Genomic DNA, 70,636 nt, shown 5'->3' with positions numbered 1-70,636 from the left:
CGGTTTAGGAAGCAGCCTTTTTACGTGGAATGCCAGGGGCTTTTTCCGGGGACCAGCCCAAGCAGTCAGTTGACGGCCTTAGACAGACCGTCTCTCAGGCCACGAGGGGCGAAGTTTCTTAAAGTTATTTTCGTCTATGTTGCATAAAATTGTCAGTGACCACGGCCACGTAACGAGCCTAAGGTGTTCTCTTTCCACTGGAAAGTGTCAGGTCAGATTTAAACCCCACACTTCAGCATCGTGTATAATCAGCTGTTACAGAGGTCAGTGGAAAATTCGGAGAGTTTTTTTTTTTTATAAAAAAGAGTTCTAGTGAGAAGTTGGGTTTAAAACCAAACAATTCCCTGCATTGTTTACAACCCATTGTGTCACTGGGCTGGAGCATGAAAAGCTGGGAGTGAAATGACCGAGAGAGAACCAACAAAAGTAAAACCAACTAGCTTCTTCGTTGCCTTTGTTACTGGTGAGAGGCAGGAAGGAAACCAGCACAGAGCCAGAACTGCATCAGATCTTTGTAACCTTCGCTTTAACACCACAAACTGGCTCTCTGGAGAGATGAGTTTAACCCATCAGCGTTAGGTGGAACACACACACACACACACACCCCTCCAGCCATGTAGAGGTTGATGATCAACAAGGGGGACAAGTTGTCTGCGTTGGCAATCCGCTCCCAGGAACTGCCCGCTCAGAGCCGTGGCCCCCCTAGCCCAGTGCCCCATCCCCAGCAGGGGCCGGCAGTGGCTGTCTCAGAAGACGCGAGAACGCCCGCAGGGAGCAGGTACAGGGAAGCCTGCCCGTCCTGTGGCTGCTTCTCCCTAATGCCCACCCTGCGGGGGTCAGTTCAGACCCTAAAGCAGGACGATTTAAATGCCCCCATCTCAGCGCCCCCAGCAGCGCCGCAGGCCCTGGGTTCTGGATGCTCTCGGAGGGCTCAGTCTGTTAGGGGAAGCTGGCCCTGGGGGTGCCACAGGGCCGGTTTGGCATCACAGCACAAGAGGGACACGCCCGAGGGCTGGCAGGTCCCTGGGGACTAGGGGGAACCCATGGCCTTTCCCTGCATCCCACACACCATGGGTCGGGAGGTGACGCATTAGGACAACACAAGGTGCCGGCTGCACCTCAGGGAGGGGCCAAGTCCCTGCTGGGGGTGGGTGGTGGGTCACGCAGCGGTTAGTCCATAGCCTGTGGGCCCAGGGGGGTAGGAGGTTCAGTCCCATTTGTACCGAGGGGGTCCGGTGGGGTGGGGGCTGGGAGGGTTTGGGCTCGGTCCCAATCCCAGAGGGAGCGCTCAGGGGCAGGGTGGGGGGGCTCAAGGGCAGGGAAGTCCCAGGGGGACCTCGGGGTGTCAGTCCCTACCTAGCAGGCTTAGTGGGGGGGAAACTTGGGGGCAGAGAGGGCTGGGCCCAGGGGGGTTTGGGCTCGGTTCTGATCCCAGAGGAGGTCTTCAGGGGGAGCTCGGTCCCGGTTTGGTCCCCACTTAACAGGTCGGGGGGGGGGGGGGGGCCGGGACAGGGAGGGTCCAGACCCTGGGGGGGCTCGGTCCCGGTCCGGTCGCAGAGGGGGACTCGGTCCCGGTCCGGTCGGGGGAGGGGGGCTCGGTCCCGGTCCGGTCCGTACCTTGCGTGCCCGGGGCAAGGTGCCCCCGGAGGCCGCCAGCGCCCGGTGCATCTCGGCCGCCCGGCAGCCGCCCAGCGCCGGGAAGGGGCCGCCCCCCGCGGGCCCCGGGTCCAGGGCAGCTGCCCCCGCCGCATCCTCCTCCTTGGGCTGGAGCCGCCGCAGCCGCCGCAGGGTCATGGCCGGGCGTGGGGTGCGGGCCGCCGGCGCACGAGGCTATATCGGCCCGGGGGAGGCGGAGCCGCCGGCGGACACGCCCACGGGGCGGGGGACACGCCTCTTTCCACACAGGCCCCGCCCCGACAGGGAGAGGCCACGCCCCCTCGCTCAAACCCACCATCCCGATGCAGGGAGAGGCCACGCCTGCTTCCACGGACGCCCCGCCTCTAAAGATGGGAGGCCACGCCCCCGTCCAGGGAAACTCCCCCCCATGGCCCATAAACCCCACCCCTTTCAGAAAACCCCTCCCCATAGCATATAAGCTCCACCCCCTTCAGGAAACTCCTCCCTTAGACACATAAACCCCACCCCCGTAATGTTTGCAAGGGCAAAGGATAGATGCTGGGGAGCAGTCATGTTTGTTCCCTGAGCCTGGGGCATCCACCTCAGACAGGGGACAACAGGCAGCACCCACTGGAGGCTTTTCTCGTATTTCGGGGAAGAATCCAACTCCGGTGGCCAGCGTGTGATCCCACGGCTGCCCTCTCGACACCCGGCACGTGGCAGCTCAGGCGCTCTTGGACAAGCGTGCTACCGGTCTTTAGCCATGCACGGACGAATCTCAGCGCCGCCAGGGAGCCGGAAATTATGTCGTTACAGAGTGGAAGCCTGAGTGGTAAAGAGTCTAACACGCTAACTTCAGGAGCCCACCGCAGCTCCTGCCTCCTTGTCCGCTTCATTGTAGATCCTCGGCAGCCCATTCGACCAGAACTGGGGCAGCCAAGCACTGACTTTGCCTCGGTTCCTCCCCACACTGTGACAGCATCACAGACAACAACCCAGCCCGAGAACTGGAGGGCAGGCTGCAGCACCTAGCCTGCAGGATCCCAAGGCCAGCCTCTGGTTACGGGACCTGGATGTCACACTCTGACGCCTGCATACAAGAAAGAGAGAGAGGTTATTATTAAATGTATGATTATTATTAAAAGGGGGCCCAAGACCAGCGAATTGGGGTGTCCAACTTGATACACCTTGAAGGGAGCTGATTTTCAGAGGGGTCCGTTTCAGGTGACTCGAGTCAGGCACCCAAAACTGAGGCATTCTGAAGCACTAGACACCCGGGAAAATCTTGGCTGGTGTATTTCTAGGCATACCCCATAATATGGAGTTATATCGAAAGAGGCCCTGTCGGGTTAAAACAGTCATACGTTCACAGGTGCAGCTGTTAGTGATAACACCTCTGATTAGCAATGCTAAATCATTTGAAACTCCTATATTTACTGTATTTTTCACCAATGATGTGCCCCCCCCCTTTGAATTTCTTTCAGCTTGGAAAATGGATTACGGCTTGTCAGTGTCATGATTTGGTCGTCGTGTATTCACCAAGGGCCAGATCCTGCTCTGTACGCTCATTGCAAGATCAGGGTTTCACATCCTTCCTGCACCGTTTGGTAGCAAACGCTACAAGGGGATGTTTAAATCCAGGAGGAACTGCTTTCCATTAAACTTCTATCAAACAAAGAGATTAACTCATTTCTATTCATACCAGGGTCCGTAAAGAGAGGTTATGTTTTGGGCCCCTTAGTCAATTAACGTTTTTCCTTTTATTATTTATAAGACATAAAGGTCCCAGCCAAGGGACGGGTTCTCATTCGTTTTACAGCTGGTGAAATGAGGCCCAGAGAGATGAAGTGAATGGGCTGAGGGCGCCCAGGAAGCCAGGGGCAGAGCTGGGAGTGGAGCCAGGCGCCCTGCGTCACAGCGCACGGCCTTACCCACAAGATCCATTTTCCTTTAACACGAAAACCGAGCTCAGCCGGTGACCATTTTACGCAGGTCAGACGTAGGCCTAGCCACCGTGACCCTTGCACAAACAGTGCAGCACTGAGGGGGCTTCTTCATAGGAAGCACCAAAAAGGAGAAGTGAAATACAGAAGTGCAGAGCCATGTTCTCCCCTGGGACACGAACACGCGAAGGTGGGTGTGAGCTACATGCGCCCACTGAACTGGACACTTGCTGGTACACACGTATGACCTCGTTAAGGATTATAGCGTGTGAAGGGGACGCACACAACTTGCATCGTTCATGTTAAATATATAATCATTGCATCACCCCCTTTTGGACAGGTGGGGGAACTGAGGCACAGAGCACTTGGCAGCCTGGTGTTCAGAGATGCGGAGCCTCGGCAGCACCTCTGAAGGTCCAGGGTCTGAATGACTTGCACAGGGCACACGGCAAAGCAATGCCAGCCAAGAAGAGAAGCTGGTGAGCTAACCACAGGAGCTGCCACCTCCCTAGCTTTAGTCGCTGTCCTGGACTCCTGTGGTGGAGCCCAACCCAGATTTTTCTAAGGGACCCCAGGGCTACGATAGCTGACCACCCCGCTGCTCTTCCTGCTTCCCCAGCACTGGTCTCAGTAGTCGCTCTGTTTCCTCTCCCACCTGAGCACGGGCTGTGCAGTGCGGAGAGTGGGTAGAACCAGCCGCGTTATCAAAGCCAGTCTGGGATCAGACGTGGGAACAGCCTTCGCATTTCTGTGGTGCCTTTCATTCCCGGGGCTCAGCAGACGTTCACGACGAGGCCTCACCACATCCCTGCGGGAGCAGGCAAGGGCTCCCTCCTGCCTGACTTACGCTGTCCTTTTCAGCCAGGCATTGCAAGGATCTTCCCCAACACCGGTATCCCCCCTCGACAGAGAGAAGGGGACTTGCTGAAGGTTGCACTGCAAGTCAGGGCAGCTGAACCAAGAACTGCCTCCCAGTCTTTAGCACTCTGCACTGGGCCACGCTGCCTGGCATCTCCCCTAGCCCACTTCCTACAGCGCTGTCTGTTGCTCGGAGGTTCCCCAGCTGAGTACTGACCCAGGCCTAGCCTGCCTGGGTGCCTATCCTGTCACTGTGAGTCACTTCCCCTCACCATGCCTCCATTTCCCCATCTGTAGAATTATACCGATGCCATACAGAACCTTCGGAGACCTCACCAATCGACCTTGGGAAAGTGCTTTGAGATCCTTGGCGAAATAGGCGGCAGAAGGGAAAATACGTATTTACTGACGGCCCACTGGTGAGCTCCCTCCAGGACAGAACCACCTCCATCGGAACACAGGCTCCAAACACACCAGGACCTGAATCTGCAGCTCTGGCTTCCTTTGGCTGGAGTCAACTTATCTGCAGGCGTGTGTCGCCCTCTGTCGTCCATCTGGCTCAATTGCAAACGCGTCGTGTCTGTGTATTTACTCACACCCCCACTGAGTTTGTGAGCCCCCCAAAACGTATCCAAGAAGAGTCCTGGTCCGTGATGTGAAGGAGGAACTGGGAAGAAGCTACAGACGCTAAATTACCAAACTTTCTGGTTTCCTCCTGCCCCTCTAGATAAGCCTAAAACACGGAGGTTTTACATGTGTCACATGACTGATTATGGCTTTGTATAGCACCTCGCACCTTGCCGGCCCTACTGAACCCGGGAATAATGGGGAGCAGAGTGGCTAGCGCAGCCACTTGGGGTCTGGACACCTGGATTCTGGTTCTGGATCTCTATGGTGGTTGTTTCTAGTACTGCCCCCGGTGCGCTAGGAGCTGTACAAACAGAACTCATGGTCACTGCCCCAGCAGCCTTACAAAGGCCTTGATCCTGAAGCTGACCCTAGGGAGAATTCTGAGGACTTCAGTGGGGCTCTGCATGAGTACAAGAGCCCGACCCTATGAGACAGCTATGGGATCGCAAGATGTATGTCTGACATCCTCTGTGCAAATCATGTAAACACTCTGCAGGCGTGGGGAATAACACCAGAGTACGAACAAATCTTGGAGACATCAGAGCTGCTCCACTGAGCACAAGTAGGTGTAACCTGGGAGTAGGAAGGCTGGCAGGGAGGGGATTCCCCTGGAGGATTTAGCCAAATCTAGGCAAACTGGCTAGCGATCCCCATGCTTACAAGCTCACCCCAAGATGAAATTCAATAAATACAAATGCAAAGTACTTCACTGTGGAAGGAAAAATCAAACGCACAACTACAGCGTGGGGAAAAACGGGCTAGGTGGTAGTGCTGCTAGACAGGATCTGGGGTAATAGTGGATCACAAATTGAATATGTGTCAACGTGACACAGTTGTGAAAAAGGCTAATGTCATTCTGGGGTGTATTAACAGGCGTGTCGTATGTAAGCCACTCGGCTGGAGGACTGTGTCCAGTTCTGGATGCCTCACTTTAGGAAAGATGTGGACAAATTGTAGAGCATCGGAGGAGAGCAATGAAAAAGATAAAAGGTTTGGAAAACCCGACCTCTGAGGAAAGCTTGGAAAAAAGACACTAAAGGGGGATATGATCGAAGTCTATAAAATCACAAATGGTGTGGAGAAAGTGAATAAGGAAGTGTTATTTACCCCTTCACATAACACATGAACCAGGGGCTACCCAATAAGATTAATAGGCAGCTAGTTTAAGACAAACATAAGGAAGTTCAGCTTCATACAACACACAGTCAACCTGTGGAACTCATTGCCAGGGGATATTGTGAAGGATATGTTCATAGAGGCTAGGTCCATCACTAGCTATTGGCCAAGATGGTCAGGGACACAACCCCATGTTCTGGGTGTTCCTAAACCAGAAGTTGGGACTGGACAATAGGAGATGGATCACTCACCAATTGCCCTGTTCTGTTCAGTCCCTCTGAAGTATTTGGCATTGGCCACTGTCAGAAGACAAGACACGGGGCTAGATGGACCATTGATCTGACCCAGTATGGCCAGGTTAACAAAACTGGGCCTGTTTAGTCTTCAGAGTAAAAGACTGAGGGGAGACCAGATAACAGTCTTCAAATATGTTAAGGGCTGTTACAAAGACGATGGGACCAATTGTTCTCCACGTCCGTTGGGGGTAGGACGCGAAGTAATGGGCTTAATCTGCAGCAAGGGAGATTTAGGTTCGATATTAGGGAAAACTTTAACTCTAAGAGTAGTTCAGCTCTGGAATAGGCCTCCAAGGGAGGTTGTGGAATCCCCGTCATTGGAGGTTTTTAAGGACAGGCAGGACAAACACCTGTCAGGGCTGGTCTCGGTTTACTTGGTCCTGCCACAGTGCAGGGGGCTGGACTTGGTGACTTCTCAAGGTTCTGACGTTTCCACGACTCTCTGATTCTATGTCTACATAGCTATTGCTGTCCCAGTTTTGACAGTAGCATAGACAGGACCTAAAACCAACTGCTTTTCTGCAACAGGGCCTGGCCTGAAACACCATCAAGAAAATATTTCCACTGCGTGTGTGGTTTGGATCCAGCAGCTGGCTTTAATTTTTAGCAAGGAATGAACTGATGCACTGTTAGCTGCAGAACATTTCTCAGTGAGAACGAACGCAAAAGCCAAGTGTCTGGGGGCAGATGGCTGGCAGCTGAGGGAGATTTCACAACAGCTTGACTCCAACATTGCAGGAACTTCTTCGGAATGATGCAAGTTATGTAGAGTTCCCTCCTTTTGCTGGGTTTGTTCTTGGAATTGCCCTTTTAGAAGGGGTTGGCAGGGATCCGCTCCTCACCCTCCCAGTACTGAACAGAAACAGCTGTTCCCAGAGGGGGTCAAACCTCTCACAAGCTCATGGGAGCAATATAAAAAAGCATCATCCTTGGAGACAGGGAGAGACCCACCAGGTTAGAGTCAACACGGAGCAGCACTCAAGCCCTAGATCCAGACACATATGGACTTTGGGGCAGTTTGGAGCCAGATCCGAGCACAGGGCATGAACCCCGCCCTCGGGAGAAGTGGTCACCACACATAAATACCAGGTCGGGTTGCCAACACCTAGAGCTTCCAGAGCATCTTCGACCAAGGGATTTCAAAGCACTTAACAGGGCCTAACGAAGGCCTCGTTTACACAAAGTTGTATCATTGTAACTAGGCTGGAACAACCCCCTTAGTGTGGATGCAGCTATGTTAATATACAGGCACCCTACACACTGGGATAGCTTATTCCCCTTCCCATGTGGGAAGAGCCGTACCGGTGCAAAGCACCTTTATAGTGGTATAAATGTGCCCATGCGAGGGGGATTGTGCTGCTTTAACTAAACGGGCACTATCTGTGTGCACCAACAATGCCCTATCCTTAGCCAACGGAAGGCAGAGACTAGGAGAAGTGTCTGTCCAAGGGGGTTGCACAGATTAATTACATCAGTGAGTAGACAAAGCCTCATGTGGCCCTTTGGAGAGGAGTTGGTTTTTTAAGACATTTATCTGCTACCCAAAGGCATCTTTGTAGTGTTTCCGGCTGTTACCCCTCAGCCACGCTGCAGCATCCTTTGTACCTCACTAGAGGGGGGCTGCAGTTAAGAGTGACAAAACCAACCAGAGGTGATCTCTGCTGAGGTCGATAATACACCACACAGAAGCTTGTAAGAGGCTTATAAAAAGCTCAGGAGTTGATCTTATTGTTAGAAAATGAGGCTTAACAGGATGCGATATCAGCACAGGACACGGCCAAGATCTCATCTTGATTAAAAAAAATCAAGGTAATAAAAAGATCCTGCATCATTTTGGTTTTAGGAATGGTTAAAATCTTTGTAGATTAAGTTGCTCAAGGCAACCGAGACACTGGGTCTGCTAGTGGAGCACTAAGGAAGGGATCTTTGAGAGGAGGGAGGGCGGTATGGATTAAAAGCAAAGAATCTGGGTCAGGACCCCTTGTTTCTATGTACTTGCTTCCTTACGTGACTTGCTGTAGGGCCTTGGATAAGTCACTTCAGTCTGAGCCTCAGTTTCAGCCCCTGAACAATGGGAACAGGACATAACCCTACACCTGAGAGGTGTTTATGTGGTAATTCAATGTGCAGATCTACCAACAGGTGGCAGCAGAACCCTTAGCCCAGGGGCAGGCAAACGTTTTGGCCTGAGGGCCGCATCGGGTTTCGTAAATTGTATGGAGGGCCGGTTAGGGGAGGGGGCTGGCCCCCACCTCCTATCTGCCCCCTGCCCCATCCACACACCCCCACTCCCTGTCCCCTGACCGCTCCCAGACCCCCACCAGCCCATCTAACCCCTCCTCTCATTCCTGGGACCCCTCCCCCCCATTCAACCCCTCCTCCTTCCTGACTGCCCCTCAGGACCCCTGCACCCATTCAACCCCCTGTTCCCCACTGCCCTGCCCCCTATCCACACCCCCGCCTCCTGACCACCACCCCGAACTCCCCTGCCCTCTATCCAAGCCCCCCGCCCCTTACCACGCTGCCTGGAGCACCGGTGGCTGGCAGCGCTACAGCCAGGCCACACCGCCACCACGCAGCACAGAGACCGGGTCAGGCCGGGCTCTGCAGCCGTGCTGCCCCAGGAGCTCACAGCCCTGCCGCCCCGAGCATTGCACCGGCAGCAGAGTGAGCAGAGGCTGTGGGGGGGAGGAGACAGCAGGGGCGGGGCCGGTGGTAGCCTCTGGGCCAGGAGCTCGGGCAGGACGGTCCCGTGGGCCGGATGTGGCCTGCAGGCCGTAGTTTGCCCACCTCTAAATTGCCTATTGAGGCTAAGGCAATCAACAGCAGAAGCTTGCAGGTTAGATGCTTCAGCCACTGGTGCACTAAATTTGTTAGTCTCTGAGGTGCCCCAAGTACGCCTCGTTCTTTTTGGTGCAGAAAAGCTATTGTAAGTTTTCGGTACAGAGGCACCCGGAGGTCAGAGCGTTTACACAGAGAGAAACGGCAACAGCTTCTGAGAATAGGAACAAGTGGGAATTTGCCCTTCTGATTTGGCGTAAGTGTAGTAAAAGTGGATTTGTTTCTCCAGTTAGGAGGAGCATTCATAGAGCCTGGCCCAACACAGGGTTTGCTTTCACTGAGCCAGGATTTTGCCCACATGTTTACAAGACACACACACACAAGTTTGTAACCATCCCGATTGTCTTGCACACATCCTCCGGCTGCCAGGAGAGTAGTTTGAGTTCAAGCTAGTTGCCCTAGAGAAGGCCTGGGCTGTACTAGCCACATGCTTGTAGATCTGCAGCCTGGCAGCGGTCTGGGGAGAGTCACACCTGAGTACACCTGGCTGTCTAGCTCTGCTGCGGCACCACCCAGGGTGAGGTAACGTACACCTCCCCCCTTTGCCCACATCACAGCCTGGGATTGCATTTTGACAGAGCAGGGGGCAGGGTGTGCTAGAGAAAGGCTATTACGGTTTAAAATCCAGGGCAAGGCCCAGATGGCAGCTTCCCCAGAGCTAAGTCCATTAGTCTGATCTCATGGGGTACTCAAGGCACCATAATGTTAGGAGAGGATTGGCCCCATTATCCTTTCACGACATGCTCTATTCAGAAGGGGTGCTAATTGGGAATTAGCTCAGGCACTTTGAACAGCAAATACAACTGAGGCCTAAAACGTACTCCACTTTGAAACAGTCAGTCTGGAGGGAGGGGGCCCACAAACCTTCCTTGGAGTAGGTTTTTAGTAATAAGCCATCCACAGGTGCAGTTACATCTGTTACCACCTACCAAAAGGACCACTTTTAATAGATGGCCACAGAAACCTAGTGGATGGGGGTGAAGGGCTGGGACCTAAAACTTCCATTTCCAGCTCAGCCTAGCTTAGGCGAGCCCAGTGGATGGCAAAGAGGTATTTTTTAAAGTGTGGTAGCCAACAAAGGTCACTAAAGCTGTGTTTAACTCCTGTGAAGCTAACCCGGTAACCAGTGTTAAAATTCTAGTGCAGTTTTAAGCCATTGTTAGCTGGCCATGGAGCTCTCCAGCTCGGCCTTCGCTGGAAAACACACAGTGAAGCCACTGTTACGCAGTTCCCTCGCTGTAAAACCGTAGGAGCCAAGGCACTGCATTTGTAAGAGTCTAGGTTAGTGGTTCCCAAATATTTTAGTAAGGTGACTCATCCACCGCAGTGTCTTTTGCAACCCACCCAGGTCCAAATTTGTGGGTGGGGGGCCCAAAACTATAGGCCAGCATCCTTCCCCTCCACCACGCCATACCTTCCATTCCAGCACTTCCACCCTGATCCCAGCCTGGTGCCAATGTAGAACTGATGAAATTGTTTTTAATTGTTCACTTTATTAATGTAACTTCATAAGTAAAGTTTTATGAATGAAACAATATTCATTCATAAACCCGGTTACCCCAATAACTGGCTAATTAACAATTAAGATGCTTGTTAAGAGCCATAGCTGTTCAGTCAGCTGCCTTTGTAAGTTTCACTATCAATCCAATTCCTGCTTAAATCACGGAGACTTGCACTGCTTCAGTATTGTAACTTCTGTTCACCATTATTACACTTGCCTACAGTGTAATTCTGTTCACTGTTTGCCATATTGTAATTCACACCCCATTTTAAAACGCTTACTCCATTTTGTAAGGGCTTGCTGCAACCTTCATTTTTGCAAACCCTGCTGTAATGTTATTAGTTTAGATGTGTGAATGAGGGATGTATGGATGATGGAATCAACCTCCAGCCCCAGCCTGTCCTGATTAAATGGAGTTCAAACACCAATGGCTGAAGATGTAGACAAGAGCCCTAACAAAGTAAAAAGAATCCACCCCCCCCCCCCCAAAAAAAAAAGTACAATAGAAGGAAGATCAAAGCCCGGTCCAAAGCTGAAAGTCATGTCTGCAATTGACGGGTGATCAATCACCAAACCTGAAGGCAGCGTGACACAGCAAGACTTATAGACGCTGAATTCAAACCAAAGCCTACAAAAAGGATGGGTGAGATGGAAAACTTTGGAGGAGGGTAACATTCTGCTGCCAACATGGAAGGGCATCGGTGCATGCCCAACAGAGACCCAGCTCGTCCTTGTGCCCGGCTTTCCTGGCCAGTTACCGCCACAAGCTACGAACCCAAGCTGCAAACTCAAGCCACAGACTCAAGTAGGACTGGTAACTATGCAGCAGCTGCAGAACATCTGATGGATGGATGAAGTGTGTGTGTATATAGGTATTAGGTATAATGTGTGTGTATAAGGATTAAGATATTAGTTATTGGTCATAAATCAAATTACCATAATAAATGTGGCATCTTTATCTTGTCCCCTTTAATAAGATCCTGCTAGTTTTTATTGGTATAACACCAAGGGGAAGCACCCCCCGGATGGGAAGGAGGACAGGGGGCTGGATAGCAAGCCTGCCCTGCACTCACCCCACAGCTCCCATCCTGCAGGGCTGGCCCTGACCCCGACCCCCCTCCGCTCCAGGAATTGGGACCCACTGCACAGGATCACAGCCCTACCCCTCTGTGACAGAGGTGGCCAGTCCAAACTGGAGTGGCACTGTCACACAGTGCCTAGTCCCACTGCTACAATGTGAGTGGGGTGGGTACCTCCCCGCCACAGCAGGCCCATGACCAGTCTACAACCTGGTTGTGACCCAGTGTTTGGGAAACACTAAGCAAGGTAAAGGCAAGGTGTATTGCCCACAGGGGTAAGAGAGCTGCTATAGACTCTAGCTGGTGGATGACATGTGTGTGTCATTGGCTTCAGGCTAGCAGACCTGGGTTCAATCCCCACTGCTGACAAGTCATGCAGACAGATCATGTGATGCACAGGAAAAAAATTAGACCAGACTCACCTATCCGAGTTGACAGTAGGAAGAGCCCAGGGTCATTCCAGGTGAGTTCCCAGGGATCAAGGCAGGGCCATTGTCTACAGTACAGGTTCCAGGATCCTGTTTAAGTGTCCCACAGCATTAGGACTTTCCCATTTGACCGTGGAGGCTGCTTCAGTCTGACACCGCCCCTCACCTCCTAGTCTAGTTTATTTTTCCAAGTACCAGCCCATTACCGCTGGTTACTCCTCCTCCACTCCCTTCCTGCTCCTTGTTTGTAGACAGCTATACCCATTGGCCAGGGCTAACTCTTTGTAGGTTACCCACAGCAAGCTGGGTTTGAGAGAGAGTCCAACAGTTTGTGTGAATAAAACAAACTTTAATAATGTACAGCAGAAATTGGACAGCTTGTTCTTATATTAAACACAAGATTTCCTATATTACAATGTATTTACATTTGCATACTGAAGAGGTAAAGTGTCTAAGTGACTATTTTACAGTCCTTTTCTAATAAAATGTACATAGAAAGGGGCAGAGAAGTACCCAGAAAGATCTGTTCTGAAGCCAGAGTACCATCCATTCATCTTGTGTCCAAGACTAGAGGCACAAGCTTTGACCTGAAACCCTTCCTCAGTTTGATCCCATTGATCAACCTGAAACACCTCCCCTGGTGGAACCAGATGCCTAAACCCAATTGTTTTGTTACTGTATGCTGTGAAAACAGCTGGTGTGTTTCACTTCAGACAAGACTGCATTTCAGTGCCGGGCAAAGTGATTCCTAGATTTGCTACAAGTCAGCTAAGTAAGGTTTGCACACCACTCTTGCACAGTTGTATGAAAAGTGCTGTATAAATGCTACATTGTTATTCCCATTTCAGAGGGTCCAGCGAGGGTTTGACTGCTCTTATCTGTACCTATGAACTGAGTGTGTTTCACAATCCTTATCACAAGGTGATACCAACCCCTTCCACCCCACCTCTTCTAGACATTCGGGTCCAGTACAACTCTGGCATGTGCTGTTTGGTATGGTATTGAGGCAGGTACATGTGTGGCTACTGTTGGAGGGTGGCAGAGCGGATCAACCAAGGAATTAAATTGCTGAATTAGTGTCATAAAGAAAGTCTTTGGACAGCTAATGGAACAGGAGACCTTGTGCTCTGGAGGGAGAATTTTCTTAATGCTCATGGGAAGACCAGATGGCAATCCCTACTTATCAGTGTGATGGGCCTCTCTAGGGCAGTTTATTTCAGTTGCTCAGACTTCCGCCCCAGCCCAAGTCTCATCCTAAAGGTCCCGCTACAGTAGCTGAAGAGTCTTGTAGGTATTTTTAAGGCACACACCACCTTGGTTTCTCAATGCAGAAGAAGGGTTCAGTAAGTAACAAGTCACATTGGAGAGGCAGTAATTTCTGGCTGAGAAAGAATCAGAACCAATGAGAAGGGGAAGCTGTACATTCACCAAGCACATATGCTGCCCCACGAACCCAGAGTCTAAGATGCAGACCGCTGCAGACAGGAGACAGCTCTGTCCTGCCTGTCATTTAAAAGCAATGGGAGAATGCAAAATGGCTCCAAACACAATGCAAAAAAGACTCCTCATTTGACGGATCTAAATCACAGATGGGATGGGGGCCCGAGGGAAGAGAGAGACAGTGAGAACAGAAAGTCTGTTAAAAAACAACAACCTGCGAGCCAGAGAAGAGATGAACGCTCAACTTACAGAGCAGGCTCAAGGTTCGAGTAGAAAGTTCCAGTGTAAATTCAGCTGTGTGCATTTGGATTTTTTTTTTCTTTTTTTGCAGTGATTTCTTTACAAACAAAGAGGTTGAGAGGTAATTATAGATTGTTTCTCTTCTCTTATAAAAATTAACAATATTAAAAAAAGTTAAAATCCAGACCCTCCCGATCAAATAAAAAATAATCAAATGCACTCCAGTTAAAAGTTATGGCTTCAGTTACACAGCGCAGATAACACCCTAACCATCACACAACCCAGCCTTCTAATGTTGCCTTTAATGCTGCATTCAGTTCAGACACAGGACTCAGCCCTGGACTATTTCTAACATTCACTAGGCAACAGTCAAATCAATTCTACTTCACCCTGATTGGTTATTCAATTAAAATAAGATTCATGCAGTTACCCCCTCCCTACCCCACCCGAAGAGTTATACACAGCTGCTTCCAGAATATGAGATATTTATATATGTATATTTAAAAGATATACACGTATTTCCAATCCTAGTCGCCAATGGTCAGATCCTGCAGCGTGCCGAGTGCTCCTTGAGAGGTGCTGTGCACAATTGTTTTCGTGGGCACAGATCTTCACAGATCAGACTTTAAATGCTTGGCTCCAAGTTATAGAGTGTTCCTGCCAAAGCCCTTTGAGAGATCCAAGGGTTATGCTCCTAAGAGGCTGATATCCTGCATGTCCCTGTGGCCTGGTCCCCTCCACCCAGGGGTAGCGCCAGCTCCAATCTCTCAGACACGCTTCTTGTCTCCTTTGCATCCCTCCTGCAGATGGCTCCTCTGGCAAGGCAATCCTTTCATACTACCACACATTACAAACCAGGGTTTTCAAAACAGAAGCTTAAATTTCAGGGACAAAAATCAGTACCCGCTTTAAAAAGGAGAGGGATGGCAGTGAGGCAACTTGACAGAAAGTTCCTGCAGCTGGTGTACAACTGGCAGGATAGAGCCCTGCTCCAGGAGAAAGAAGGATCTGGCTGTAAGTAGCCTATTCAAGCTAGATAATGCTCACTACTGGACAGGCAAGGCACCAGCACGCGTAGCTCCGAAGAGGACACTTTGGACTTGCACATGCACAGAAAAACACAAACAGGAATGTGCGAATCTACAAGCAGATAGATACTCTGCACGTCTAAGGGGGACTGAGCAGGCACAGGGCACACATGGCTTTGCACATGCACACACTTGCGCACACACACACACACACACACACACACACACACAAGCAGCCAGTCTGACTTTGAATTTTTCAAGCTCAAAAGAAGGAGCAATGGGTTTATGAAGCCAATGCCTCTGTGTGTCTGTGCCAGTCCCTGGAAAACCTGCAGGTATGGCAATACCACCGTCCCTTTCCCTCCCCACTCCCAGGCCCTGAACGCTTCCCAACGAACGTGCCATATTCACTGGACTACACAGGGATTTCCATCAAAGGAACAAAAGTTATGGTCATGGCAAGAGCCATCCGCACAAATCCCTCTCAAGTCTCCACGCTGTCAGGAGGTGGTTATAAAAGGTTTCCGTTTGTTTCATACCCAAACCAGGAAAAGAACATTTCTTGTAATAGGCTCTGTCCTCCCTGGCTAGCAGCCCATAGGTCACACGGCCTGGTCGGTAGCAGTAGGTTGGGTAGAAACACGAGGTAGTCCTCAATCCCGTCTATCATGGCAGCTTTTGAGCAGCTTCCTCATGCTGCAACTTGTGGGCTAGATCTTCACATCTTCCTGGATGCTGAGCTGAGAGAGTGTTTTCTTAATGCGGAGGGCCGTTAGCCGAGCTGCACCATTGGCATACCAGCACTCGCGCATCATCTTGCCCATCACTCGTAACGCCTAGCCAGGAAACGGAGAGAAACGTCAGCCCTTTCCCTTTCGGAGAGTTCAGTTCCTTCTGCTAACACAGCGGATCAACGCTTTAAAGTGAATCCGATGCTTGTGGAAGGGGCTGGCGTAACTGTGCCAAGACTGAAGCCCTCTGCTTATCCCCAGAATAGGCACCGCATGGGCAGTAGCAATGCAAGCTCCCCATGCTACCCTGCCAGCATACTTCACCCTTCAACTGGAACTGTTTCACCCCATCTGCATAATGGTGACAGCGAGGTCGTTCTGAGCATTACTTAACATTTGTATAATGCTCTGAAAAAGTCAAGCATTAAGAGGTAGAGCAGTTACATTAAGAGCCCAAGAGCAGTTACAGGGTAACAAAGTTCACTCACTATTATTAACGTGGAATTATTAGCCACTCATCCGATTTCCATCATATGCAACGTGGATGGAAAACAATGGATTTGAAACAGACCTGCTATCCAAGTGCTGGGAACACACCTCTGGCCTTCTCCACCGAGTGGAGTGGAAGAGTGACCACCTACTCTCTAGCCTCAGATGGGAACCTCAAGTCTCCACATTCACTTTCCCACTGGACTTCCCCACACTGATTCTGTCCATGGACCCCAAACCCACCCTGGAGGGACCAGTCACTCCTGGCTGGAGTAGGGAAATCCAGCCTCCACGCTTACTGAATTTGGAACTCAGTGTCCAGGACTGACTCTAAACTTTACCTATTCAGTGGGTAGTGCATTTCCTTTAGGCTCAAAGGAAGATGACAACAGATCCTACCTCATAACTCTGCCACCAGTTAGGGATGTTGGGGCGCAGCTTCTGATCACACACAACCTTCCGCATCTCCTCAATGGAGGGGTCAGAGGGCACAAGGTCATAGTATGGGAGTTGATATTCTTCATGGATACCTAGGCATGGGAAGGGAAATTGTCATTCACAGAGAATGGAAATCACTGCCACTCTCACCAGAACCACAATACCCCTGGCCTGGATGACAGGACTTACAGAAGTGAAGAGTCAGCAATTCAGGGAAGCAGAATGCAAGTAACCAAACTGGGATCAGGCGAGGCCACTGGGGTGAGCACCTCCCCTTTCCTGGGAAAAGGGCCAAGATACATGTACTGACCACAAGTGCTCAAGACTTAGTGGATACCAAAGATGGCACTTACAACAACAGGATGCCCATCCCTGCCCCCATCCACTACTATGTGCTAGGACACTGGTTCAGTACTGATTCATAGGGAAGCAACCTATGTACTGAATCAGCAACACCACTTCCTGCTCTAAGGTTTGGCTAAAGAAATAGGTGTGCCACCAACAGCACAGCTACCCATCACCACTCATGTGCCTGGTTTACGAGCAGTCTTGAGTCTCTTCCCCACACTACCACCATCTTGGTGGCCATACTCCTGGGTGACATTGCATTTACCCCTGTGTCCTGGGACTATAGCAATCTCCACGACTGCCTGAAGGACAGGTTATTCTCTCCTAACTTTGGGCCTCAGTTAAGTCAAAGACAAAGGTTGTGGGGTGGGGGAAGGGGGGCAGCAGTGGGGAGAAGAAGCTGAAAACATTACCTCCTGAACTGCACCTACGAGCAATCTCCCAATAGACCAGGCCAAGGGCATAGATATCAGCACATTTAAATGAATCAAAATGCTTCATGTTAATGGTTTCATCCAAGACCTCAGGGGCCATGTATCTGCAGCAAAGAAAAAACAATGTCATTTCCTTGTCAGAGGGACTCTCTGGAAGACCATCAATGATGAATTCTCCATGTTTATTACCAGATACAGTGCTTGGATGCTGCACAGAAGTTAAACAATGAATATAAAACTAAGCCCAATGATGCAGACAGAAGCAGGCACCGTGTTAAGAGAGCAAATAGAACAATCATCCACAGCAAAAACAAAAAGAAAGAGGGGTGAAATAGGGAGACAAGAATGGTCAGAGGTGCACTGAGGCTGGGATGGAGGTGAGGGAGCCTCATAGGCAAGTTCCCTGAAGGAGAGGCCATCTAGCCAACCTCAGCCTTGGAAGGACATAAGCAGAGGGAAGAGGCTTGTGACTGCTCAAGTACCTCAAACCTAGATTATTTATGAATAAATAAAAAAGCCACTAAATATTCTCCTTCGATACTCTGGAAACCCTGCCAATGCCTAAGATAGAAACGCTACCGATCCCCAGTGAGGCTCACACATTTTCTATACCAGTGGTTCTCAACCTATCATTTGTGGGCTGCAGCTTGAGAACCACAGTGCCCACCCCCAAAAAACACCCCACAGTCCCCTATGTCCAGCGCCCCCCGCTCAGAGACCCCTCCACAGAGCAGGGCTAGGCAGCGGGGACCTGAGTCCCTACCCCACAGCCTAAAACCTGGGGATGCTGCAGCACCCCCACAAACCACTAGTTCCCAGTGCCTCCCCTCCCCACAAACCTGCCCAGAGACCCATTCTCCCACACCCTGCAGCACTCACCAGCCCCCTGCTGGCAGGAGCACTCCAGCAGGCTGCCAGACGCTGTCTCCCCTTCAGCTAGCCCTACCCTCTTTCAGACCAGAGCAGCAAATTTTGATATTTGTTTTTTAGCATGCCACACGTGGCCTGAGAACCGCTGTTCTATACCCTCATTCTGATGGCATTGAACCTTGACCAGGAATACAGCTGAGCCCTCTCCCTACCGTTTGGTTCCAACCCTTTGATTTGGTGCAATATCAATGGTGTCGGTAACAGAATCATGCCGGACAGCCAGACCCAGGTCAGCAATGGCACACATGCCGTTCTTCTTCACCAGGATGTTCTTGGATTTCAAGTCCCTGTGTGCAATCCCTGGTTTTCCTGGTGGAGTAAAATAAGTCTCAATAGCAGGATTTTCCTCTCTCACCTTAGTGTATCTGATCAGTGAAGATGAGCTGAACACAGAAAATGGAGGGACTGAGGCGGTCATCAAATCCAGAGTGAATTTGAATCTTAACATCTCTATGCACAGTAGGATCTGCAGCCCTATTCTGCTTCCAGTCTCTTATTTAAATTAAGCTCTGTACCAGTGAAAGGTGCTAAAAACACTAAAGAGCTTCCATTTACCCTCCAAGTACTATTATTTAAACTGCAGCAGACCCTCTGCACCAGGTGTCTCATCCACACACAGACATAATCCCTGCTCTGAAGAGTTTACAATCGGTTTTGCTCTGCCATTGCCTATGCTAACCTCTTCTGTGCTCCCCATCCAAACCAGTGCAGTTAAAGGTGTGTGTGTGCACTAGAGAGAGAGAGACGTGGACACCTGTTTAACAGGAGCTGGACTAAGACTAACTTGTGTCAATGTCACTTGCTCAAGACCAAACTGGCCTAGATTCAGTCCCCAGGTCCTTAAGGCACTTTTCCTCTTTCATTTTATGATTAAATTCCAGCTCTCTCTCAGTACAAGGCGCCTTGTGCATCATACAAGCCCCATATTTCTGTCTTCACCTTTCCTGCTTTAGTCTCTCCAAAGAATGTCTAGTTCATGGTTAGGATACTTTGCTAGCATCCTCTTACCTTGTGTCCCCACAATCTCCATGTGTAGGTGTGCCAACCCGCTGGCAGCAGACAGGGCCAGTTTAATCATCCCCTCAATGGTCACTGTGTATCTGTTGAGGTAATCAAATAGAGAGCCATGCTCATGGTAATCAGAGACAAGCCACAGCTGAGTCCAAGTCCCGTTATCTGCAGCAAGAGAAAAAGGGGAGAGAGCAGCATAACATCAGCACTTACGGTGCATTTTGTTTTTGAACAAACATAGGAAGAGCTGCTAGATTAGACTGCAGGTCAGCAGCCAGTCTGAGCAGACAAGGGAAGAACTGAAAGGCAAAGTGTAATGATTACTTCTAGCACCTTAGTGCTATATATATTTAGTACATTTCCTAAGCAGCTTTTCACAATACCTGTCACTGCTTCAATAGCTTCTACTATGAATGACGCAATGTCTCTGCTAGTGACAGCAGCAATTTTACGGATTCTTCTCAGGCAGAAGGTGAGTTCTGTGGATTAAGCCCATACTCAGGGACAAAGGAAGTGCTGCTAAGCATTTCAGTGCACAGGTCATGTTCTCTATCCCTGTTTCAACTAAGTTAAATTATTAGAATTATTTTGATCTAGCAAATACTTCTATTAACTGGAAACAAGTGAAGAGCAGAACTCACCATGTTAAGAATGTTTTAACAAATAATTTAACTTACATTAAAACATGAAGTCTCCTGAATGCGCTCATGCATTCAACTATATGCAAGCTTCCTTTGTAACAACTTATGTCACACTGACAGACAGCTTTAATAGTTTTTAATGATCGCTGGCTATTTTTATAATTTGGGGAAAAGGATCATAACACTTTACAAATATTTTGATGGCTTTCTTTATCTATTTAATTAAAAAAGTAAATCCTATACTAGAACATGGAACTCTGAGGAACCTATGGCCATTAGTGCTTTGGCTCTGAAGGTTGAGACAGCATTTTTAATTTACCTTTGTTATCTGCAGCAATAAACCCCAAGATGTTCTCATGTCGCAACATGACAGTCTGGTATATTTCTGCTTCCCTAAACCAGGAGCGCTCTTCCCGTGAAGAGAAGATTTTCACAGCCACATCACCTCCACGCCACCTGCCACGCCACACCTCACCAAAGCGGCCTTTTCCAATGATCTCCTGCAGGACAATGGTTCGAGCCACAGTTCGCTGGACAAAGAGTGGCAAACCTGCGGGCAAGAGATTGAAAGATGAATTCAGATGAGGGACACTCAAGAGATGCTACAAGGTTTAGGGTTGTCTGGGTTTGATTTGATTGTATTTAGCAGTCTAAATAAAAACCCAAGATCCACCCGTGGTACCCAAGACCCATATCCCATTCTGCCAGGGATGGAAGCGTTTTGGCCCACAAGTACAAGTTTTCGCAACGAGAAAATGTCACGTCCCTCCCTCAAGAACTGATTTGGGAACGGTGATTGGAAAAGAAGATCATTCTCATCCTTGGCCTTTCTTCCAACATACGAATTAGATTGTTATTGTTCTCTCCCCATTGCCAAGCATTCACTGTCACTGTAAGTCACTGATCACTTCAAGACATTTCTCTGTGAGCTGAGTTTTTATTCAGATCAACAAATCTCTGTGGACAAATACTCTGGAGAACAATCCTGCCCTGTGTTCAGTAACCAGTTATTCTGACTGGATCCGAAGCACTATTCTATATAGGTTCTTCTGCTGCACTCATTAGTCACTATCTGAGCGACCACATGCACGTCGGACCATCTTTGTCAAAAGGAAATAAAACAAATTTCTAACCAAAGTTACCCTAAACCTGCTACAACAACAGGGCCAACAGGTAAGGTCTTTCATCAGCAGTGGCAAATCACCAACAAAATCAAATGGCTAGCCTTCTCTCTACAAGAAAATCAGTAAGTTAACACACTTATACAGACCTAAAAACGTCTCAATGGATTTACACCACAAGAGTCCTGCAATTTCTTAGCTGTTCCAAATCACTTTGGGTCAAGACCTTGCATACCACCTTGTGCTGTGATCCCATCAGCTCTTGTAAGCTGAGCAGAGTCAGTGCTCACAGGGGGAGAGTTCTCGAAGCAACATCGAGAGGCTATGTGTAAGAAGTGGAGAGACAGCAGTAAAATAAGCAACACCACAGCATTTGTTAAGGGGCTATTACACTGCTGTAGGTGCAGTCTTTCAGGTAAGACACAAAGTTGGAGTCCTCACTAGCTCTGGTCATTAAAGATCCCATAGCACACTTCGCACGAGACACAGCATTTAATGCTTATGTCCTGGCCAAATGCCTACTTGGGTAAGTTAGGGTACGTCTTCACTTACCAGAGGGTCCGGCGGCAGGCAATCGATGTTCTGGGATCGATTTATCGTGCCTGGTTTAGACGCGATAAATCGATCCCGGAAGTGTTCGTCGTCGACGCCGGTACTCCAGCTCGGCAAGAGGAGTACACGACATCGACGGGGGAGCCTCCCTGCCGCATCTGGACCCGCGGTAAGTTCGGACTAAGGTACTTCGAATTCAGCTACGTTATTAACGTAGCTGAATTTGCATACCTTAGTCCGAAGTGGGGGGTTAGTGGGGACCAGGCCTTACATTGCAGGGGTAATCTGTGGAGGCAGAATGTTGACAGGATATACAATTCATTTCTTGTCCCAACCTGTTGTGGAACAGTGTTGTGTGCTGTTAAACCACACAATTCCACCCCAGAGAGGATTCACATAAGTGTCCAGGAAGTGAACCTTGTGGGTAGTTCATTTACACATTTCTTGGGGATTCTTTGGGTTGAAAGGTGCTATATAAATGTAAAATCTGTATACTAGTTTCCTAACTGATGCAATTTCAATAAAGAGACTCTGCCATTTCTCCATCCGCTTTGATGGAGATCGTATCATTTGAAAGCTGGTAACCTGTAGATGTGCAGTGAAGTTTGTTAAAAATTCAAAATTAGTTACAGAACCAAACACCAATCACATGAACCAGATGCACTGTATCCTGAGTGAAAGTTCACACCAGAAAGCAGGGACAGCTATATCTGATGTCGCATTTACAGGTAGATGGAATTGTTTCCTGGGTAGGATCTAGATTTTATATACTGAAATCCACAAAGACGACTTTATGTAAATGCCAAATGACTCAATTATGATAGAGTGCAGTATCTCTTATGCATTCTACAGTTCCCATCACCAAAAGTATCCAAGTGCTGATACTGGGCCTCTGGCTTCCCTGTCTAATGTACAACTCAGACTGTACATAAGGAAGGATAGCCAATGGCCTAATATTAGAACAGATACCCTGGTGATGAGCACTTCAGAAGACAGGATTCCATTACAGTTACATGTCATTTATTATTTCCAAAGCAAAAGCAGCTTAGTACCTGAGCCAGAGCCAGAAGTGGAGAGATCATAAACTAGATCTTGCAGAGTCTTATCCTTGGACAGACACATTTCACAAGAGGGATCTTCCATGTCCAACCGCTGACGATTGTGATAAACTCGTTGGTGGTGGTGAAAGACGAAAACCACTACGATCATGATGACAAACAAAAGGAAGACAGGCCCTGCAATCACTGCTACTAACTCCACAGGGCCCCAACTAGACTGAGGTTCATTCTCTTTCACGTGACCTTTAGTGGGAGGAGGGAAAAAACATTTTAAGCACAACCTGATTCCTTTATTTATATTTATATATTATATACACACACCCCTGTAGGCAAGAGTCCCTAACTCCTTCTCTTAGAGCCCGAAGTACTTTAACTCTGTCTCTGGACGTTGTAAAGGACACTCCAAGCAGCAACATTAATTCACTACCTATTGCAAAGCGGAAGTAAACAGGCTGGGTAGGAATAACAGATGAGGAAGGTCATCACTTTTACTGAAACTGCAAGAAGCAGTTGATGACCCCAGTTGAGCGCCCAGTTTAGGGTTTACAATAGTGTATTTTCGGTCATGAAGTGAGACTATATTGGAAAAAAAACTAACCAAACAATCAGAAGACCAGTCTGCAGTGCATCTTCCATCTAAGCACAGAATACACCTCACTTACATGAGGAATGGCAGCTTTGTTTATGGGGGCCCTGTGCACCTCGACTTCCCTTTTATTCCTGCCCAGGAGGCTCCGTCTTGGATTAACCTAGCTTTCTGCCCTAGGCCTGGATGTGTTGCTCCCTCCCAACACAGTCACTACCGCCTAACTTAAGTTCAATGCAAAGCACTCCTTCCCACCTTCCCCTTAAAATAAATTGGTCATCGCCTTCACATAGCACTACAGCTAAAGCATTAAGTTGGCTACCATCAAAGCCAACTTTCTTAATAAAAATTATAGTGAAGGAGGAAGGAATTATCCCCCACGTGTAACAGCTAATGAGTCTTTAAAATCAACAACTGCTGAAGGGTTTGAGCTAAACAGAAAAACAGAGACTTCCCCTCCTATCTTGATGGATGATGGTACCATTCTGCAGTTCATGAGAACCCAGAGAAACTGCCCAGAATGGGGCAGATAAGCAGCCACAAGAGTGCTGACTGAATGGGTTGTTGGGTTTAGTGTGTGGTTGCTGAGCATTACAGGAGGTCAGATTAGACAATGTGGTGGTCCCTTCTGGCCTTGAACTCTGACAAGTCAGATTTCTTCCAGCCCTCTCATTCCAGGACAGGTCTACTTCTATTGCACTCACCCAGAGGTCAAGCATCTCCCTCATTTTACGCTGAATTGTAAAACCACGCCCAGAGCTCATGACAAAGGCGTTTCAGTCCCACAGGAAGCAATTCTATTGCATAAAGAGCAGACTTCAGTACCACTCAATGCCACAAGGGGGATCTTAGACTAGTCCCAGGGACTGCTCCTTATCCTCCGGCCATCCTGGCCTGAGAGCGCTATGCAGAGGCAGGACATCCATGACTGAGTGGCAGCAAGAAATAACTTAATTTTCAAAGGACTGGGGGGCGGGGGGGGAGCGGCACTAGGGGCAATGCTGATGAGGTGGGAGACGTATGCTGTCTTGATCATGTCAAACATTTGAAGATGGGCGAACCAAAGGGGAGATCAGAGAAAATCCAACTTAGAGGCTTCTTCCCACCCTACAAACTGAATGGTGCAATGTGATAATATTTGCCTATATCAGAGGATCTTAAACTGCTTCACAACCCTCTGTGAGGTATATCACCACTATTCCCTTTTTGCTGATGTGAAGGAATTGCCCATATTTACAAAAGCAAGATAGTGGCAGAACTGGGAACAAGATTCAGGAGTCCTGGCTCCCAATCCAGCTCTAACTATTAGACAGTACCCCATCTTCAATGAAATAACAGCGGATTTCTTTACTCACCACTGGGTACCTTTAGGTCAATTTCGTTGCAATAATCAACATAGCAGCAATGTGTGTTCCGCAGATCTTCTGAACTCAGGCAGTAGAAGGGTTTTCCAGCAGGAATCAGCTCTGCTTTAGGGATGCAGGTCCGGATGTGGTGCTCAACTCCGCCCAGGTTGGAGCTGGAGACCATGCAAGCCCCATCTGTTTTGCAGGTGGAGTTTGCTTGATTGCAGTTGGAGCATAAGCAGATCAAAGCTGCAGAAATCAGGACACAGAAACCTCCTTGAAACCGACCAGAGTCGTGAGCAGGGAAACTCATCCACCATTGGGGTAGGACTGATCATTCTACGGCTTTGCCGAGACAGAACTGGCTCTAAAAGGGACCGATAATATTTGCTGAATGTTTCAGACAAAGAATAAGGCACTAGGGAACAGAGGGTTGTTTTAGGAAGGCAGTGGGGATTATAGATTTCCCCATCCCCCTCTAGTTCCATAACACAAAGCCACCAATGATAATCTGATCAACTTTCAGGCCATGCAATAGATCAGTGGTGGCCAACCCGAGCCTGAGAAGGAGCCAGAATTTACCAATGTACATTGTCAAAGAGCCACAGTAATACGTCAGCAGCCCCTCATCAGCTCCCCCACTCCCCAACCCCAGCGCTTCCCACCCACTGGCAGCCCCGCTGATCAGCACCCCCCCACACACACACACCCCTCCCAATCAGCTATTTCATGGCGTGCAGGAGGCTCTTGGGGGGGGGGGGTAGAGAGAGGGCACAGAAGGCTCAGGGGAGGGGGAGGGAAGGGGTGGAGTGGGAGCAGGGCCAGGGGTTGAGCAGTGAGCACCCCCGGGCACATTGGAAAGTTGGCGCCTGTAGCTCCAACCCTGGAGTCAGTGCCTATACAAGGAGCCGCATGCGACTCTGGAGCCACTGGTTGGCCACCCCTGCAATAGAGAACATGTTTTCTGTAGCTGAATGCAGTGGCCACTGAACAATGCTGGAGTCTGCCAATGTGAATTAGACCAGTCCAGCCCCCACCCCATAATGAGGCACTTAAAAAGAAGGTAAGAAATTATAAATGGTGCGTAAAATCTGAAAGGTGAGGGTCTTAGAGGGCAACCATCCTGCCAATTCAATTTCCTGACAAATAGAGTCATGATGGCTGGGCCTCTGTCTTAATTGCTAACAAGGGGGGACTGAAAAATTGGGTCTGTTTTTCTGGTAGCATCTAATTATTAAGCCATTCCCCTCTTCATGAGTCAAGGTTCAGAAATAGTTTTTCTAATTAAATTTATTATTCATTAAAGACAGTGCTGGAGTCAAGACCGGTCAATCCTTAGAATAGGTTCTGCACCAAGGCATACTTCTCCACCAATTTGTTCCAAACCTGACCCGGGGGTGGGGGAGAGCCACACTAGGGCTGAGAATAAGTTCAGTGCCCTTAGTTCCTGAGCCTCCACTGAGATTACAAACTAGCGTCCCAACTGTAACATGGATATCCATCCACTACCGAGTCGACTGAGACTCACCATCTTATTTCACAGACAATTGTTCGGTGATTTAACATATGGTTTCCTAACCAAGATTGGATTCAGATCAGTGACGAGAGGCAAAAAGCTCTGCATCCCATTCATGTTCTCCTGAGCCAGTCAGTTCTTCAGTAGCCGCTTTCTGATTTGACAGACTATCTTGGGTTAAATAAATTTCTGGTTTCTTGCTATCGATAAAGATCCCCTTCACTCTTTACCCAAACAAACTCCAAAGACAGATTTTCATATCTCAGCCTCCCAGCTGTCATCATTTCTCTCTCAAGCTGCCTGAAAATCTGCAGCCAAATCCTTAGCCAATGCCATGCTAGGAAACAAAGGGAATTTAACCATGTTAGGGAGAAGGGTGGGAACCGTTTAATATCATGTACTACTTTCTTCAGCTTTCATCAGATCCCCATCTCCCTGGAGGGATTCAGAAACATGTACATACCCGCTGCAGAGATGGTTTTTAAGGCAGAAAGTTTAAAGTAACATTTAAAGTATATAAATGAGAGCAGCGGTTACCTGTCCCCCACTCAAACAGACTTGGAGGAATTTGCTGTTGATTTTCTCCCCCACTTTACAAATATTGTGGATGAGAAAAGTCACCACATTGGACTACACTTCACTTTCCACGCTCCAATGTCAGTCACCTTCCTGAGGTGTCACTGGAACTCACAGCCTTCAGTTATACAATCTTGGGGGATGAACAGATTTAACAAGCCAAGTAGGTCAAGATTAGGTCAGTATTTGGATGGAAGACAGCTAAGAAAATCCAGGGTGCTGCAAGAAGGATCTCCTCCTCTTGAATCAGCACTGACCCCAAAGCTCCAATGTAGTGGACAAGAATACAGAACAGGTCCTGATCACTTGTGGTCATGATAATTTCATGACACATTGAGCCAGCATCCTGGCTAAATCATAATTTGGATAATTACATTAGAAGTCCCTCTATTTTCCCTGAAGTGTCAAGAGGACACTGTTAATTTCCTCTTTCAAACTGTTGCTGTGAGCTATTAAACAGCTGTCATATTCCACCTCAGAGGCAGCTGTAGCAATTTAGATAAATTAAACTGGATACTGATTTTGTGTGAACCAAGAACTATACAATGTAAAATAGTACAAGAGATTGAAGACCAGTTAAATACTAAAAACAGATGATAAAAGTAAATTTTCTTCCCAAGAGCACTTCATAAGTGGTAAACATAACTTAGTATTTCTGTTCTGGGTCTAGCACAGACAGATATCCACAGGCCTCATTTCTATTTTGGGAGTGGGAAAGAGAAACTGAAGACAAAGACTGGACTATTCTGAGATGGGCAAGAAGCACCCTTTCTAGAATATGCTGCTGAAAGGGGACCTGCTTTTATTATTAAAAAAGGCAAAACAATCGCTAAGGCTTGGCTTGACAAAACAACTTGAGTTCCTGATCTTCATTTTCCACCGCTCATTAGAATAGGGTCTCATTCTAAATGAATCGCTAATGATGCTGGCCAAGATTTGTCCACATGCTGTTGTGTGCTGATTGTCCAGCTTGGCTGCAAACCTCCTCACCAGAGATGGCTGTGCATTTTAGTGGCACATGACATGAAGGGATTCTTGTGTTTGCATCTGGGAACCTATAGAATAAAAGGAGCAGTACGAGAGTAAGGGAAGTTATTTCTCAGTGAACAAATGTACATACTTTATTGCACCTTTCATTAGAGGACCTCAAACTTTGCAAACATTCAGCTTCACAATCCCTACGCAGCAGATGACCTTTAACTCCATTTTATAGAAAAGTAAATGGAAGCAAAATGCCCCAGACCACACAGCAAATCAGTGCCAGAACTGGGAATAGAATCTGAAGTCCAATTCCTACCCCCTGTTCCAAACATTATACTACTTCCCCTTCCTAACTGTCTGAATTGCTCTCTTCTTCTCTTTTATGAAGAAGTCCAGTACTCGCATGTATAGACACATGCAGCTACCCTAGAGCAAAATGGCCAGCTAGAACATCGTTCTTCTGCAAGTGCCCCATACTGGACAACTGTAGGAGCTGCAGCAAGAACGGCTCAGATGCTGTTTTCCAGGGCCTGGGCAATTGGCTGTTTTCCAGGGCCTCTCTGCGTCGATGCCTGGAGGGAAATAGGGGAATTAAGGGACGCCAGCACAAACAGAATTACAAAGGCAACTCGTGCAGTTCTAGCATTTCAAGTTCTGATTAACCAGAAGGGAAAGTTCTTCCTACATCAATAAAAACAGAAGCAAAACCCAGTATTTCTAAAAGAAAAACGACAATTCTTTCCCCTTGGAGAGTGTTCAAAACCCAACAGGTATTTGAAAGCTGAACACAAGCTCCTTTCAAAGCAAGATTCTGAGAGCAGCTGGGGATGTTTGGGCAAGTCAAAAGGAGAAATGACTGAATAAAAGAAATTTTCACACTAACAGCTATCTTTTTCTGAAGAAAAGGCTCTTATTGGGCAAAATATATAATCTACTTAAATAGAAGAATTGAGTGGGCTAAAGAAAATTGACTGGACAAAAGAAAACAAAACGACAGTTCACACAATTGGTGTCTTTAGTTCCACTAAAGTGCCTAGGGATGAGTTTGCATGAAAGGTGCTATAGAAGTTGGCAGTGGATTCTGTTATAGCTGTTCAGTACACTGTCTTTTTGACATTCTGCTCAAAGACAAACCCAACCCTAAAGAAGCTGTTTAAACAAGTGTAACATTAAGCTGCAGAACCTCAGAATGAAAGCTTTGTTCTCACTCTAAAAGATAGATCAGATCTGGATTTATGCTGAAGTGAACTGTCACTGTGATTTAATCCAAAGCTGAATGCTGGTGGTCATGACATCAATTGAAGGGGTGGGGGAGCTCCTCCAGTTCTATCCCTATTTTTTTTTTTTTAAATTGCACACGGGCAGTCAATCAACACTGCCACAGGAAGATTTAGAAGAGAGTTAAGGAATCCTCCCTTTTTATCACTTGGTTTATGAAAGGAATTTTAATCAGAGCTATAGCAGCACTGCTGGGACTGATGGGCTCTGAGCAACAGCTCTCCTCTTCTCAGGAGGACTGAAAGATCTAGGCAGAATCACCACCACCACCACCCTGGAGATAGAAAGATGGCAGATGATACCAGGCTGGGAAAGGTTGCAAGCACTTCAGAGGACAGGATCAGAATTCAAAGTGATCTTGACAAACAGGAGAAATGGTCTGAAATAAACAGGATGAAATTCAACAAGGACAAATGCAAAATACTACACTTAGAAAGGAATAATCAATTGCACAAATACAAAATGGGAAATGACTGCCTAGGAAGGAATACTGCAGAAAAGGATCTGAGGGTTAGAGATCAGAAACTAAATGTGAGTCAACAATGTAATACTGTTGCAAAAAAAGCAAACATCATTCTGGGATGTATCAGCAGGAAGTTGTAAGCAAGACAAGAATTCTTCTACTTTACTCAGCACTGATAAGGCCTCAGCTGGAGTACTGTGTGCAGCACTGGGCACCACACTTCAGGAAAGATGTGGACAAACTGGAGAAAGTCCAAAGGAGAGCAAGAACAATGATTAAAGGTCTAGAAAACATGACCTACAAGGAAAGAGTGAAAAAATTGGGCTTGTTTAGTCTGGAGAAGAGGAAGGGGGGACACTAACAGTCTTCAAGTGCTGAAAAGGTTGTTATAAAAAGGAGGGTGATAAGTTGTTCTTATCCACTGAAGACAGGACAAGTAGTAATGGGCTTAAATTGCAGCAAGGTAGATTTAGGACTCTATCCCGAGCCCTGAACCCACCAAACCTAGCTGAATCCCGCCATGTGAGGGTCACTCCATCCCCACTACCCAGCCCGCTTACTTATACCCATGACTGTCTCTACTTCCCGTATGGGTGATAGACCCTCACCGCTTATAGACTGTTTCCTGATCCCGCCCACCGGTTACCCACCTCTCATTGGGGACATTGCAGTCTGTATATACTATGTGTGCTGCCCAACCCCAAAACACCAACATACCCCTATACTCTGTATGTTACCCCCAATGACCAATAACTGACGCTTCAAATTTTCTGTATCATTTATTTTTTAAATATTCTCTAATAAAATTTAAAACTTGACTGTAAGGGTCAAGCACTGGAACAAAATACCTAGGGAGGTTGTGGAATCTTAATCACTGGAGGTTTTCAAGAACAGGACAGACAACTGGCAGGGATGGTCTACATAATACTTAGTCCTACCGCAGTGAAGGAACTGAAATAGATGACCTACTAAGGTCCCTTTGAGTCCTACATTTCTGTGATTTTATGGGCAGCAGTAGTGCCATCCCTGGTATTGGCAGGATTGTTTTGTCAATCCTGCCAACTGGTCTACTCTACTTTTTTACTAATGTAGTTCTACCAAGGAGAGGGCTAGTGTAGACAAGGCTCTTGCAGCATTTTAATAAGGATGTCATTTAACCCTTCTCAGATCAATCTACATAACACAAGGGCTAACACACCAGCAACCACTGGAACCTTATCTACTCTAGAATGCCTACTAAAAGAATTAAGCCTCACAGTATCTGTATGAGGTAAGCAGGCCACCCACACCAGCAAACAGACACACAGAGGCTAAAGTTGACCTGCAAAGAAAACAACAGTTTGCGCCCTCTGTTACTTCTTTATATTTTATGATTGAGAGGCATGTATGCATGCACGCACATCGGAAAAAGAAATAAGTGCCTTTCAGGCCTTCACTATACACTACAATGAAACAGAAATGGGACACAAAATCAATGTGTCACCTGTAAATGACTTGCCCAAGGTCAGACAGTGAGTCCACTGCAGGACTAAGAACCGAATCCATCTTTCCAATCTGCCAGTCCCATGCATAAATTGCTAGACACCCATCTGTGTCATGCATGGGGCAGGATGACAGTGGCTGCAAGTCTAGGGGCTGTTCAAGGACACAATGAAGGTTTCATTCTCAAAACATAAGGACAAGGGATACTCAAGACTAATCTAACAGATTGCGAAATTGACTACACATTGCTAAAACCCAGTGTTCAAATCAATAAGAGACAATTATGCCAGATAAAATTTTGGTCACTGTCATCAAGTTGGCCAGACCTTGTTAAAGTTAAACAACTAGGCAGAAGACTTTTTGTTGTTTTAAATTTAAGAGTACAGAAAATCAGTCTAAAAATCAGGCTCACGTCCATGCTAGTTCCTGATACATCCCACTACTTTCATCCTGACCATTGCAACTCTCTTTGCCCAGAGCAACTGGCATTACCAAGTCCAAGTTCTAGAGTCTGGTAGGTACAGAATGCTGCTGCTCACCCTCTCTCTCATATTAAGAAACAGTAGCACAGCACTGTCGATTCTCAAGCCACTTCACTTGTTCCACAATAGAACTTAACTCTGAAACAAATAACCCATGTACCCATTCCAGTTACTTCACAGATCTTGTTTCTTTACTCCTCCAGCAAGTGTGTCCCTCTGTTCTACCACACAATGACGACAGGATTGGTGCAAGAGCTTTCTCTTCAGATGATGCCACCATTTGAAACAGCCTTCCTACATCTTGGTGCCTCAACAACTTTCCATCTACTTCCAGATCTCATCTGCAAATGTCTCTTGTCCCTTGCCGTTATTTCTTAAATCTGCTTTCCAATTGCTATTAATTTTACATTTTTACTTTGTAACCACTAGTTAATGCTGAAATCATTTTCTGGATAATATGAAAAAATTTGTAGAAACTAGAAGTTACACTAGAATCAATTAAGTTAGAAATAAAAAGGGCCAACCAAAAAATTGAGCGCATATGACCCCCAGAAGCTGGCTACAGTACTCTGACAGAGGCTGAATTGGATATTAAAGCAATACTACTGAATGGAAAACATACAGGGGAAAAAATGCAGTCAACATGCACTTTCTATTACAGTGAGCAGTTGTCACTGTGCAGTACCAACCTCTATTACACAAAGTGACAGCCTCTGAGTGGATTGACTTATTTCAATTCACTTCTTTAAAATGCATTGTTATTTGAATACATTGAATGTTAATTAAAATAAGGCCTGATGTCTCTGATTGCTGTTCTTCAAGTCAGAAAACGAATGCTGGATCTGTGTTCCCACCCCCCACCCCCACTCTAGCCTTGACACCTGTTTAACTAATTTTACATTTTTAAAATTTGTTATGAGAACAATAAATTTAATTAAGCCCAAATCCGTGCTTCAGTATTAGGAAAGCTTCTTCTAAAAGTCAATTCTATAGCAAACCAAAGATGTTCATCATTCACTGACAGTTATTGATGTGATATATTAAAAATATTGTTTATCGTTGTAAGTAGGCCCAGAGGCTTAGGCAACAAGCATGTGTCTTGTGAGTAAATAAAAAGGTTATTGCTGAAATAACTAGGACCAAAGAGCCATCCCACCACTGCACATCTATCCACACTCCATGACTTGACTTACAATATTTACTATTAGTGGGGGTTTCGATCACAGAAATTCCCTCATCACAGCTTACTCCACTGGAATGCACAAACAAAAGAGAACTTAATTATCTTGTTTCACTCAGATAACTACTCCCTGGATACAGGGAGAGAAACCATTCCCACTAGCTGACACCCTGTGAACTTTGTTTGCTATTACAGAACTGACGTTTCACTTTACTCCTTTCGCAACACTGGCTTCCGGTGTATCCACTGCTGGCAACAGATTATGTACCCAGAGAAAAAAAAAAAGTCTGAGTCGTCTGGCCAAGTGGTTTAAAAGAGTTCATGAATGCCTGTTGGCCAGTTTTTAATTTCCAGTTAGAAAAAAAAAAAATCTTTCTTTGAGAGTTCTAAAACATGAATTATGTACCATTCAGAGCTAGTCTGATTTAATTGGGTAAATATATATTTTAAGCAGGTGTTAGTCACAGGATCTACCTGTGGAAGATTGTTGACTGCAGAACATTTTAGTGCTTTATTGAAAGGAAGCAAACAAAAAAATCCCACATAACGCTGTACTAGAGATAACCAGGGAGGGAGGAGGAGGGTGTTTTGTAAGTCTTATTTACTAATGCATATAGCACTTTAAAGCTGTTAGACTCTCAAGTAAAACACATATAGGGTGCAACAGAAAGCTTCTGAGACCTTGTTTGTTAAGGCACACCGAGTTTACATAATGGCTTCTTAAGCAGCAAACAGCCTTAGATCTACACTCCCGGCCATTTCTTATTCCACCCAGAAAGACTGTCTCCTATAATCTTTTTATGCTGTTCTACAGAATTAGTTGCTTGTTCACATAACTATCCTTCCACAAACACCAGGACCTACTCACACCTTCTTCCCTGTCCACAAGTCCATACTGCACTAACACCTTTCACACACAGTATGAATGAAAATACAAAAGATGCTTAATGGAAACATTAGCCAGCTATACAAAGTACAATATCAAAGCTACAGATAATCAGGTTAATTTCCACAAAACACAGGAAGTCAATTATCCATTTCCTGTTTATTTTTATATGCACAAACTTTAGGAAGATGCAAGATGAAGATTTCAGAACAGAACTGAGAGGGGAACCTCACCTAGACCTTTGACGGATTTCAAAGAGGGTGGCTTACGCAAATTTCTAAGGCTATATGTCATTCTGAGTTTAAAAAAGTTCATATACCTATCCTCTACCCAAGTGCATCTGTATTAACAGCAATTTAATCAGAAATGTCAAATACATTATCTGCTGCTTCACCGGCTAGCAACACACATCTGAGCCACTAAAGACCCAAAGTTATACAATCTGACATAGGTAAAATAAGCTGTGGGTCTCAATTCTCATTGGACTCCTATTCAAATTACTGTACACAAGCAGCTATCCCTATTAACATTCTTGTGGGCAATTTTCCAGAGGCCAAGGACTGAATGGGCCATGAAGAAGCAGCTATCCTCTGCCCCCAGCTTAGAGGCAGCCAGGGCTGAGGCAGATAGGCAGGAAAGCTACTACTAGACTAACTCAGTGAATAAATAGAAGGAAGGCATCAGTCTTCAGCCTAATCAAGCTGATGCCTTTCACCAGCACAAGTTTCAGTTTGTTATTTTTTAAATCAAAACAGCAGCACTTGGCTTTAAGTAAAAGGATCCCCACAGGTTAAAAGAAACAGTAATACCTGATAAAACCACACAGAAACAGCAACTGAGAATAGGTTTCCTCCAGCCCCATAGTGAACATTTACAAGTGTTGCAGTACTGGAAGTGGTTTGGAAGCTTCTGGCCTCCTCTACAACGGTACCATTCCTCCACAATTACTGGGAGCTGGTCCCCAGTAGTGTGAGGCTTTGGAAAGGAGCCATTTTAAAATATAATTCAAGGGAAATAATATTAAAACCTCTGACTTTAATGCCTAAAAAAATAAAGATGCTGTGCACCTTAATTTGCATAACAATCAGACCACCCCACACATTCTGCACAGACTCTAGTCTAGAGGAACATAGTGGTACTCCCAGATACCAGCACCCCTCCCTCTACTCATGCATCAATCCTGACGGGTCACCAAGCAGACCCAGGTATAAATACATGAAAAGACACACTTGGTAAGGCAACTCACATCTTTTCATATATTTATACCTGCTCCTGTATTTCCACTCCATGCATCTGATGAAGTGAGTTGTAGCCCATGAAAGCTTAAGCCCAAATAAATTTTTTAGTCTCTAAGGTGCCACAAGGATGCCTCATTGTTTTTGCTGATAAAGACTAACACGGCTACCACTCTGAAACCAAACAGACCCTATAAACCAAGGCAATACAAGCCCTGGAAATTTCATAGATCAAAGAGAGAGACAATTTTGAGACACCACTAGCCAACAATATGAGGTAGAAGGAGTCTCCTACTCACAAATATCTGTCCGCTGAGGACAAGAGAATCCATCCCCTGCACAGCTCCCCAAATTCCCCTATTCTCTAAAGAGGGTGATCCCTCTGGTGAAGCATTTTTCCACACCCTTAATGAAGATTACCATGGGAGATTTGGGAGGCTGAGTCCCGTAAGTCTTCATTTCCCTTCTGTGCTTCTAGAGACGCAAAAGGAGTATTCCAAACCTCCCCACCACAAAGAGGAGAACCTACACCTTCATGGAAGGTCCCTCAACACACACACACACACACACCCTGTGACACATCCAATTCCCCTATCACCTACCTAGGCCATGTAGCTCCCCAAATTCTCCCTTGCAAAGTACCCTCAGTCCCCACAGCCCATCAGTCTCCTGCCAGCCTCTCAGAGAGTGGGTTCCAGTCTCCTCCTAGCCCTGCACCTCCCTAACCGCCATGAGAATTGGGCTCCCGCCACTCAATACGGTATCTGCCCAGCCTCTCGGTCCCAGCCCCACGGCTCACCTATGAAAGTTAAGCCAAGGCCCCCAATCCCTTCCTCCCACAGCCATGCCCCCCGCCCCAAGGCAACAGACCCCAGGCGCTCCCACCCAACCCTCCCTGCCACCCCCCCCCAGGCAATACAGACCCCAAGCGCCCCCCACCCAATTCTCCCTGCCACCCCCCCCCAGGCAATACAGACCCCAAGCGCCCCCCACCCAATTCTCCCTACCACCCCCCCCAGGCAATACAGACCCCAAGCGCCCCCCACCCAATTCTCCCTGCCACCCCCCCCAGGCAATACAGACCCCAAGCGCCCCCCACCCAATCCTCCCTGCCACCCCCCCGGCAATACAGACCCCAAGTGCCCCCACCCAATCCTCCCTGCCACCCCCCCCAGGCAATACAGACCCCAAGCGCCCCCCACCCAATCCTCCCTGCCACCCCCCCCAGGCAATACAGACCCCAAGCGCCCCCCACCCAATCCTCCCTGCCACCCCCCCCCGGCAATACAGACCCCAAGCGCCCCCCACCCAATTCTCCCTGCCACCCCCCCCAGGCAATACAGACCCCAAGCGCCCCCCACCCAATCCTCCCTGCCACCCCCCCCCCCCGGCAATACAGACCCCAAGCGCCCCCCACCCAATTCTCCCTGCCACCCCCCCCGGCAATACAGACCCCAAGCGCCCCCCAATGCTCCCCCCCAAGGCAACACCGACCCCAGGCGCCCCCCCATCCCCCCAGTTCACAGCCCCCCCAGCATCCCTCGAGTGCCCCCGGCCCCTACCCCCGCCACTGCCCCCCAGGGAAGATGGCGTCAATCCCGCACCCCGACAGGGGCCCCCAGGTGCCGTGCAGGTGGGGCCCCCCCCCGGCGGCGGGCCGCCCCCACGCCTGCCCCCGAGCCGCCATGCTGCTCCCGCGGCCCGACCCGGCCCCCGCGCTCACCCCGGGCTCCCCCGGGCCCGCCCAGCAGCAGCAGCAGGAGCAGCGCGAGCGCAGCCGCCGGCCGCGGCGAGCGCGGGAAGGGGCAGGCAGCGCGAGCCGACTCCGCCATAGCAACCGCCGCAGCCTCGCTCCCGTCCGGGCCCGGCCAGCGCGAGACACCGAGCGCGAGCGAGCGAGCAGCGCCGCCGGGGCCGCCGGGCCTTAAAGGGGAGGGGCCGAGGGAGGGGCCGCGTCCTTAAAGGGGGGGACTAGGAAAGCAGCTGTCCGCCGACAGTAAACAGAGCACGGCTAGGGCAATGGCCTTAGGGTGGAATGAGCTGCTCCGTGTGCGCGCGGATGGGGGGCAGTGGGTGTGCAAATGCACATGGGGTGCCAAAGGGTGTGCAATGGGTAGGCAAATGTACGAGGGGCGGCAAGGGGTAGACAGTGTGTGTGTGTGTAAATGGACATTGAGGCGATGGGTGTGCAAATATACACGAGAGCGTGTGTTCAGATGCACATGGGCGTGCAAATGTACACGAGAGTGTGTGTGTTCAGATACACACGCGGGTGTGCAAATGTACACAAGAGTGTGTTCAGATGCACATGGGTGTGCAAATGGACAAGAGAGCATGTGTTCAGATGCACGTGGGTGTGCATGAATATGGGGGCATGTGTTCAGATGCACATGGGTGTGCAAATGCACATGAGTGTGTGTTTGTGTTCAGATGCACAGGGGTGTGCAAATGAATATGGGGCCCATGTGTGTGCACATGGTGTACAATGGTTGTGAAAATGCATGCTGGGGCAATGTGTAGTCATGTGTATGCAGTACACCCAGTGGAGAGCCAGTGTCCTTATACATGACATGTGTATGGTGTACTGTTACATGCAGTGTAGTGCAGGAGAAGCCAACGCCATTCTGTGTGCAGTGCACATGGAGTAGTGTGCTGTGTTTGTGCAATGCACATGGGTGTTACGTACTAACTGAGAAATATACCTGGAAAGAACTAGAGTCATGTGTACAAAGAGGGAGAGGAGCGATGGGGCACACACAGGCATGCAATGCACATAGGGAAGGCCGTGTACAACGTGGGCAATACACAGGGGGATGCATCGATCATCTCTGCAATGCATATGGGGCAAATCTGCATATCCCATGTCCTTGGAGGGAGTCAATGTGACCATATGCAATACAGGTGGAGAGGATCCCACTGTGGTTGTACCTGAAGGTACAACCATTACAATGCATTACAGACACAGTAATACTCTATTCCCCCCCCCACACACACACTGCATTGCAGACCCAGTGATACTGAATCCCCCCGCCCTTGGCCAGAAAGGCTATTTTCAGACCCCATCATGCAGCAAACCTGGCAGGGGAACATGCTAAATGCAGGCAAACTCAGCAATATGAGCCTAGGCTGGCTGGCTGGACATCCCAGACCATTCCATTGCTACCCCAGAGACGCACCAGTGGAATCTCTGGCATTCCAATTAAAACGCATTTCATTGCAAACTGCTGGGCTCTTTTTCCTTCCCCCCTCCTATATAGTGCACATGCCTGGATCTATGGGTCCCTGGGGACTTGGTGTGCTGGGTTTACTCTACCAATTGTTGCATTCCAGGAAAAAAAAAAACATCCTAAATTCTTGCTGGAGGCTGAGCCAATGATTAATTTGCTGAGTTCCTAAAGCATGTGTGTACGTGTGTGCAGACACACAAAGATCCCAAAGCAACAGTAATACAAAACTCTGATCCCGTAAGGTGCTGAGATCCCCACATGTTGCAGGCTCATGCCCATAAGCAGAAAATGATCGTAAAACCATAGGAAAAAAATGTATAGAGGATACAGGGCAAACCCATCTGCTGGTTGTGGACATTATAATGAAAGTTTACAGGCTGGGAATAGATCGTTTGGGGGGAGTTTCCTTTAAGTCATTCCCTGTGGCTGACTTTGGCGTGGAGTCGGCTAGCTGATCTGCTCATGCTCACGCCAGTACTTCATGCAGCTCTTTCAGAACGCACGGGCCCAAGCACTTCAAAATCGGACCCTTCTGTTCAGGGGCCAAATAAGAGCGGAGCCCTTTGAAAGTCTGGCCTCCCGAATCTTCCTGAGATGAGACAAAAGGAAATTACAAAGGAATATGGGGGCTGCAGTTAGCTATGCCCAGACCTGTACAGCTCTTGGACCTTTTTCGCTCAAGGGTCCTTAGGCTTCTAACTCCCACAGGAGTTAGGCACCTAAATATCTTTGAAGCTCTGGACCATGGCTTCTTTTCTGGTTAGTGAATTGCCTGTGGACCAATCTGGGTTGCTGTGAATAGTGGTTGGTTGGTCCTAAATCTATGCTGAAGAATTGCAACGACTTTTTTTCAGTCTATCGGTCATTCTTCAAACATTCAATAATGGGGGAGTCTGGTTTAGCACCTTAATTGCATAGTATTGTTGCTGCACCTTGATGGAGACCTCGATTCACAAAACTTTCTGTCCCTGAGGAAAGCATTCAGGAATATACTTGCTGACCAGAGTGGGGATGGATTTAAGCAGGCACTTAAATGCTTTCCTGGATGATGGAAAGTTTATAAACAGGTGAATGATGAATGCCGAGCAACTGAACATTCACGACAGATTGTCCGACCAATCATTGTTCAGCCTAAAATGTGTGACATTTGGAAGAATAGGGAATGTTTGCACGAGTACTTGGCTGTTGGCTGCACTATTAGTCGGTGGAAAGGGGAATAAATTGGCAATTTATTGGCTGCACTTGCAAGGCCCAACAGGACAGCTTTGCTCAGCTTGTCGCTTTAGCTGTAACATTATAACTTTTGAACACGGCATCCGATTGAGTCCAAAATTTAAGGGACTATTTTAAGCATCAGTGGACGGAACCTTAATGATTCTCCCCTAAGAGGGGAGACAGGGAGCCCCTGCCATCTGTTTAGCAGAGCCACAACTTGTCTATAGATCATAATGAAGTGGGGAGTTGGGGGGGACATACTGAGCCTACGGCATGGCGAGGAGAATGGGGGACCCTGGCACAGCGGGAGGGGAAAGAGGGGCACACAGAGCCCCTGTTATGGTGAGGAGAGCATGCGAGAACATGGGACCCTGGTATGGGGGAAGGAGGGAATGGCAGGGCAGACAGAAACCCTGACATTGGGGGCACTGAGAGATCCTGGGGGAATTTGCTATCGGGGAGAAAGGGGGGACAACAGTGAGGACAAATTCAAAGTTGGCCTTGTTCACTATTTCTGTGAATCCAAGGAAACAGTGGGATGACCCTATCGTGCAGATCCGCACCAACTAGTCTGATGTTGGGCCATGAGTGGGCGGGACTTGACTTGTGGGTGGATCTTAGAAGCACGTCACAAGCCTGATAGACCAGCCAATTGCTTGGTGTATGTGTCGCAAGGCTACCCGTAAAAACCAAAAAGAAATTCCAGGAAAGGTCAACCCACCCTGCGGGCTTTTAATCAGGGAGCAGAAAAAAAAAAATTATTGCAACAAAATCTCCTGAGCAAGTTCCTCTTTCATCCGTCTCTGGGTTTTTGACTTAGGCGGTGTTGCTATCAGCAGGAAACTCCTGCCTGCTAGATGATGTGGATCTGTTGATAAGGAGTTGGGTGATGCCGGCTAAATGAGCCTGTAGCATCCTGTTTAAATAATGTTGTTATAGGCCATTTCCAGTGGTCGCAAACAAGACCTGGATTTTGTCGGTGCATTTTTTGTCCTTTTTTGGTGTAAATTCCTAGGAACAGTAATGCACACAGCGGATCTGATTCCAGTGGCCAGATCCTGCTCTTTGTAAAGGGGATTTTCACCCAGGCATAAAAAGAGAGAGGCTAGATCTTCTCCGTCTCACTCAAGCTGGTGTAAACCAGAGGTAACGCTGTTGGCCTGGTTCTCCATTGCCCTTGGGTAACCATTTACAGCCACTTCATACTGATCTAAATGGGGGTGAATCAGTGTGAAACGGGCGTAGGCGAAAGCAGAATCAGGCACAGCGTGTTTATATAAAAACCCACGTCCATGGCCATGATTTGCTGTGATCCTGCTCTACGTTAAGGAGCCATTAACCAGTCTAGGACATGGATGGATCTGTAAGGCAAAAGGAAGATGCGGCAGGAAGTTGCATGGGGAGGAAGCAGGGTGCAGCCCTGAGCGTTGGGAAATTCAGGTTCTGTTTCCAGCTCCACCACTAACTCATTGTGTGACCTTCAGCAAATCACTTCACCTCCCTCTGCCTCTGTTTGTAAAATGGAGATAACAATGGGCTCCTCTTCTGAACACAGCGCTAAGTAGTAGTATTCCTGGGTAGGTGACGCACTGAAACAGGATTGACCCAGTCCATTGTACGGCCCTCATGGTGTAAAGCCAAGGTCTTGACCACTCATGGATCATTAAAGATCTTATGACAGATTTTTTGTAAGAGTCAGGGCATTAGCCCTGGCCAAATCCTCCCTTGCTAATTACACTCGGACACCTTCAAATCTTTCCAGACTGGTCAGGCAAATCCCCTGGGGGGTCATTTTGCAGCCATGTGCTGCAGCATCAGGTCCCCCTCCCCCAAATCTGTAATAAGAAAAGATTGTAATGTGTTGGAAGCAAGGTTTATTGTAGGATCTGGATGCAAACGAGATATATGACGTTTTTCAGAGGAGTTGAACACTTTGAGCATAAATAAGGCCATGCATGAGCTGTGGACAGCAGGGCTTTCCCTGTCTCCTGACATCTCACTTTGGGCAAAAACCTGAGATTTTGCAGCACTCAGGAGATAAAATCGCTTTACATTTTATTCGATATATTACATTTGAACATATAAATCACTATAGAATGGGGCCCAAAGCTGGTTTTCTGGGCATTGTTTAAACTGATGTTACAGATGGGACCAAACTGATCCCCAAGATCTGAACAGCCTTAAGCCTTGGAGACATTTTTGGATCCGGGTCAGAACTTTAGGGACTGGCTTCTTCTTTAGCTGAAAGAGCCCTGTGGTGCTGCATCCCAGGAAGGAAGGAGGGAGAAGAATGTGGCAGGGTATAATGGGAACTATTTTTCTGCCTTCAATATAGTGATGGCTACCAGGTGAGCGTCACAAGAGAGGTGACAAGAGGAAGGTATTTCAGGCCCCCATTCAACAAGGCACTTAAAGCATGTGCCTGTCTTTAAGCATGTGAGTCCTCCTGTTCCCCTGGGGTTTAGGAGAGCCAGGAAATGTGCTCTCTCTTATCCTTATACTCCTGAGACCGAGAGAAAAGCTCCTCAGGGGCTCATTAGCACATGAAATCCATGATATTGCTGCACTCCAATCAGAGCTACTTTGGATACACAAAGACAGACATGGATTTCATTAATATATGCCTACGAGCCACTGATTTCAATAAGGGTTGGTCACAGCACTGTGCTAATGGGGCAGTTTATGTCCCAGCTCCAGGAACGACTGAGCTGTGGGAGATGCCCAAAGAGGGGGAGAAAGGTTTTTGGCTGCACTGACAACCTGCCAGGAGGCTGTGGGCCACAGCTGGGGCTCAGTCCCGCTGCGCCCCATTGAAAGCGGTTGTCAAACTGCCCAGGGACTGCAGTGGGAGCACGCTCAGGCCCTTCATTTGCCAATATCTGTTCAACAAGGGACCTGCCCCCGCGAGTCATTGAGCGCCCTCAGCTCCAGGCGAAGTCAAGGGGAGCTGAGGGTGCTCAGAATATCTCCGGGCTGAGTCCTGGCTCTGTTAATCAAAAACAAACACACACAGCCACAATATTTTGCTCATGCTTGTATCTTCCTTGATAGCTGGGCAGCTGAAACCACCAGCAATAGAGCCCCGCAGCTGTTCAGCGCTGTCCTTGCACTCGTGTGACAGCAGCAGGGCAGCTGTGGGCAGCGTTAGGGGGTGGGGTGTCCCCGCTCTAGACAGTTCCGGATGTGGATAAACCAGAGAGGGACCCCGAACAAAACGTTGCTTCCAAACAGCCCCCCCAAAGCCTGGGCGAGTTCAGATGCGGCTTTAAAATGTGGCTTACGTTGCGTCCCTTACAGACCTGGAGTGTCCCTCTGGGCTTCTCCGTCTGTAACAGACACGGGAGTGTCAGGTGGGCCCTTCCAGTGTCTGGGAAGTCTGGGCTGCCTTTAGGGAGACCTGGGGTCTTATTCTGCCCCGCCTTGCACCTTGTGTTGTCATTTCCACTTGTGCAAAATGCGTGGGAAAAGACACCTCGTCAGAACGGCCACGTTGCACGGCCAGTGTGCCCAGGTGGAAAAGCCTCCACAGGAGACAAGGCCGGGGCCGGACACAGCGGCTCAGACCCATCTTTAGCAGGCTTGCTTGGAATAAGAGGATGTGAGTCCCCTTCCCAGGGAAGCGAATGCACCCAAAGTACCTAAGGGAGGAAGATACAGCAGGGAGTATCATATGAGCTAACAGGGCGTCTGGGATCTGCCGCAGCGAGGTGGGGTGGGGACGCTAACCCGGACTTAACCCAGTACCGTCCTTTGCAGAATACAAGAAACACGGTGCACACTGCACCCTTTGGGGAATTCCTGGCTGCTGTCGCCGGGGGAGCTGTGGGCGGGGAGCCCTGCTGGTGCCAAATTCACTGGGGAAGCTCAGGTCTGAGCAGAGCCCAGATTCCTTCATGCTGGGCTGTGTCAGGGATGGAGGAGGGGGCAGGAACTCACCTCTCCAGCCATGGGAAGCAGTGAGATTAAACTGGCCAGGGCTGGCTTGCCAGCTGGTGGGGATGGAGTAGCTGGACGCGCTGGGGAAATGAGGGAGACCCACTGAAAGAGGGGGTTGCCTCTGGGGGCGGGAGAGGGTGGATCAGGACAACCCAGGAAATGTCAAGATAGCACTAGACCCCGAGTGGCTGCGTGCACCAAATTCCTGCCTGGTGTAAACAAATGAAAGTAAATCAGAAAGCCCCCGGGCCAACCTCCAGCACAGAGCCTCGCCTCTCTCGGAATGACGACCAGTAAAGGTCCGGTGCGCGTGAAGGCCAGAACTCCACCGCAAGAGGGAGAAATGACACCTGCAGCCCCAGGGGTTTCAGCACCACGGTCGGGTGGCAGGCTGTCCCCTGAGGGCGCTCCACTGGGGTAGAGAGCAGCTTTAGTTCTCAATAGGATGCTAAATTAGTGCATCCCCCAGTGGCTTCGGCTGCACCCCCTGAATGAGCACAGAGCGTTCATCACAGCCCCGTTCCAGTCACTGCGCTGCTGCCCGGCCCCTGGTGATTCCAGGGTGCATACTGTGTTATTTTACACGTGCCCACAGACAGACACGCGTGCACACACACTCGCCCGTGTGCAAAAGGATCCCAAAGGCTAAACTGAGCCTCTTGCTTTTCACAGGGTCCTGATGTGGCGTTCAGAGTCAACGCCCCACTCTTGTGAACAGGGCAGGGCGCGGGCTGCTGCTCATATTCCCGTCTGGCACGCGAGACAGGCTGGCGTCAGCTCCCGGACCCAGCGGGTATTTTTATAAATGGGCTGGGAGAATTTTTTTTTTTAATTAAAAAAAAAAAAAAACACCTCCAAAAAAACAACTCGGAGGACACTGGAGAGCGACTGCGAAAGACGTGCCGGGGCAACTGGCAGCTGCTCAGTGGGGCTTTTCTGCAGCAGGTTGGAATGGTCCCTGGGGCGTGGTGGCCAATTAAAATCCTCCTTCCGCAACGGGGCTGGACTTGGAGGGAAAAACCGGTTTGTTATAGAGTTGCGCAAAGAGCCCTGGCCCCCTCCCTGCACGCAGCATAAACTCAGTGCCCTTGGACCTCTTTGGCTTCTCCGCTGCTTCGGAGCCTGAGCGAGTAAGACACCCGACGGCAGCGCTCTCGGGCCTGCTCCCCGCACTTAATCGTCTTGTTTGGGTTTTTCTAGGGAGCTGCTCAGCTTCTTTAGTGTCTTTTTAATCCTCATGGCTGTGAGCCGAGAAGAGGGGTTCTGGTACCAGCATTCCTTCATGATCTTAGCCAGGGCGGACAAAATCTGGGTGGGGCCGAGAAAGAGAGAGAAAATTACTATCAGAGATCCAGGGCCAGATCCTCCCCGGGTGTAAATCAGCAGTGTTTCATTGGCTGCTGTGGAGCTACGCCCAGTTACACCAGCAACAGATCTGGCTCCCCAGTATTAACCAGTGACCCCCCCAGCAGAATGCTGCGTTGTCTCCCCCTATTGGCAGGCCCCGTAAAGAAAAGTCACGAGCAGAAGTCTGACCAGGTGGGTGAAGTAAGAGCTTTTCCTGGAAGCCTGTCATTCAAAAGCTGAAATATTTGGGCAACTCCTCTGACCCTCCATTTTCCCATCTGTGAAATAGGGATGATAAAACGTAGAGACCTTGTAGGAAGAGCTTTAGGTCTCCTGGCAAAAGGCCCCTCTATTGGCAAACACTTATCCACATGCTGGACACTAATACCATCAGTTAGACCCAGGACTGCTTGCAGTAATAAAGTTAAACCGGTGTGTAAGTGTTTGCCGGATCCCCTCCTCAGGGATCAGGTGAAGGCCATATTTAAACCTTTGGAAGTCAAATCCTACTGAGGAAAATAGAGAGGAACACAAACTCTGGCAAATCTAGTGTAAAAGTATAATTAGGCCAAAAAAGAATTCCAAGTGCAACCAGCAAACAACACAAAAGCTAAGAGCAATTTTTTTAAGTACATCAGAAGCAGGAAGCCTGCCAAACAATCAGTGGGGCCACTGATCAAGGTGCTAAAGGAGCCCTCAAGGAAGACAAGGTCATTGCAGAGAAACTAATTGAATTCTTTGCATCCGTCTTCACTGCAGAGGACGTGCGGGAGATTCCCACACCTGAGCCATTCTTTTTAGGTGAGAAATCTGAGGAACTGACCCAGATTGAGATGTCAATAGAGGAGGTTTTGGAACAAATTGATACGTTAAACAGTAATAAGTCACCAGGACTAGATGGGATTCACCCAAGAGTTCTGAAGGAACTCAGATATGAAATTGCAGAACTACTAACTGTAGGATGTAACCTAATGCTTAAATCATCCTCTGTACCAGTTGACTGGAGGATACCTAATGTAATGCCGATTTTTAAAAAGGCTCCGGAGGGGATCCTGGCAATTACAGGCCAGTAAGCCTAACTTCAGTACTGGCAAATTGGTAGAAACTACAGTAAAGAACAGAATGATCAGACACATAGATGAACGTAATATGTTGAGGAAGAGTCAACACTGCTTTTCTAAAGGGAAATCATGTCTCACCAATCTATTAGAATTCTTTGAGAAGGCCAATAAACACATGTACAGGGGGGATCCAGTGGACAGAGTGTACTTGGACTTTCAGAAAACCTTTGACAAAGTCCCTCATCAAAGGCTCTTAAGCAAAGTAAGCTGTCATGGGATAAGAGGGAAGGTCCTCTCATGGATCAGTAACTGGTTAAAAGATAGGAAACAAAGGGTAGGAATAAATGGCCAGTTTTCACAGTGCAGAGAGGCAAATAGTGGGGTTCCCAAGGATCTGTACTGATACCAATAATATTCAACATATTCATAAATGATCTGGAAAAAAGGGGTAGACAGTTAGGTGGCAAAGTCTGCAGACAATACAAAATTACTCAAGATAGTTAAGTCCTAAGCTGACCGGGAAAAGTTACAAAGGGATCTCACAAAACTGGGTGACTGGGCAACAAAATGGCAGATGAAATTCAATGTTGATAAATGCAAAGTAACGCACACTGGAAAACACAATCCAAACTATACATACAAAATGATGGGGTCTAATTTAGCTGTTACCACTCCAGAAAGATCTTGGAGTCATTGGGGATAGTTCTCTGAAAACATCCACTCAATGTGAAGCGACAGTCCAAAAAGCTAACAGAATATTAGGAAAGGGATAGATAATAAGACAGAAAATATCACAAATCCACTATACAAATCCATGGAACGCCCACACCTTGAATACTAAGATCTGGTCACCCCATCTCAAAAAAGATATATTAAAATTGGAAAAAATATGGAGAAGGGCAACAAAAATGATTAGGGGATGGAACAACTTCCATATGAGGAGAGGTTAAAAACACTGGGACTGTTCAGCTTAGAAAAGAGACGATGAAGGGGGAACATGATAAAGGTCTAAAAAAACATGACGGGTGTGGAGAAAGTGACTAGGGAAGGGTTATTTACTTCTTCACATAACACATGAGCCAGGAGTTACCCAATGAAATTAATAGGCAGCAGGTTTAAAGCAAACAGAAGGAAATACTTCTTCACACAGCACACAGTCAACCTGTGGAACTCATTGCCAGAGGATGTGGTGAAGGCCAAAAGTATTACTGGGTTCAAAAAAGAACTAGATCAGTTCCTGGAGGATAGGTCCATCACTGGCTATTAGCCAGGCTGGGCAGGGACACAGCCACATGCTGTGGGTGTCCCTAAACCTCTGTTTGCCAGAAACTGGGACTGAACGACAGGGGGTGGATCACTTGATAATTGCCGGGTTCTGTTCATTCCCTCTGGGGCACCTGGCATCAGCCACTGTCAGAAGACAGGATCCTGGGCTAGATGGACCTTTGGTCTGACCCAGTCCGGCCGTTCTTATGGTCTTAGTTATGGATGTATGGGTTTATACAGCGGTTGAGTTAAAGAAGACTCCACTGGAGTGGATCTGCGCCCTCTGCCGCACTTACCGAGTCAGAGTACAGCCGGTTAGGGACACTGGGCGTCTGCTGGTCAGTGCAAACCACCTTCTTCATATCCTCGAAGCTGGGGTCACTTGGCACCATGTCAAAGAAAGGAGGCCTGTAGTCCTCCACTATCCCTGCCGGAGGAAGAGAGGGCAGCACGTGAGGAAGGCTGGCTTGGTCACGGGGTCATGCAGCACAAAATCAGCAATATGCACCAATGACCGTAACTCATCGGCAGCCCCAGGACAAACAGCAGGAGCATGCACCACTCAGGCACATGTGCATGCATGAGTGTGTGTGTGCGTGTGCACGCTTGCACCACTGCCCTCTGCTGGATGGACCCGGACCTGCTGAGTGCTTGTTTATAAGGAGATGAGCCTGTCCTAGTACTGTACTCGGGACGTGAAGAACCCCTAGTAGCTCCAGTCTCAAACAACAGACTCTCATTAATCACATGTATTATGGCAGTGCCTGAGGCCCAATCAAAACTGGGGCCCCTTTGTGCTAGGCGCTGTACAGCGTATAGACAGCCGTGTCTCTGGAGGAGCGGAAGAACAGGGGTGAACTGCTCACACGGATGCCAATGGAAGTTTTGCCATTGATATCAGTGGGGCCAGGATGTCACCCCAGGGATCCTTTCCCCATCTGTACTGACAGTGGTATGTGTGGATGTGGCTGCAGGACCCTCCCCATGGTATGAACATGTATGAACATGGGTGGACATAGCCAGTCAATGGGGCACTAACACCGAGCATGCTATACACCCTGGATGGCACGAAACGTGACGGGGGTATGTGACATGAGCAGGCGTGGCACTGATACACAGCGCAACGGGATGTGTGACACGAACGTGTTCACACACCGGGCACAGTGACCCACAAACTACACCACCCTCACTCCAGATTCACGCTGGCATAGCTCAGACCAGGTTCCACCTGTGCTGCTTGCGTTGCCAAATCAGACCCTGGGTGGAACCCTGCCTCGGCTACCCAGTGCTTCAGAGGAAGATGCACCAAGCCTGCAGTGAACACCTCAGGGCTGCTCAGAGGGAGGGAACCCATCCCCGACCCCAGGTCTCCCTTCGGAACTGGTTGCAATTGCAGGAAACCAGGGGCCAGTTCAGATCACCTGGGAACCTTGTCTTAGACGCAGCCCCAACCGCCACCTCGTGGTGAACTGGAGGCCAGGCAGCTGCTCACTGCAGACCGGCAGCAGCTGGCCCTGGCTAATCCATATTTAGTGCCTCCGTATGTCTTTGTGACAGAGATTTAACCCTTTTTGGCTGCCAAAGCCCTTCCAGTGTCCGTCCCATCAGCCCACTGCAGTGGGAAGTTCCTATCTGGCACCTCACGAGCCTCCACCACCCTCAGGGCAGAGGGTGTAACCCCCACGTCACCCTGCCCCCGTGGATGCAGTGCACGGTGGGGAGTTTCCCCGGCACTGAGGGTCTGCTGGGAGAGAGGCCTTTGGCCCTCAAGGGTTAATGGCAGCCAAGGCAAGGGCACTGTTGGGTTAGTTAAGTGAAGTGTTTAATCTGGGAGCCGTAAATGAGATTAGCCCAGCCAGACTGCGCCTTGGGGGAGCTGCCACCTTGCCCCCAACTTCCCCCATTTAATGGACTTTCCTGCTGGTGAAAGGAGACCGCAGGCCTCTGGGTGTCCACCTGGGTCTAACTTCCCCCCCTGCCTGTGTCCCTTAGCCCTGCCCTGGAGGGAAAGATGGGCTCCGTAGCACTCATTCCGGCCTGGGCCCGTCTGCGCCACAATGAGTGTGAGTGTGTGTGTGGGGGGGGCATTCCATTGCCAGGGAGTCCTGGCCACTGGGACACGGACTGAAGACACCACATCTGGGGCCAGGCTCACCGTGCGCGGCGCCCCAAGCTGCCAGAGGGCCGGAGGCTAAGCTAAGCCCTCCCCCCACTTCTGACACCGCTATTGCAGGGGCAGGGGAGGTGAATTCCACCTCCCAAAGCCCTGGAGAAGGAGTCTGCATCTGGTCCATTTGCTCTTGGGTCATTGACCCACTTCGTACAGCCCCATTGCCCTCCCCCAGAAAGCATGCCCTCCCCGCCAGCCATCCCCATCCCACAACAGCTGCTTCTGCCCAAAGCCAGCACTGACCAACCCCTGGCCGTGGCAGGCCATGGGGGAAACCCGCTGGGTTAACCAGCCCATGCGACTGGCCAGGTTCCAAGCAGTTCTCTGATGCTGCTTGTTTTCTAATCAGTGCTGAACAAACAAAGCACTGATTGAGTCTAATGGGCCCTTTAATCAGGGAGCCGGGCGCTGACACTAGATTACAGTGTTTATAATTTACAGCTAATCTTCAGGCAAAAAACACCCAGAGCAGCCGAAAACCTTCACAGGAACAGCCCGGAGCAGCGTTGATTTCTGCACTGGGAGCCTCGCTAACTCACGGGAGGACGCGGCTCTCACTCCAGCCTGCCGCTCGCTCAGCCTCTCGGCTGCAGCTGGGGCCACAGGCTGTGCCACGCTCCTAAACTGACCGATTTACCCAGCTGCCATCTGTTGCAAAACTCAGGACATGCGATACTGCCGACTTCCTATTAAAACGGGCAGTCCTAGCTTCAGCCCGTCCAGTCAGAGCCCCAGTTCTTTCTCTGCAGGTTAGGATGCATTATCTATATTGAGGTCGTACGAGGAGCCCCAGTCATGGCCCAGGAGACCAATGTGCTGGGTGCTGTACAAACAGAACAAGGAGGTTGTCTGTGCCCCAAAGAGTTCACAGTTTGGGTATAAGATAGTGAATATAGAAGGTTAGCAGAATAGATAGGACCCTCTCAGGTGTCTGCGGACATCAAGATATTCTGTGCATAAATACAGACCGGGGACCCCAGGGCAGTCTCCGGGTACTATAAAAGGACAGACAGATGTGTGCATATCTACAGAGAAGGGTCCTTGTATGACATCCACATTTGTGTGTCTGTGCATGTGGACAGAGAATTAGGAGCACGGCATCTCACTGCCCAAAGCCCCCCGACTGCCCCTTACCGTTAACAACCGTCCTCCTGGTGATTTCCCAGAGCACCAGACCATATGCCCAGATATCTGTCTGCTTATAGGATTCGAAGCAGTCGGTACGGATTTGTTCGTCCAGGACCTCGGGGGCCATGTAGCGTTTGGTGCCAACCCGAGGGTTGTTCCCGATGTCCAGGTAGTCGCTGCCCTGGGAATGCATGACCGCCAGCCCTGAAAGGAAGCAGCATCACACAGGCTGAGCGGGAGGACATGGGGGGCCTGGGTTTTCACTCCTCTCTCTATGAGGAAATCTGGGCCTGGCGGAGTTTTCTGCTTACAGCCAAGGGAAATCCACCTTGGATCAGTACAGCCTGCGTGTACCTCTGTCTCCCATGGCGATTTGTTCGTTCTTTCCTTCCCTGGCTTATCCCCCTCACCTCCCTTCTGCTGATCAGTGGGGCTGCGAAGTGGGGGGAATATTTATTGTCACCTGGGGGCTGACACCTCCTGAAACACCCCCATTTTGTTCTGGGGAAGAAAAAATACCCCGGAGTTGACCACACTGGGATTTCAACCCATGACTCCAGGGAATTAAATATTTAAGCTCTGATGAGCAGACCATCCCCTCCACTGGCAGAGGAAACAGCCTTTGCTTTCATCACCCCCTGGAGATGCACCTGCCCTTTCGCCACCCGGCGCGCAGGTGAAAGGGAATCCAGACAGCGGTTAGGTGCAGATGGGACAAAGGTCTGATCTGGTCAGTTCCTCTGTTCCCCAAGCCAGAGGAGCCACGGAGCTGGGTCACAGCCCTGGCCCGATCCCCCTTCCTCACCCAGGTCTGCGATGCAGCACTCAAGGTTGTTCTTCACCAGGATGTTCCGGCTCTTCAGGTCCCGGTGAGCGATGGCTGGTTTCCCCTGGGTCCCGAAGATCTCCACGTGCAGGTGGAGCAGGCCGCAGATGATGGAGCAGGCCAGCCTCAGGCAGGTCGGTGTGTCCAGCACTGTCCTCTGCAGGTAGTCGTAGAGCGAGCCGTTCTCGTGGTAGTGAGTGATCAGCCAGAGCTGGGTGCTGGAGTTCCTGGACGTCATGTCAGAGGCGATGAAGCCTAGAGGGGGGCAAAGCAGAAGGGGCCATGGACCAGGCGTGCACCAGCAGGCCGGGCGCCACATAAACACCCTCGTGGGCTGCTACTCACCCAGGATATTGTCATGCCTGAGCAGCACCGTGTTGTAGATCTCCGTCTCACGGAACCACGACTGCTCGTCCCGGGAGGAGAAGATCTTCACGGCCACGTTCTCCCCGTGCCACACGCCGCGCCACACCTCTCCGTAGCGCCCTTTCCCTGCCATGACATGGACACGGCGTCACGCTGCCCTGCCGGTGCTGAGCGAGCCCTGGGGACGGGCTCACGTGGTGCACACCTGCCCCCGCTGGATAGAAGCCCAGGCCACTGCTGCCTATGCGGGAGGTGTAGCGACCGCAGCCACCCCTAGGATAAGGTTTTATGTTCTTTGTGGATCAATGACTAGAGGCAACCTGGTCCCACGGCTGAGCCAGTGCACTGCACCCTCTGACGGCCACTGAGCAACCCAGCAGCGGCAGGCGATTTGCCAGGAATTTTCTTTGGCTTAATAGGGTCTAGTCTGGCCAATTAGGGGCTAGGACAGGTGACTTCATGCCCAGGCCTGGCCTATACAGTCATGGGGATACGCTGGGTACCTCAGTGCCCAGGCCTGTCTGCTAAGGGAAAGGCCGGGTCCCCCAGGGCCAGGCCTGGTCTGTACCGTGAAGAGTTAGGCCAGAAGCCTCAGGGTCAGAGCCCAGCCCATCGGATATCAGGGATTAGAGGTTAGGGAGAGCCCAGCTCCAGTCCAAGACCTGCTTGTCCTTCCCCCTCCTATACTAAGCATCTCCAGAGGGCCCTGGGCTAGCGGGTGGGTAACACAGACGGCCTTAACCAGAGTCCAAAATTTCCCCCGAGGGTCAGGATTCATGATCTCATCTCTAGCTGCTCCCGGGATGGAGCTTGGGACATGCCTGGCTCACTGGCTGAAGGAATCAGGTGATAGCCGAGCCAGGGGGATCCTCCTTCACCACGTGCAGATGTTCAAAGGCAGACACGGTGGCTGGGTTTTCTTACCTACGCATTCCACCAGAGTGATCTGCCGAGCCACAGTTCTTTGAACAAGAAAGGGCAGCCCGGAGCCGCTGCCCGTCGTGCAGTCCTCGTTCAGCAGGTCCTGAGGGACAGATCACTGGAAGTCAGTCACAGAGCTTGCAGCAAGGTAACCCCTCAAGCAACATTAAATCCCCATCTCTTCGGTTACCATGGCAATCAGGAGCGGGGAGCTGGGAGGTAGGTGGGGTGCACAAGGGTGGTGAAGCTGCGATCTGGGGCTAGAGATGGGGCACATGGGCACAGTGATAGGGGGCAGATGGAGTTTTTGGGTGGGGATTGGTGCATCACCGTAGGTTGGTTGGGGGCAAAGGGCATGGAGAGGGGGTGAGTGATCATAGGAGGGGGGTGGAGATGGGGCACATGATGGTCGGGTTGTGGCATGAAGATCGTTCTGGGTGGAGACAGAGTAAAAGCTGCAAGGAGGGGTGTGGAGCGGTACCAATGACCTGTGGGGCAGAGATGGCTGCGTGGCACCTAGAGGTGAAGTGGAGAAAGAAGTATGGAGACCATAAAATCCATGCCACCCATATACCTTTCCTATTCAATGTTATCAGTGGTGCAAGTAGAAATCATTTCTTGCCGGTACTGCACTCATGGGAGGGACACAAAGGGGGGCACGTGACCCTCCATGTGACTCCTCCCTGCCCTGCCCCCAGCCCGGGACCCACATGCTCTCCCCGTCCCCTACAACACCCCCCTTTGTACAAGCAAACATCAACATGCTTAACTACTCTCCCCCTAAATCTGTAGTATTCAGTCTGTTTTTATATGGAATATGGGCGTTGGGTGAGGAGCCATTTCAGCCTATGTATGACTTATTAAAAACAAATTTTAAGTAGAACTGTATCCTAAACTGCTTTATGGCATTGTCAAACATTGCATTTCACTGGGGGATTCAACTTCCTTTATAGGAACAGAACAGATTCCTGAAACTCTTACCAGCCCACAAAAGTGGTCCATAGTCATGCAAATAGTCCCATTGTTTTCAATGGGATTGATCAAACGATTAAGGGTTTACAGGATTAGGTTCCAAGTTCGTAAATTATTCTGGATGAAACTGACAATGCCGGAGCTGTCAGATCAGAAGGAGTTTCATTTGAAGAAAGGTGGGCAGATGTGTGATAACTCTGAGCTCTGTTGCTAAGATGAGGAACATCTTGGCAAATTCCTGAGGCAGCTGGTTTAAGGCCGTCAGTGTCCGGCATTATAATCTTCACTTATAGCTCTTTCACCCACAAAGCTGGAAAATGAGGCATTTGTTTTCTTTGTTTTGCTGCTCCAGTTCCAGTTAACAAAATGCATGTTAGACTAGTTTGGCTGCAAAGAAGAATTCTGTGTTCACTAGGGACAACACCTGATTCCTGTCAGGCTGCAGAACTGGGCTGACATCAGAATCCAAACATCCTCTGGTCAGTGCAAGCAGAGGCATTCCTCTAATGATTTGGATTTGATGTGATGCAGTATGGATGTCATGAATAATTCAGACCAATGGGGAGAAACAGAATCAAAAACGTTGTTTAAACACCTTCTGTCCCCCCCACCCTTCCCCGCTTGAGGACTCCTGACCAAGGTAACAGCACAATACATATGCTAACAAACTTAAATAAAGCCTTGGTTTAAGTTTGTTAGCATATGTATTGTGCTGTTAAAGCCGTTTAAAGAATGAATGTTCTCCCTAGCCGCATTCTGCTCCTTTAAGGAGCAGAGCGCGGCCCCACCCCCCTGGAGGAGTGGGCTAGCCCCAAGGCTTCCCAGTACCCAGTACTGCTAAAAATCTTTTGCCAGTACCGCATGCTGGAGGGTACGGCTCTACTTGCACTCCTGAATGTTAAATCCTCTTAGTTAGGGAGAGAGCCCTTGACTGTGACACAGCGATGGGCTCCGGCCGCAAAGTTTGGGTTTGTTTCCAACCTCTCCAGAACTCTGGGGCCTTCGGACCTGGGGGGGTTTGCAGGGTGGGAGCCTGTCTGTGGCCATCGCCATTTCTGGTCCCTAGCGGGCAGGCTGTTCAAGGCCCACTCACCTCTAAGGTGCTGTCTCCGACCATGGAGGCTTTCAGCATGTTGTCTGCGTCCCCCAAGTCATCATGTCTGATGAGAAGCCGCTTCCTGCGGTGCTGAGCCAGCTTCCAGAAGGAGAGCGTGATGAGCACGAGGAGGGCCAGCAGGGGGACGAGGATCATCAGGAGAAGGTTCGTCAGGGAGGCAGGTTCTTCGGGCTGCTCCTGGCCTGAGGGGAAGAAAAGGACAGCTGTGGTGGAGTCCACGGGCAAATGCAGTATGCATGGAGTCAGAGCAGGAGTCAGGTCTGGATGGAACAGGCCCTGGGGTCTGCAGCTTGGTTTCTGTGTTCCTGTGCTGGGACAGGGAGGGGGCTTCAGGCCACCTTTCTCTTTCTCATATTCTAGAGCCAGGCAGGGCCTTGGTATAAGTTAGAGCAGCCTCTGGGCTGCTAGGAGCCGCCCTCTCCATGGGTGTGAAAGGGTCAGGCTTGACAAAGCCCTGGCTGGGATGATGTAGTTGGTATTGGTCCTGCTTTGAGCAGGGGGTTGGACTAGATACCTCCTGAGGTCCCTTCCAACCCTAATCTTCTAGGATTCTGTGATACTCCCCAGCAGCCCTGAGCAATTCAGGGGCAGCAGGCAGGGAGCTGGAGAGCTGACAGCAAATGTCACCCCAGTTCTGCTGACAGCTCTCCCCCCACAGAAGGAGGGGGTCAGAGTCTGCTGGGCTCCAGTGAGCATGGGTGCAGCAGCCCAGGGCCTGGCTCGGGGCTGGGGGGCACCTGAGCTGAGGGGGCAAGGCCAGAGGGGCACCAGTGATTTCCGGGGAAATTCCTGTCTCCCCAAAGACTGTCGGAGGGTTCCCAAGGCAGGGGGTGGGAGCCTGGGACAAACTACCAGAGAGGGGAGCCCCCTGCACCCAGCCACACCGGGGACTGAGGACACAGCTGGGCTGTGTGACGAAGTGGGACTGTTCTTAATGTTTTCCTCAGTTTCCCCTATGCAGTTCTTAAGTGTCTAGGTGGTGGGATAAGGGTGTATGATTGCTGCAGAGCAAAGGGCCAGGGTACATAAATGCCGGACACTCTGTCTCCTAGCAACTGATGGCCTGGGCCCCTCCTCTGCAAAGGTGCCAACTGAAGGTGTTGGAGACAAAGGGGTCAAAGCCCAGAGAGGAGGGGGCTGGACGGGGGTGGGAGTTTGGAGATAGCTGGGGACTGGAAGGGAGGGCAGACTGGGGTCTGCCTCGCTGGGCCCCAGAATGGACCCGGCGGAGGGGTCCCGTTCGCTGGACCTACAAGCTCTGATTTAGACCATGTTCCTGTCATCTAATAAACCTCTGTTTTACTGGCTGGCCGAGAGTCACGTCTGACTGCAAAGTGGGGGTGCAGGATCCTTTGGCTTCCCCAGGACCCCGCCGGGGCGGACTCGCTGTGGGAAGCGCACGGAGGGGCATATGCTGAATGCTCCCAGGAGAGACCCAGGAGGTGAAGCCGTGTGAGCTTCTTGCCCTGAAGACGGTCTGCTCCGAGGGAGAGGAGGCTCCCCAGAGTCCTGACTGGCTTTGTGGGGAGCAGTCCCAGAGCAACGCCCGGGGACTCCGTGACAGGCTGTACCTTTCAGGAGGACACTAGTGTTCTCATTGCACATGTTGGAGCTGCAGCAGCTCATGGCGTATTCTTCCATGGGTTTAGTCTGGCAGTACTCCGGGATATTATCACTCAGGCAGCCCTTGCGCTGGGTGGCCTTCCCGTTCTCCCGGGTTTTGCTCACAAAACACACCTTCCCCCAGCAGGTGGCATGGTCACAGGGGTGCACGTGGTCGTCACAGGCGCACATCAGGTTCTCTGCAGGACACAAACGAGACAGCACTGTTCACGGACGGAGCCGAGCTGGGGTGGCCCCACAGGGCTCTCCCCACATTCCAGCTGGGGTACGTTACGTCCGCCACCCCGCGAATGTCACGGGAGGGCTCTGACTGGGCTGGGAGACGGGTCATTAATAAATACTGGGGGACACAAACCATCTACTTGTAACAGCAAGTCTCACATTGCTGAGGGTTGGCTAGTCGAGCCCGGGCCATGCGGGCCAGATTTTCAAAGAAGCCAGCACACTGGGGGAAGGTTGAGTGCTGGGCACTTCTTAAGTATGACCCCAGTTCTAGGTGCTGATCACCAGAAAATCTGCCCCTGAGGTCTTCTGAAAAGCCAGGCTCAGACTGGTAGATAAATAGCTAAATCAATAGCTAGATAAATGTGCTGGATAAATGAGAAAGAATTTGGGGATGGGATCAAATCAGGATATTTGTCTCTGGGGCTTTATCTTCGGGAAGGTCAGAGTTTTTTGATCCAGCTGTTTTTGTTCATCCCATTGCAATTTCACATGTGGATTTGGACTCTGAGCGCCACTCAGGGGCATTTGGATCTGGACTTTAGTCTTGGTCCTGTCTCTAAACCTGAGTCCTAAAGTTATGCCTGGAACCCACACCCCAGAATCTAGGCTGGGGCCAAACATCATCATCAAGGCGTTCCCCAAGGCGGGGGCAAAGTCGAGACCTGAACCTGAACTTGGCCGTTTTGGGGGGTTTGGCCCATCAGAATCCGGCTGGAGCTGCAAGCTCGGACCCTGAGCACGGTTTCAGGTTTGCAGCCCCAGAGCCTGGGTACGCTGTGGTTGGGATTTGGCCTGTTTCACAGCTTGGGCTCATCTCTAATGCAAACCCGGCAGTGTCTCTCTGCACAGAGCTCTCCCACGGTGCTGGCCCTAACAACAGGGCCTCAAATAGTGCCCCTTGCTTCAGCACTGGGTAGCTGTGAACAGGGTGAAGAAGATAACTCCGGGCTGGGGCTGACCAGTGACAGAGATGAGCAGACTGCGGTAACTGGAGGGGGTGAGGACACTGTGAGATGTCCAGTTAATAGCCCAAGAAGACACCGTCTCCCATGGTTAAGAGAAGCCCACCCCAGGGAAAAGCCCTAGGTATTTAAGAATACTCCTTGCATCCCATCTCTCAGTTTCATGTCTCCAGCCCTTTCCATCCAATGAGCTCAAAGCACATTATGAACCACAGTGAACTAACACGGGAGGGAGATCAGCGACACGTGAGGAGAAACAACTCGCCCAGGGTCACATGGCCAGTCATGGGTACAGCTGGACTAGAACCCAGGAATCCCAACTCCCGGCTTCTTCCTCTGACCAGTTCTGCCTCCCCAGGCAGACACACAGGGGTGCGAATAAATTGCCTGGGATGGTGACTTATTTTGAGAGGCGAGTATATAAATAAATCTCCAAATCGCCCGCCATTAATTTCATTTTCCTGCACGCTACAGTAAGAAACAGCCGTGCTCTGGGAACACTGCACTGTCCCTAGTCACGCTGGCTATTCTGCTACATACCAGCTGGAACGCTCCTTGGAACAGTCAGAACGACCAGGAGAAAGCTCCCAATGGCTCCTTGCAGCATTTTCTCTGGAGAAAACAGAATTAATTAATAGTGCAGTCTCACAATTCGGCAGCCTCTTTCACCTGGAGGATCTGAAAGCACTTTGCAAATGCAAATGATATTATTATCGTGCAACTTCATTATATATAGGGGGTCACTTCATGCATCCCTGAAATGCAGCCACGTCTGGGCTGGAACGGGTCAGCTGCTTCACGGTCGCTCGGCAAAGCTACACAATGGCTTTGGAGAGGAAATAAAGGATTCTGTAGTCAACTGAAATTGCCAGGGTGGGGGGGCAGGATGTAAGTAGGTAGGACGGAATTATCCAGAGTGGAGCTTGGCCAGGATATCACAGTTACCACCTCTTCCTGAGAGTGATTACAGGAGATCTTTACGACACATAACTGCATGAAAACCCATTCCAGCTAAACTTAGCCTCCAGAAAATAAATAAATAAATAAAATAAAATAAAATAAATGGAGATATCCCCTCTCCTAGAACTGGAAGGGACCTTGAAAGGTCATCGAGTCCAGCCCCCTGCCTTCACTAGCAGGACCAAGTACTGATTTTGCCCCAGATCCCTAAGTGGCCCCCTCAAGGATTGAACTCACAACCCTGGGTTTAGCAGGCCAATGCTCAAACCACTGAGCTATCCCTCCCCCCAGAAGATCAGTCTGCATTGGTAATGTGTGCAAATAAACACAGTGCACACTCTGCACTGATTGACAGCAGTCCACTTGTATACAGAAGGGTAGCAGAGAGGAATAGGATAGTATACCTTTAAATGGTTTGTGAACCTGCTAGTGGCGCTTACTGTGTTTGGGGCTGGAGAAGCCACCAGAAACCAGCCAGGGCAGCAGGGTGGTTGTAGCCAGGTCTGGCATGTGTGTAGTGAGCATGGTTCCTTACTTGTGACCCAGCTGTGTCCCTGCGGTGCCTTCGTGTTCTGTTGTCATGTGACGAGCAATAGACACATCAGCCTCTTTTCAGTGTAGCCACTTGTGTGGCTGCACGTCCTCTCGTCCCAGGAAAAGCTACGCCAAAGCATTGTGCAGGCGGCGCAGCCTCACCACCCCTGAAATGCAGCCATCTCTGGCGTGGAGCACAGCACCCAACGTGCACCAGCAAAGCTTCGGTTTTAAAACGGGGAGCGAAGAAATTCCACACGATCTGAGCACTCACAAAGCAGGGGCAGTAGAGGTTCAAAGGGGGAGCCAGGTAGTAACAGACGTAATGGGACGCAGCAGGGCCACAGCGGGGCAGTGCAGCCGGCGGGATTTAACTGGGTCTAAGCAATAGATGGTGCAGCATCAAAGAGCAGTGGCTCGGAAAGGCCTGATGAAGAGGGGCTCACCTTCCCCTCCCCCACACCTCTCTTCTATGCATCAAAGTCAGAGCTTCTAAGGCCAGAAGGGACCCCCAGACCACCTAGGCTGACCTCCTGCATATCGGGCCACGAATCCCCGCCCAGTTACCTCGGTACTGAGGCCATAATCTGGACTAGACTAAAGGAGACCACAGGCAGAGAAATACGGGGGCTGGTGGCAATGGCAGGGAACTGATTTGGTGCGACATACAGCTCCGTGGGCCCGCTCCGAAGTATCCTTCAGGCCAGCTGTGCATTACAGAGTCTGGCGGACTGGGTCCTCCAGCGGGCTTTGGTATCAGGCTTATCAGCGATACAAATACACTCATAGCAGGCAGCCAAAAGTTTCCCAGCTGCTCCTATGGAGAGGGAGGGTTTTTTGTTTTTTAAATTCTTCCTTGTAAAAAGGAAATTCTTGCCAAACTAAACATGATGAAGACTTGACCTCACCACTGTCCCCAAGCCTCCCAGCCCCCTTCCTCCCCGCCGTGCAGCCGTCTCCTTCGCTTCTGGATCCCTTTCTAAATGGACGAGCCCCTGGGTTCTCCACCCACCTCCGTCTGTGATTTCTACGTAAACAGGCTGATGGCTCCGTTTCCGGCAATTCAGGGAGCCCTGCCCATTGCCCGCCGCTGAAGCCAGAACAGGAATCAAGATTGTTTAGATTCTGGCCTTGATGGGAAAGGGGAGTCACGCAAACACACACAGCTCCAAGCCGCACAAACAGATATCTGGCCCAGACAGCAGCTCCGTGGCTCCAGCCATAGGGCAGCCTTGCAGGGACCTTTCCTCCCCGAAATAACTCACTTTGTTGTTGCTCCCAGAGGGGAAACAGAGACTCAGCTCCAGTGGGATATGGGACTGGGAGCGGGAGCCGCCTCTGGCCCAGGAAATTTGCAGCTTTTGTGGATAATGTACCAGCAGGCAAACATCCCTTTCAAGGGTGAGCAAAGGGGCTGGATGTATCCGCAGGCTGAACCCATGTTGGGCAATGGGGCTCTTTGAGGCCCGTCCCCCAAACACTGGCACAGAGAGGGCAACATTCCTGGGGGGAGGGATAGGTGTTCCCCAGCAGCTGCGCCCTGAACCAGGGACAGTCACATGGGCTGCACCCCAATTTCACCCGCCCCTCAGCCCGGTCCCAGTGCAGACACGAGGGCACGGATCCAGCCCTGGTGTATGCAAAGAACACTCCTGGTTAAATCAAAGTGCTAGCTCACTCCAGGGGGGCACCTGACCCTTCATCTCACAGTCTGGGTCCCGCCCGGGTGCAGACAGGATCCTGGAATAGGATTTGCCACCTCCATGGTGCCCAGGTTTAGATGGCTGCTGTCCTGGCCTGGCCTAGGCCTCCAGACTGGAGACAAAGGAAGCTCTCGGGAAATGGGCTTTGGGCCTAGAGGCACCTCTAAAGAGCTGGACCCAGTTCCGTTTAGCTCCCACGATCCATTTCCTTTCTCTCCCGCCCCTCTTCCTGATCTCATAGACTCGAAGGCCAGAAGGGACCATCTAGTCTGACCTCCTTCACATCGCAGGCCACAGAATCGTGTCCACTCACTCGTGCAACCTCTGGCTGTGTTAGCCAAGTCCTGAAATCATGACTTAAAGACTCCAGATTACAGCGACTGCACCACTTACTCTAGTTCGAACCCCCAAGTGCCCCGTGCTACAGAGGAAGGTATAAAACCCCCCAGGGTCTCTGCCAATCTGACCTGGGGGAAATTCCCTCCCAACCTGGCCATCAGTTAGACCCTAGTAGGGTGACCAGATGTCCCGATTTTATAGGGACAGTCCCAATTTTTTTGGTCTTTTTCTTTTATAGGTTCCTATTACCCCCCACCCCCTGTCCCGATTTTTCACACTTGCTGTCTGGTCACCCTAGACCCTGGGCATGTGGGCAAGAGCCAGACCCCTGGGAAAGAATTCTCGGTAGAACTCAGCGCCCGTCCCATCTCGAGTCCCATCTCCAGCTGCTGGAGACATTTGCTATTGGCAGATGTGGATGAGCCATACACTATTGATCTCCTTCCTTCCTTTTGGTCCCTACTTTTTCTTCCTCCCTTCTCTCCTCTCTCGTGTTCTCTCTGAACCCTTCCCTCCTTTCCCCATCTCTAGCCTCCCCTTTGTCCTCTCTCCCTCACACGCTAACACAGATGGCTCACGGGTTCTTTAAGCCCCACCACTTGGATGTTGTAACATTGCTCCAGAGACCCAAACCATCTCTGTCACAAGTAGCCCCGTGACCGCAGCCTGAGCTCTCTGGTTCTCGTCAGTAACAGAAACACGGTGGGAGGGTCCTGAGAACTGCTGAGAACTCACTTTATTCTGGTGCTTTCCAAGCCGCTGCTTCTAGAAGGAAGCTTCTGCTCCAGAAACGGAGATTTAATTTCCTGCACCCTCTGCACCAGTGACTCACCATTCACATGTTCTCTGTAGCTCTCTCACCTCATTAGGTCTCCGCACCACAGCCTCAGCGTCTCTGTGCCAGCAGGTACCAACTATGGCCCTCGACTCAGAACCAAGTGCAGAGTTCGGGACAGGTAGCCTGGCTGTAGACGCCTGTGTCACCGACCCCAACGGTTCCAGAATCAGGCCCCAACATCTGACGAGATTGGCTTAGGAATTGTACAATTTTCAAAGCGACTCTAGTTGAGGCTCGTTACCTTCTGGTTTGTGAGCCCTTAGGGGGGCACTTGAGACACATTTCCAGGCTTTTCTCTGCAATCATGAGGGCTAGAAACTTACTTTTTTCATTTGAATTGAGAGTTGAGCCTCTCCTCCTCCCGCATCATCAGTCTCCTCTCAGAGCAGGGGCTCGAAGGGAAGTCCTGGCCCCCACGAAAGTCACTAGGGTTTTTGTCATTGTGTTCAATGGAGCCAGGATTTCACCCCAAATATGACAAGACTGGTGAAAAAAGTGGCAAGACCCGATTCTTAGAGCCGAGCGGAACTTCCTCTTGGGATTGTTTCTAGAATCAACCCCCTGGATCCAAGCCCAAAACCCCAATGAACCGAAATGCTCTACTTTCACCACGCAGTCTGTCCTGCAAGCGTGGGGAACCGAATGGAAGTGCCTGGAGCAATATCCCCATCCCAAGCCATCTGAAGCACAAAAGGGTCCAACAGACGGCAGCATCAGTGGTGGAAAATCAATTCGAAGTTTCAAGTCCTTTCAGTTTTAATAGCCTTGAGCATTAGTAACACAGGGAAGAAGAATTTTTAAAAATTGTTGTTCGACTGGAAGGGTTGATGGCTACCAATGATCACAGACCTGGTTAAAACTGAAGGATGTGCTGACCACCTTTCATTCATGCTAAATAGAAGAAGTGAAGCCCCTTTTAAGAAATGATAGCTGGACACAATAGAAGCCACCGCCCAAGTCACTAGGCTGCGTGGCAAGGCCTAATCAAGAAGGAACCCAGGGAGAATAAGTGGGGTTTCTCTATGACAGATTGCAAATGTAGGGGCTAACGCAGTGGGTCTCAAACTTTTTTACTGGTGACCCCTTTCACATCACAAGCCTCTGAGTGCGCCCCCTCCCCAATAAATTAAACACACTTTTAAATATATTTAACACCATTATAAATGCTGGTGGAAGCAGGGTTTGGGGTGGAGGTTGACAGCTCATGATCTCGTGACCCCCTGAGGTGCCCTGACCCCCAGTTTGAGAACCCCTGGGCTAAAGGATTTTTTGACATATGAGAGAAGCAGAGAGCCCAGAAAACCAGCAGACAGCATGAGAAACAGTCGTGAGACTAGCCCAGAGGAGCAGAGAGACAGAACTCCTTGGGGCACAGGACTGGCTGGAGAAGCTGGCTTGGAAATTTTAAGGAAACTTCCTGCTCTTTTTTTCCTTCTGTGTTCTGGGAAATAGGACCGTGTGTTCATTCACTATGAATAAACGGGATTATACCAGAGAAATACCTGCCTTGTGTCACGGAGTGTGGGGGGACACAAGGCCCTGCACCCCCGGCTTCCTGCAATTCACCATGACTCTTAGCCAGCCAGTAACGCAGAAGGTTTATTTAGAGGACAGGAACACAGTCCAAGACAGGTCTTGCAGGCACAGACAACAGGATCCCCCCTGGTTAGGTCCATCTTGGGGTCCCAGGGCCCCACAGCCCCCTTGGGAGGTCAGAGCCCTGTCTGCCTCCCAGCCATTCCACCAGCCAGCTCCTGAAACTCTCCCCTCAGCGACCCCTCCCACAGCCTTTGTTCAGTTTCCCGGGCCAAGGTGTCACCTGGCCTCTAACCCCTTCCTGGGTTCTCATGTTACATGCTCAGGTATTCTCCATCGGTCAGTCTCCCATCCCCCAATGCAGACTATCCCAGCCACACTCCCCTGTCAGCATTCAAAGACCACAGCAAGAACAGTCCCAGTTCGTCACGCCTTGTATCATCAATTTCTTCTCTAATGGAAACCACTAGGCAAGGCTCCACATATTGACAAACTGCTCAGGGCACAAGAGGCAAGGCAACCTTATCTGGTCTGTGACTCTTTGAACCACAAATAAAGAAACAGAGGGACCAGGTTCCCAGCGTCTGTACATCGGAATAGCTCCAGTGAAATAAACAGAGTTATACCAGCCTACACCAGCCGAGAACCTGTGTGAGGATAATCAGAGTTAAAGTAACTTGAATTCCACCTCTTCCAGGCGTGTGCTATCGATAGGATTTATAATGCAAGAGCATGCCAAGCATTTACGATGTCCTGCTACGGTGTCCTGTAGAACTACATAAGAAAGCAGGCCAATGTAATGACCTATCAAAGATGCTTCTATTAAGAACGTGGGTGGAGAACGCAAAGTTACAATTTCTTTGAAAATGAAAGTGCACTCGGAGCTGCAGTTCCCCACAGGCCACTTTGACTCAGAGCATACAAGAAAGCAGGGCTTTGAATGCTTGCAGATGTGTCGCTGTTTCTCCTTGACCCCCTTGGCGCCACACCCTTCTCTCGCCTGCAACGTGCCAGCCCAGGATCCCACGGCAGCCAGGGCCGGCTCCAGGCACTAGCCCACCAAGCATGTGCTTGGGGCGGCGCCTGGAGGGGGGCGGCGCGGTGGGGCGCTCCGGCCCGAGAGCGGGGCCGCGACTGGGCTCACCGCCCTCCCCACGGCGCTCTGGCAGCCGGGGAGAGCGGAGCCGCAGCGGGCTCGCCGCCCTCCCCCCAGCGCTCTGGCCGCCGGGGGCTCTCCGCCCTCCCCCCGGTGCTCTGGCCGCCGGGGAGAACGGAGAGCCCCAGCCGGGCTCTCCGCCCTGCTCCCAGCGCTTCGTCCCGGTCGGGGATTGCGGGCCCGTGGCCGGGCTCGGCACCCTCCCCTGCCGCGCGGGGGCGCGGGTGTGTGTGGCTTTTTTGCCTAGGGCGGCAGCCCGAGCCTGGAAAGCTACATTGCAATTTGATAGCCTGGAACCCCGAGTCAGCTGACCCGGCCAGCCCCGGCTGTGCCGCAGGCCTTTGATCTCAGTGTAGACACAGAGCAAGACCAATGTCTTCCCAGGGGGCCATGGAGTTTGAAAGCTTCAATTCTTGAGATCGTGATCTTGGGCCTGATTTTCAGAGGTGCGGAGCACCCATAGTTCCAAATGAAGTGACTGGGAGCAGCAGGTGCCCAGAGGATACTTTTGGATCAGAATCAGACCCCAGAGGATACTTTTGAAGATTGAAACCTAAACCCTCTCCTCTTTCCAACACCCTGCCCTAGGTACCAGGTCCCTTCATGCTGCTTGGTTCACTTTGGAGAACAGTTTAACTAGCGGACATGAAACCAAACCAGGAAAGAGAATCATCAACAAAATTATCACCATGGTTCGCACAGTCACACGCTGGCATGGGAGATATCGAGGGGTCGTGCCCAGAAAACCACGCGCAGAAAAGCCTGTTTTGGTTTTTGAGTGCCAGGATGCATCTCATGACCTGGTTCCTTATTTTTATTCCTGAGAACCAGCAGCTGTCCAAACGCCCCCCTCCCGTCCCAGGGCACATGAGCACACGGCCGGCAGCAAGCGTTATTCCTGCCTGGGGAGGCAGCAGAGGTAGGCAGTTCCCAGGACACTGCCGCTCTAGGCTGATTGTCAGAGGTGCTGAAGTTCCCCTTGAGGTCAGAGGCAGCTCGCTCCTCTACAAACCAGGCCATGCATTGCTAGATCGAAAGCCCACTGAACTCAGTGGGAGTTTTGCCGTTTACTTCAATGGGCTTTGAACCTAAATTGGGAGAACTACGGAGATTCCCCTCCTCTCTCGGGCCAACAGTACAGACTTGGCCAGGTGCATACGGCAGTGACATCTTCTGCCACTGAAGCTTTCAGGAGCTGGCCAGTGGTCTGATCCAGGGAACATGCTGCATTCCTAGGGCTGGAGAAAATGTAGAGCCAGAGATCAGATTCGCTTGGCTCGGGGGTCTCCCCCAGGCCCATTTCGGAGCCGAACTGAGCCTCGGAGCCTTGCAAAGGTTGCTCCGGGGACATTGGCATGCCTGGCGCAACGTGCCCAGAGCCAGCAGATGCCTCGAGCAGCCGCATTGCACAGCATGGGCTTTGTGCTGCCCTGCGCTCGAGGCAGTTGCTACGTTAAAAATCAGAGAAACAGGTTTTGTTATTTAAAAAAAAAATCAGCCCAGACGCCCCCTCCCCACCCACGTGTTTATTTTTTCTCAAATTCTGTGTGTTAGAGAAACAGGAGGGCAAGGTTGATTTTCTGTTTGTTTGTGCCGAGAACAGCAAGGGGGTTTTTATTTCTAGCCTGGAAGCTTTTTAGAAACAGTAACAAACAAATCCTGCGAAGCATCTCTGACCCCCTTTTGTGTGTGTGTGTGTGTGTGTGTGTGTGTGTGAGAGAGAGAGAGAACTGAACACCCCATTCCAGTCCCGAATATCCTACTGAGATACAGGATAGCACCCATTCCTTCCGCACCCCAACACTGATTTGCTCTCTCCGCTGGCGCTGCTCATTGACCCAAGGCCGAGCTTTTCCTGAGCAGTTTAGTAATTCTGTGCAGCGTAGGAGCAGTTCACGGTGTTCCAGCCCACGCTGAATTTCATTTGCCACCATATCGCCCTGAACTTGGTTAGGTTCCTCTGACGTTCCACCGTCTTGGTTAACCTCAATCATTTTGTGTTATCTGCAAATTCTGCTTCCTCCCTGCTCCTCTTCTTCTCCAGATCATGAATGAATATCAGCCCTAGCACAGCTCCTGCTGTTAACTTTCGGAGGTGATGAAATTGACCATTTCTTCATAATCCGTTTTCCATCTCTTCCCTAGTTTCTGACCCAAGATAGCCCTTTGCCTCTGATCTCTGGACTACTTAGCGCCTTCAGCAACCTCTTATGAGGAACTTTGTAAAAGGCCTTTTTGAAAGTCTAAATGAATTGTGTCAACTTGTTCTCCTTTATCTGCTCTTTTATAGACAATGGTAGAGAATTTGAATAGATTGGAGAACGCGGTTTTCCTTTTCAGAAGCTGTGCTACTTTGACCTTATCATATCATTCATTTCTAAGTGCTTTGTAATTCCATCATTTCAACTAATTTACCAGTCTCTAGTCTGCAATTTACTACATTTCCCCAACGCCTTTTAGAAATAGCTGCAAAACATTTGCTGCTCTCCAATCCTCCAGCACTAGATCCATTGCATATCCTATAATTATAGTTTACATATCACTTCATCTTCTGAAAGGGGACACAAGGCCAGATTCTGACTTCAATTACCCTTGTGCAAATCCAGAGTCATCCCACTAACTGCAATTGAGGTAAACCCAGATTCTAATCTCAGTTGCACAAGCAAACATCAGGAGCAAATTCTGCCGGCTTCCGAGCGGTTACTCCAGATTTACATTCAAGCAATGGAGTGGTTCTCAGCGGCAGGTAGTACACAGAGGGGGATCAGAGTCTTAGAGGGGAGGGACATCCCTTGCTGTGAAAGGGGGACCCAAAGAACAGTCTGCTCCAATGTATCACAGAGGGGGCAAATCAGGAACAGACGAGAGGGGGTGAGGAGTTACACATATGGGGGCGCTCCAGTGTTGAAGGCTTTCTGCTTTGGGCAGCAGCCTAAGAAACATCCCGACACCCAGAGGGAGCAGTTCATTCCAACTCACCTACGTCTCTTTCCTTCTCATTGACAGCTCCGGCCAGAGGAGAGGCTGCTTGTGGGCGGGCGGGTTCTGCCGAGCCTCTGGAGGCGGAACGGAACCTGCCCGACCCAGGTCTGGGCGCCCTGTATCCGGCTCTCGGTCTGCTGCTAGCAGGGCTGTGGTGACCCTTTCCCAGGGCCAGAGGCGATTCTCCCTGGGTTGCAGTGTCTGGATCCCAGCCTTCGACGGACACTTTTCCAGCTCACCCCAGGCAGCTCCCCACTGCCCTGCAAGCTCCAGCCTGAAGCAGATTCATGGGTCAGCCTCCGTCCTCCCCACCCCACGCCTGTCCCAGCTGGGGAGAGGGGTGTGTGTGTCTAGTTCCCTCCCCAGTCCTGGGGGCTCGTTCCTCTCTCCCTGTTCCCCAAACGCAGCAGTTTGGCAAGATCTCCGAGCTCTGGATGTGGGAGAAGTCAAAAAATGTTTCTTATTACTGCCTCTTCCTGCCTGGCTTTTCTCCACCACTCCCAGCTAATAAAGCATTTCCTATTGCTGAGCATACAGCCACAGCCTAGCTCCCTTCCTCCCGCACACACCGGGCCCCTGCTCCAGCCTGATTGTTCTCCCTCCCGCCCAGTCCCTGTCCGAACACTCCCCCACGCCAGGGTGTGGGTGGGCAGCGTTCCCGGCTCTTCCCCAGGCTCCCACCAAACCCCTGTCTGGACAAAGGGAAATGCACCAAGTCTCCGCACAGAGCAGCCAGGGCCTACGGGTTTGGCAGCCATCAAGCTGCCTCAGTTTACTGGGCTGGAGTAGGAGCAGGCGAGAGACATTCTGGGAGCGATGCTGGTCGCTCTGGTGGGGCCAGTGTAGGGGCGACCAGTGTGTGGGGCTGGGAAGCAATTGAGGAACTGGTTAGTACCGACTAATTGGGAAGGAGCCTCGCTCCTTTCAGTCTGTGCTGACCCCAGGGCAGCGCTGGGCTGCAGGGAGTGATGCAAGTGACTCAGAAGGGGGCGCTCTGCCCTCACCATCAGTGCTGACCCCAATGATCCCTAGGGGACGCTCGGGTGCTCTCCCAATGCCCCAGGGCAGGGCTAGGGGCGCTGTGCTGCAGGGAGCCGCGCTGGCGCTCTGCCCTTTAAGAGAATGCTGCCCCCAGCATGCCAGCTGGATGCCAACAGACACGGTTACTGCTGGGGGCCGTCTTGCACAGGCGATGCCATGGCTTGGTCCCAAAGGCCCCAGAGCCTTTCTTGCAAGCGTTGGGGGTTAACCCTGGTGTTCAGATTCCCACGGGGGAAGGAGAGCGGGTTACTTCCGGCCTAACCGCAAATGTCTCTGGAGCTTCCCTACAGCGACGGACTTGTGAGGCTGGCTGGCATGGCTGGCAGGGCTCTGTGGGGACCGGAAACAGCACTTCCCCTTTCGCCTTTTTTAATTCATTCTTCTGGGTCATTCTCAGAGTGATCTGATTCTCCCTCTTCCTCTCTCCTGTCCAGCCGCAGGCCTCCCACCAGCTGCTTCTTCCTGGCCTCTTAACTCCTCCATTTGGGTAAGGAGAAGGGGGCCAGCTGCACCTGGACTGGCATCACGTGCTGCTTTGTAACAGAGTCACCGGGTCCCACACTGCTTTCTCACTCCCGGGTGAACCTGGAGCAGCTCTGCTTAACTCCATGGAGCGAGCTGCGGTAGCGAGAGGGCAATCAGGCCCCAATGTAGACACAAAACGACGTGACCTCCACAGCAGCGTCCTGGGCTCACACCATTAAATCTGAGTTAAAGATGCTTACCTGCAAGCTACATGCCATGAGGTCCTGGTTCCTAGTTCTCTCCTACAGCCACTCCCAGAGCTGGGAATAGAACCCAGGCATCCTGCCTCCCAGTACCCACTAGACCTTAATTGCTCCCAGAACTAGGAACAGAACCCAGGTGTCCTGCACTTAGACCCACATAACTAAAACTTTGATGCATCAATTGTTTGGCCCCATCCCCTCATTTTTACAGATTGCTGAAGCTATTCCGGGAGATTTCCCCTCCCCAACATGACATAATGTTATTAATTATATCGTACCTATTAAAATCTCCCGGATTGCTTTCAATAGTCGATTCCCGTAGACTCCTGGCCAAGCCTACCTGTGACCTAAACAGCAGGTTTAAAAAACCGGAATGAAACACAAACGGCCCAAATTTTAAACCTTGTCTGTGAAAGTTTCTTGCCTGTTTTAACCAGGGGGAGCTTTCAGTCCCATTGCAGGTGGGGGGTGGGGATTTTTTGGAGCCGGACTCCCTGGAACGGGAAATAAACCGTTTCAGTCTGATTCGGAGGGGGCAGCTGCTGTGCTGAGGGGGAAAGGAAGGCTGGGCCTGCAGGGTGCCTGCCCCGTTTCCCTAATCACATTAACTAGCTTTGTTCCTACTCGGAAATCCCAGCGGCCTGGTGGGGATTCAGCGCCCCCAGGGATCGCTCCATGTTCTGTCACACCTCTGCTCAACTTGGAGCACTCAGGCAGCCTCAGGGAGGTCCCCGGGGCGGCTCGCTGACTAACGGGAAACACATGCGTCAGCATCTGCAGAACTGAGGGCCTCTGGCTAGAAGGCCCAAAGGGAATGGGGTGGGAAGGTTCAGACAGCGAGAAAGGACACCACAGTCTGGGCGTCTTTCGGAAGAAATTCTTAACTCCAGTTCTGAACAGCCAGACGCTGGAGCTGACCCCCCTCCTCCACACAGCCCCCTAGGAGAGAGGAGGTTGGCTCTTATATTAGCTCCACTGGTCTATTTTTTAAAAGGCTGAGTTGGGGGGAGGGGGTGTGGTTAACTCAATGCTTGCTGGAGGAATATTAAAAGGAGGCATCGGACCCACAGCCACAGACAGTCCAGCACTGTACTGCAATGGGACAGAGGCATGCGTGGAGCTCCCCAGGGACGTGGCCACTCAGACACAGCTGTGGTGAGACTAGAGCTCGGACCATCTTGCACAGAAAGCACAGGCCCCTGCCACCTGAGCTAAAGGAGAATCTCCCTACAGAGCCCATGACACACAGTCGGTGGAGCATTGCACAGATACGGGGTTTTATGCTTCCTTTGAAGTGGCTGTCCGAGACAAACGGGTGCCAGACGGGACACACTTCTGAGGTGCTCTTGCTGGGTTTAAGTGGGTGAGGTTTGTGAAACAGATGTTTGGGTTTGGAACATGGGAACAGAGACAGCAGGTTCCTGGCACTGCAAAGAGAAAGGCTGCAGCGACAAAAGACCGTGGGACAATACGCCATGCCTCTGAAGATGTCAAAGCACTTCACAGATACCTGTTAGCTAATCCTCACAGTCCCCATGCTGTAGGTAATCATCTCCACAGTACAAGATGGGGAAACCGAGGCACCAGGGGGGTTGCTTGTTTCAGTGGTCGCCGACATCAGCAGAGATTGGGCGCAGGACTTCTGGGTTCTGTCGACATCTCCTGCTTGAACCGTT

At 50.2% G+C, this 70,636-nt stretch overlaps 3 protein-coding genes across 4 annotated transcripts in view; all 3 read right to left on the bottom strand.

Annotated features, from left to right (window-relative positions):
* Positions 1-1,849, bottom strand: part of TAMALIN (trafficking regulator and scaffold protein tamalin) — a 19,055-nt gene extending 17,206 nt beyond the window's left edge. The window contains exon 1 of the mRNA XM_065576089.1: positions 1,618-1,849. Coding sequence (XP_065432161.1) covers positions 1,618-1,794 — 177 coding nt within the window. The 5' untranslated portion in view covers positions 1,795-1,849. The remainder of the gene's footprint in view (positions 1-1,617) is intronic.
* Positions 1,850-12,637: 10,788 nt separating this feature from the next.
* ACVR1B (activin A receptor type 1B) lies at positions 12,638-36,714 on the bottom strand. Of its 2 annotated transcripts, none has more exons than XM_005308393.5 (9): positions 36,505-36,714; positions 24,712-24,951; positions 22,765-23,013; positions 20,359-20,589; positions 19,396-19,563; positions 18,540-18,696; positions 17,437-17,561; positions 16,637-16,767; positions 12,638-15,853 (listed from the first exon to the last, which is right to left on the bottom strand). In XM_005308393.5, exons 1-9 carry the CDS (start codon positions 36,611-36,613, stop codon positions 15,728-15,730), a joined length of 1,536 nt encoding a protein of 511 aa, XP_005308450.3. In that variant the 5' UTR covers positions 36,614-36,714; the 3' UTR covers positions 12,638-15,727. The 2 variants fall into 2 exon arrangements, with proteins under 2 accessions (XP_005308450.3, XP_005308449.1); XM_005308392.5 differs by lacking the exon at positions 36,505-36,714 and adding an exon at positions 26,231-28,133.
* Positions 36,715-41,080: 4,366 nt separating this feature from the next.
* Positions 41,081-67,791, bottom strand: ACVRL1 (activin A receptor like type 1). Its single transcript, XM_008173859.4, has 10 exons — positions 67,189-67,791; positions 57,684-57,755; positions 55,905-56,135; positions 54,310-54,515; positions 52,248-52,347; positions 51,303-51,449; positions 50,937-51,212; positions 50,138-50,335; positions 47,130-47,260; positions 41,081-44,467 (listed from the first exon to the last, which is right to left on the bottom strand). Exons 2-10 carry the CDS (start codon positions 57,748-57,750, stop codon positions 44,333-44,335), a joined length of 1,491 nt encoding a protein of 496 aa, XP_008172081.2. The 5' UTR covers positions 57,751-57,755; positions 67,189-67,791; the 3' UTR covers positions 41,081-44,332.
* Between the last annotated feature and the right edge of the window lie 2,845 nt (positions 67,792-70,636).

This window comes from Chrysemys picta, chromosome 22 (genome assembly GCF_011386835.1).
Source record: "Chrysemys picta bellii isolate R12L10 chromosome 22, ASM1138683v2, whole genome shotgun sequence".
Classification (NCBI taxonomy): Eukaryota; Metazoa; Chordata; order Testudines; family Emydidae; genus Chrysemys; species Chrysemys picta.
The sequence above is the reverse complement of the archived record's forward strand: the minus strand, read 5'-3'. Positions and strand labels throughout refer to the sequence as shown.

Excerpts from the sequence above, each read along its gene's own strand:
- ACVR1B (XM_005308393.5), bottom strand. The coding sequence starts at position 36,613 with ATGGCGGAGTCGGCTCGCGCTGCCTGCCCCTTCCCGCGCTCGCCGCGG. Across the intron at positions 19,564-20,358 it reads TATTGCTGCAGATAACAAAG|ATAACGGGACTTGGACTCAG; the intron begins GTAAATTAAAAA and ends CTCTTGCTGCAG. Across the intron at positions 15,854-16,636 it reads ACTGGTGGCAGAGTTATGAG|GCGTTACGAGTGATGGGCAA; the intron begins GTAGGATCTGTT and ends TTTCCTGGCTAG.
- ACVRL1 (XM_008173859.4), bottom strand. The coding sequence starts at position 57,750 with ATGCTGCAAGGAGCCATTGGGAGCTTTCTCCTGGTCGTTCTGACTGTT. Across the intron at positions 47,261-50,137 it reads CAGGAGGACGGTTGTTAACG|GGATAGTGGAGGACTACAGG; the intron begins GTAAGGGGCAGT and ends TTCCTCCGGCAG. Across the intron at positions 44,468-47,129 it reads ACCGGCTGTACTCTGACTCG|ATTTTGTCCGCCCTGGCTAA; the intron begins GTAAGTGCGGCA and ends GGCCCCACCCAG.